The following is a 72,089-nucleotide window of genomic DNA, read 5'->3' as shown; positions in this document are numbered from 1 at the left end:
TTTTGTACGCACTGTTCCCAGAATATCGCTTTCTAAAGCAAAGTGGTTGTCAAAGATTTCTTCAAAAAACATATACATAATAAAATACCGACGTTTTTGTATGGTCCTCGTGTCTTCTAAAATTCCTATCTCCACCCCTTTACCTCGCGAATTTTGTCGAGGAATTTGAAGATTAACATATATAAAAAGATAATCATATCTGTTGTGTTGTATGGTTGTGAAACATGGTCGCTTACTCTGAGGGAAGAACGTAGACTGAAAGTATATTTGAGAAGAAGATTCTGAAACGAATATTCAGATCCAAGAGGAACGGGAATGTGGAATGGCGGGAAGTTCATAACGAGGAACTGCATAATATGTACCGTTTACCAGACATTGTTAGTGTCATCAAGTCTAGGAGGTTCAGGTGGGCAGGTCATGTAGCCAGAACGATTTCAAAGTTTTAGCTGGAAGTCCAATCGGAAAACGATCATTAGGAAGAGCTAGTCGCAGATGGGAGGACAATATTAAGATGGATCTCGCAGAAATAGAAATAGAAAATAGAAACTGGATCCAGGTGGCTAAGGACAGAAGTCAATGGAGAGCTTTTGTGAACGCAGCATCCAAGCTGGTTCCATAGGCCATAGAGTTGGTTAGTTTATCCTTCTACCTACAAACACACAGACCTAATTTATCCTACCTGGAAAGTGTGCAAATTTCACTTTACATAACGCTGTATTCATATTTCAGACGGACAAGCTCAAAGTGCAATTATTTTCATTCGCATTTTGCTTCCATTTTTGCAATTCGCAAATCGAAAGCAGTGGAGAATCGTCTTGAATTGGCAAATGTGTGGTCAGCTCATCGCAAGTTTCATTGTCGGTATTGTCTCACAGACAGACACTAAATTACTGTTCGTTTTTTCTTCTATCTTGTATGTTTACATAATAGATGTCTATACTTTTTCATTAATAAAAAAATAATAAAGCAGTAATACATTATGCTAACGAGTAGGCCTTAGAATATAAAAGATATAATTCGTAATACTTCCCTTCTAACGTACTTCCCCTGTAAGGGAGAAAACAAACATAAAACAGCGAACAAATATCATGCAGAGAAGTTGATGTTCAGCACATAATGATAATGTGATTAAAAGTACATCACAATTGGAGAAAACCTTTCATTAAAAAGACAAGGCTGCTGCGAATAGCAAATGAAAAAGGATCTTCCTCCATCACAGCTGTCGATGCCACAGCGGCGCGGCGCACGTGAGAAATTCTAAGACCATGACATCTAATCCACGTGCTTCTGTTCTTCCAAGAGCAGTGACCTACGCACTCGTTCGTCCTCTCTCTCTCTCTCTCTCTCGCTTTCTTCACAGCAGAAGAGGAAGAAGTTACTTAATACCAAAGGAAAAAAAAAAAAAAAGAATATTTGTCCTTCTGTCTTTCTTAATAGTAAGGATTTATTCTAATCGAAGTGTTTGTGACACTACACATTGTGCTGTTAAAAATATTCCAATAGTTTTGGTTCAACTATTCGAATTTATGTTATTCGAAGAGTGACAAAATAGAACAACGTTACATGTTTCCTTGTGAACTATTGCACTCTACAGCACAAAATCACAGATACAACGCAAAACCCTTGAAATGTTACTATGGAGAAGAATTGAGAAAATTAACTGGATCGACCGAAATATTACGTAGAAATGAAGTGCTGAGAATAATAGGGGAGAAAAGAAAAAGCGAGCGAGCGAGTGTTGGCTAGTAGTTAGCATTCTTCCTTCCCACTCAGACGGGTCAGGGTTCGAACCAAGTTGCAGCCCATCGTGACTGAACTTTTCCCCCTCAGTTCCACCAAGCGAATTACAGGGTGGTACTTTGAAGTATAGACCTGTCAGACTTCCATCCTTTTTATAAACCGTTCATATTTCCAGTATAAAATTGGCCTAGCAAGCTGTATTGAGGAGTTCGTTAAATAAATAAGAGAAACAATATGGGTTAATTAAAAAGAAGATAAATTGACTGGGAGAACTATTGTATGTATATATTTATATTATTTGCTTAGCAACAGCTGAACCCTAATTGGCTTAACGCGTGGGTGTGACGAGGATGTGAGCTTTATTTCGCATTTTTGCCACGATTCAAGACATTTTGGCAGCGCTATAGTTCTTCTCCCCAAGGCTTCAGCTCGCTGTACGCTATAGATTAAAATCACGGTTTAGAAGTTCTTATTGTTTACGATTATCTTTTTAGTTTACTTAACTCATTTGTAATTACACCAAATTCTCAAAGTTAAATATACCGGTAGTTATGGTTTGTTAATGGTAGTATGTTTCATATGGGTTGGCGGTAAATCTTGTTAAATATTGCACTGTTCTTAATGTAAACGGTAACAACTGTCTTTAGTTTATATACTTTGCTCATGTTGTTTAGTAATAAATTATATTGTGCTTGACATGGAATAAATATTTGTGGATTATACCTAAAATTGGTCGTCCGTTTTCAGAAGAATTTCGAAAGTTTACCGGGAAGAAATCGATAATTTGCACATTTGTGTTCTTGATAATATGTAAGAAGAGCGGAAGTTATGTTTATTATTTTAAATAAGCACTTGTAAACATTTAACTATTTTGTAAGCGCAAGGAACTACTTGGTGGGGGCCGCGGTGGCTCAGTGGTAGTTCATCTCTGGTGCATGGGGTCCCTGGTTCGATTCCAGCTCGCGCCAATTGAACTTTGTGGTAGACAAACACCGTGTGTGTGGGTTTTCTTGGGGGTTCTCTCGTTTCCTCGCACTTTCTTCATTCCACCATTTCATTCATTTCTCATTATCATCATTTTCTTTAGCATAAGCGTGGTACTTTAAACTCAAAGATTTCATTTCATTTGTTCACCTACTTGGTGCTAGGTTATCACTTGGTTGGATTGTGGGAAAGTAACGAGTATTTGTATTCTAAACATGGTTGCAAGTGTACAAAAGAGTGGCGGTTAGTATCAGGAAAGTTACGACCTGTGCTTTTCGCGTGAATAGTCGTTTTCGCGTATGTTCACCATCGCTAACACGCCTGCTCCCTACGGACGCACCCTCACTCTCCCGTGCTGGCCCACCAGCTTCGCTTTGATCTGACTCGATTAGATAACATTCATGCTTTTACTGACCGCCTCGCACAGGTTGGTTTGTGTTTTTTTAACAAGTATTTCTGGTGATCCCCTTGATTTTCAACTATGCTATTAAACACAACTTCCGCTCTCCTTACAAATTATTAAGTACATAAACAAGCAGGTGATTATTGTTTTTAATTTTGTAACTTTTATTACGCTTTTGGTCGAAAACCATAATCACTGTCCATTTCCAAATAAAGGCAGATAGCGGAACAGTGACTGTTAACTAGGCTTGCCAACCATACGATAATTTTAGCCTTAATGTTATATAGCCTACTATAATGCCCTTGCGATAAGAGGTGAATTTAATATACGGTAATTATAAAACGCACAATTTTTCGCAGTTTTTGAATGTGCAAATAAATTGAAGGGTAAGGGGAAAAAACAAGGAATGTCACAAAACTGCATTTTCGAGATAACGGCGTTTTAATATTGAAAACCGCATACAAAGAATAGGATTATGAAATCTTTTGCCACTTTTTACATGAACATTTCTACATCTACGCATGCATGGCATAGATAGTCAAATAGTGCCAAGAGTCACCAACAGATAGGACAAAGGACTCGAAAAAGCACATACATGGACATTCCTTGTTTTTTCCCCGTACCCTTCAATTGTAGATGTGTATTAAATAATTATAAAACACATGCACTGAGGTATTTAATAGTCATTCCCGCTAAAATAAATCAATAACGATTTGAGAATTGGCAAATGATATCCCTGCACCCACTCTTTAAATTAAATTACGTTTCGATTATCGGTTATATATATATATTGGCAGTGGCGTATTTACGATTTTGTTTCGGGAGGGGCTTTGCCTGGAAATGTGAAAATTCTGCAAGATATTTCATTTACTTTACTATACTAAGGAAGATTTCGGGGGGGGCTTAAGCCCGGAAGCCACCCCCCTAAATATGCCACTGTATATTGGTATATCCGATAATATTAAAGACGAACATTAATAATTTTCGGACTTCGAGGTTGGCAACTCTGTTGTTAACTTTGGGGATGAGCGTTACTCACAGACTGAGTAATGTTGAGTTAGACATCTTTTATAAAAGTTTCTGTAAGATAACAAACTTTCGCTACTGATTACAAACATTAACAGGAATAGTTTGAAAACTAGAAATAACTTCAATGATGTCGGGTGTATTCACCAAACATTACATAACTGAAGTCTTTTTTTATCTTCAACGTACTGCCGGATACCCCCTCCCCAAAAAAGGCTACCTTTTTATGTGCCTATAAAATATTGTAATATTTTGTTCTCATTTGATGTAAAGCTCCATATTTTAAACCTAAATTAATCATCCAGGACACTATTCATCCCTTTCAAATGACTTCTGAACACGCTAGTGTTTTTAGCCTTCCTGACATGTGTGCTTTATGTGCATGTTGATCCGCGTTCGATTCCCGGTGACAGAGCTAGATTAAGTCAAGATTTGTGAGTACCAGGTAGTTCAGTGAGTTGTGAGTCAACAGAAGTAACCCTCTGCGACCAGCCACCCACCGTGACCCATTTTGGCCCACCACGACCCACTGACCCACTGTGCTCAGTGCATTGTAGACAGCATCTTCTTAACACAGGTGAATTTGTCTACGTTTTACTTTCAAGGCCACCATTTTTCTTCCTTTTACATTTGTTTCTATTTACTTACCAGAGACGAGTGTATCTAACATAAGTGAAAGAGGAACTTCAGGCACTTTTGGATATTGATATTTTTAATTGTAATAATAGCAATAGGACTTACTACTTGGATTTCGAGACACAGTCGAATTTTACACTGTTTTAGTTTTTTTTTTCTTTACGTTAGCCCACTTTACCTTGATTTGAGATTTTCAAATGCCATCCTATTTTCTACTGATTCTAATTCAACAAAGAAATAATTATATAATTACATTAATCGTAATTTGTTGAATGACAAATACTTCACTATTTTATATCGTAAAGGTCAGATCCACCGCTAGTGTAGCAGGGCTTTGCTTGAGCGAGTAACGGTAGAAATTCAAACGTGCTGCCAAAATGTCTTGAGCCGTGGCAAAAATGCGAACTAAAGCTCACACTCCGACACACCTACGCGCTGAGCCAATAAGGGTTCAGCAGCTGCTAAGCGAGAGAGCCTTAGCGAAAGAGAGTGGAATTCCTTCAGCCGATAGCAGCGCCTGAAACTGAAGACTAGGTGTCAAGTCAATGTGGTATATTTGTAGTAATAATTTTACAGCTTTGTTTTATTACTGGTGTAAACTCTTTAGTCAATGGGTGATATCAATAAAACGGAGAAGTTACTCATTACGCCCAATTTTGAAGTAGTTACTCGCATTGGTATCAATAAAAAGAGAACTGAGCACTAGTCGTCTCGGCTGACCTCGGAGAAGCCCCGCCCTTTTGAAGTAACCACACCTCTATTCTCGAGCCGAATAACTACTCCGCGTTTGATATCAATAAAAATCAAGACTCTTCTGTGATGCTAGTAACTTCTCCAAATTTGTGGAGCAAGCTAAATAGGTGACTCCGTGCAAAATATGGCAGAGTATATGATTGTTTTGCTATGTAGTAAAACTTATAAATTGCATAGAAATGTTGCAAATGGAGATTACAAAAAACATAGGTTCATGAAAGAAAATGTAAAGTAGTTAGCACAACATTTTTTAGGAGAATCAACGGAAATTTGGGGTGGTGCACTACGTAATGACGAAAAGATGCGGGTTTTCTTGCTTTACGTGAGTGATCCGGGATTCCAGGTCTGGATTGAATGTCAGGGGATTCTTTTGTGGCTCAAAGTACTGTGTCTATGACTACTACAAGTGTAATGGATGCGATTATTGCGAAATCTGAAAATTGATTGTTTCCGGAGGTGTGTGTAATATTCAAACAGCAAAGGCAGAGTGGCAAGAACAATATACATTTCCGGGTGCTATCGGAGCACTTGACTAGAAACACGTGGCAATAAAGAAACCTAGTATTTTGGAGACGAATACGCTAATAGGAAGAGCTCCTTCGTGGCTAAGCGGATAGCGTACATGCCTTTGGTATGAGAGACCCGCGTTCGATTCCCGGCTGGAGTTCATATGGTTCGGATTCCAAGTTACTCAGTGGGTCTCGTCTTATATAGCCTCGCTACTGAAAAGGACATTAAACTCAAAATCAACTCAACTCAACGCTGATAGGAAGGGTGCATACATGAGAATATATATTTTTTTTTATGCCAAGGTGAAAGGGGACATGTATGGTGTGGAAAACGCAATCAGATGGATGTGCTTTATGACGTGACTGGCTGGACTATTTAAAAAAGGAAACAAAAGGACCAAGTGTCTGATTTCGTTCTTAAAGCCAAACAATCTACAAAGACCTTGGACAACACGTGATATGCACTTGTCGAGCTAATCTTGATATTGCTGGATTCCAATCAACATCCATCAGTTCCAAGAAGTTCATTCCCGTGGTTTCAGTATTACTTTCTTATTTCCCGTTTTCTTTTTCAAATTAGTTTTTTTTCTTAATGCTCGCTTGGATATTAAAGATTCTCTTTTGGATTTGTGTCTCATTTGTAGATGTATTTGATATTTCGTTGCATTTTACTGTAATTGCCTTCAAAGCTTCGGCTTTCTTTCGTTTACTTTCTGGTAACTGTGACTTTGAAAGTACCACTGGAACTTTTATAATATCCACAAATGCATTTTAATTGAAACTGTCGTTGCTACTTGTCCCTCCCATGGCGTTTAGGATATTACGCCATAAGTTAAAAACAACGAAATGACCACGCGACGGAAGGGAGAAATGAATAATTACTTCTTTTATTGATACGACTCAGTGCTACGTGCAGAGGAAGCGCGAGAAAACGTTCATAAATCTGGAGCAGACTAGACCTGAGTAGTGGCTTGTTTTATTGATACAAAATTGAGGGAGGAGATTACTCCAGGTGTAGTTACTCCGATTCTCGAGCAGGACTTCTCAGGAGTAGTTACTTATTTTTATTGATATCACCCAATGGAGAGAAGGGCGTGGATCATGGGTCAGAGTTGATGACGATGGGTTTTGGTGGTTGGAGTCAAGGGCGCCCATCAAGGGGAGCAAGGCGGGGCGCTTGCCCCTAGAAGAAATTGTACTTCAGAATATCGAAAACCCAATAGAATTTTTACATTAGTTACAGCAAAATTTAAAACGTCGCTTATACTTGCCTCCCCTTGGAAACTACAACATGGGCGCCCTTGGTTGGAGTGGGTCGCAGTAGATCAGTGGTTCATGGTGAGCGGTGGGTCGGAGTGGTTCTAGGTCGGTATTGGGTCATGGGTCAATTTTCATTAACCCACGCCATCTCTGCCCAGTAAGACAGCACCAAACGATATACTTTCATTAATCATCCATCCTTTTCAGAATAAAGGAAATAAACGTAAGACGTTAACCTTCTTTGTTTTAAACTTTTCGTACCGTACCTTCCTGAAAAAATCTTACTGTTTTAATTTGGAACAGTTTAGATTGTATCACTGAAAACGTAGAATGCTAATTAAACAAGCATATTGCGTAATGGCATTGCATGATTTACTGCTCCATATTTTAGCCTCCTTTTCCTCTTTAAAAAATTAAAAAAAAAGGAAAGGAAAGGAAAGGAAAAAGAAAAACGGAAGGAAACTCAAAAATAGACAGATGTTCGACGGAATTCATTGTAACAGGTTTCAAAAGTTAAGTGAACCTTCCGACAATGCTCTCCATTGTTACTATTTTCCCAAATAAATTATACTGCACACACACAAACGTATATAAATACACTTACATAGCTATAACCTTATAGACGTAGGAATTCTTAGGTACATACACAATCATAAACGTTAGCTCCACGTGTGAGCAAGGCACCAGAAAGAAAGAAAGAAAGAAAAAATGTCGTTATGACCTTGACAGAAACGCATAATACTTATTATGATCGTACGTACACGTGGTTTAGTTTTTTTTTTTCTGAATTTTTTCGTAAAGGTTTGTAGAATCATTAAATATTACTATGACTCACAACACAACGCTCAGTACGTTCAACTCCAACGAGAATTTTAAAACAATTTAATATTAGTGGAAGACAAATGTTTTCGCTTCGTAATTGTGAGGCCATGGTTTTATCACAAATCTGCAATCTAACTACCTGATTACTTTTCCCCCCCTGCTAGATTTGTTCTCAGTCTCACCGAGCAAATGTCGGGATAATACTCTTGAATATTCTTACCTTTGAGTTTTGAATACTCTTTCTTCCTTCCATTATTCGCTTTTTACTTTTATTCTTGATTGTGTTGTCCTTTCGATCAATTATATTAAAATTAGAATAATATTTGAATAAAATGATTATCCAGGCTTTTACTTTTTCAATATTTGAACAAATTTATTTGAATAACTATTCAAATAATTTACTGGGAAAAACTATTTTTTTTTAAATATAAATTAACTGGAAATATACGAGGCGCACCCAGAAAGTAAGTTTCCCACGCGTCCCATAGATAGGAAGCGACTGCATGCACGTAAGAGAATAAGGTAATAGCATGGCGCGTGTGCCAACGGAACATCCTTAGTACTTTTAGTACCGTTGTGGCTGGGGTTGAAGATGAGCATTTCTATTCCACCTCCCGCCACAGGTGAAGTGAGAGCGGTGATAAAGTTTTTGAATGCGCAGGGCATAGCGCCGATTGAAATCCATCGTCAACTGTGCTAGGTCTATGGGCCTAACGTTATGAGCAAGTAGATGATGCGTTGCTGGTGTAGACAATTTGCAGCAGGACGCTAAAATGTGCATGATGAGTTGATCACTTACCAGAAGAGAATAACAGAGATTGAAACTTTTAACAATCAAAATTTCAAGAAAAATATTTAGTGGGAAAAGGTGCTCAACTACATGTACTGCAGGTCACCTAATATCATAAGGATAATATAAAATCAAGGTGTCTGAAATAGGTGGAACACATCACACACATGGAAGAAACGCGTTTGATGTGTATAGTCATATTCAAGAAGTCCAAGGGAAAAAAGAACTTTCGGTAGACCAAAAAGATGGGAGGATAATACGAAGCTGGATTGTAGACAGGTGGGGAATATCAAATCCAAGATGAATTGGATCAGCACAGAGTATGATCCAATGAGGACGTTCTGTTTCTGAGGCGATGAACTATCAAGTTCCATCTTTTAACTAGCAAGCACTAAGAAATTCCAGTAAAAAAGTTTTGGTGTGTTTTTATGGTTGAAACAAATCGTAATTTTAAACGCATTTTTGCATTTTGGATACAAAATACAGGGTGTTTATTTCGAAGCTACAGTACCCTAAAATAGCTAATCATGTGTTGCTAGTGAATAACACTGCACTAATATTGTCTATAATTGAAAACATTTCTCAGGAGGAGTAATTAGCACCAATTTCGTTTGAAATATTTTCATACGAAGACCAAGAAACGATAAATAAGACAAATGTTCAAGGAACTCGGAAAATAAAGCTTCTACAGAACTGAATTTGATTGTCTTCTGTCAATTATCTAAACAAGTGATCCGCAAATCACGTATTTAAATATTGTGTGAAACCAATAATGCCAATTAAACGATCACTGAACTTATCGTTCGTACGTATACAGTTATAGAAGGAGATGTTGGTTATAAGCAACAGTGGCAAATAAAGGGTTAAGACAGAATTAATTATGTGTTTATCCGTTACCTAGTATGCTTTTCTGAAAATTGCCTTTTTCCGGTAAGTGTACACCAGAGTATTTTGTCATACAGTATATTAGCAATTTTGTTTTATGTGTAATACCTAAAACATGTAACTTAAAGTCATTAAAATTTATGTTATTTCTAGGTTAAGCCATAGAAATTTATAAATTGTCAGTGGTGTCCACCAGTTAACCTACCAAAGGTGCATTTCAACAATGGTAACACTGTAACTCAAGACTATTTCTATATGATTTAATAACATAAAATTTCGAAGTGCTGATATTCAAGCTATGACAATAGAGATGTTTTTCCGTGCAATGTCTTTTCTTTTTTTTACTCTAGTAGCTAAATTTGAGTTTTTAAATACATATTCTATAATATTCTGTTTGTATTTTGATTGAATAATAGAAAGTATAAAAGCTTTGACTTTGCAATTTGAAACAAGTGAATGCAGTGTCCTTGTACACAGAAAAATGTGTGAAAAATATCACTTGACACTTTTAAGTGCTTTCAATCTTTGTTTGACACATTTTTTTTATTAATTTGCTTTTTACCGATTTCCTGATATTTCGACGTCTATGTTGCTCCTTTTTTTCTTTCTTTTTCGTTCAATGACTAGAATGACCATATCTACTCATTAACTATAAGATGAAACACAAACAAATATCGTTTCACAATGTGAAACTAAAAATTCCAAACCATGCGAATTCAATACAGAATCTTGAAGTATTGGTTGTAATAAAATAACGAGATCAAAGCGGACGTTGAATCCATATCAAAAAGTCATTGGACTTCCTCGTTATCCTTTCATTGTTTTTGTTCTATGGTGATTAAGGTTGAAACCAAATAATTTATTTCAACCAATTCCAGTTTGAATACAAGCCTAACAGAGCAAATGGAACCTATTCTTGGGACGCTAAATCAATTGCAAACAAATAAATAAATAAATAAATAAAATAAATAAATAAAAATAAAAAAATAAAAATAAATAAATAAATTTAAAAATCTTGTTATCTTTTATGGGGGCGCGGCGGTTCAGTGGTAGAGCGTTCATCTCCGGTGCTTGGGGTCCCTGATTCGATCTCAGCTCGCGCCGTCTGTATTTTGTGGTGGACAAACACCATGCTAATGGGTTTTCTCGGGGCTCTCCCGTTTCCTCCCACTTTCTTCATTCCATCATTTCACTCATCTCTCATTATCACTGTCTCCTTTAAAGAAATGGAATGAAATCTTTAAGTTTTACGTCCCACGAGTATGCCGGTTAGGCTAAAGGAGACGGTGATGATGAGAGATGAATGAAAGGGTGGAATGAAGAAAGTGGGAGGAAACTGGAGAACCCCGAGAAAACCCACGAGCACGGTGTTTGTCCACCACAAAGTCCACACGGCGCGAGCTGGGATCGAAGCAGGGACCCCAAGCTCCAGAGGTGAACGCTCTACCACTGAGCCACAGCGCCCCCATACCGTCTCCTTTAGCCTAACCGGCATAACTGTGGGACGTAAAACTTATAAAGATTTCATTTTTTCCGATATCTTTTACCGTTTTTGCTCTTATATGTGTCGACGAACGGACGGACAGAGCCGTTCTATAACACTTCCGACACTTATGCATACCATAGTTTGAAAGTTCAACAAGGATATTATATTCGTTTCTGTGTAGAATTAGTTGAGCTCAATAGCGTACCTAAGAGGGGTTCGATATCTAAATCTTCCTTGAGCAAGGTATTATGGAAAAATAAGCATTTACTATATTAAAATACATATACAAAAATGACGCTTGTCCTGAAAGCTGAACGCTTGAAACTCTTCCTTTGATTAAATTCTAGAAGAAACATCACTGGTTGAGTGAATATTTCTTTACTATTTACACACACCAGTGTTCCTCAGAATTTTTATCAGGTGTGAGTTACTTTTACGTGTATTAAATCAGAATATTCTACGGGTTCCTTTAAAAGCGATTATTTTAAGTATATTTAAATTTCTGAAATAGATATAGTACTAACTAAAGTTCTCTTATATTGGTATTCAGGGAAGAAAGAATATATTAGTTTAAAACAAATAATTTAAGGCGATCAAATATATTAGAATTTGCACGAGATATTGAATTATTTAACTAATACCTGATTGAAATTCTCAACTGCGTGTAATATAGGATACGGAATTCACTTAAATTTTATGTTTTCTTTTTTGAATTAACTGTTCAATCTAAAAGATTTACAATGATAGATCTCTAGGTTCGCGGATCGCAGTTTAAGAAACGCCGATGGAGAAAATTTATAAGATATGGGTTTGGAGGTAATTATTTTGAGTGTCAGACAGTGAAAGTTGTTCTCTTTGTGAATGAAATTTTTCGATATATTGTATACAAAGCAGTGACGTAGAATGGTGTCCCAAATAGATCCCATCCAGGTAGAGGAATAAATTATAATTGAGCCCCAGAGAAACGTCGGGAGGACACGGAATGCCAATACTCTACTACCTGAGGTTTCTTCTCAAGGACCTCTCTTTGCCCAGAGCAGTTGAACGCTGTGAACTCTTTCTTTCAGCCTAATAATAATAATAATACTAAAACAGGTAGATTAATTATGCTGTTCCATCTATCCTTGACCCAAATAGGTTATTGTGTTCCTAGTGAGGGAAATTTAACACGGATACACTCCTCTTACTGTTTTTCGTCATTTTACCAGTCAAATATGCCAGCAACAGAGATTTTGTGTTGTATATGCATTTTGTACTAACTTATATTCCATTATTATTATTATTATTATTATTATTATTATTATTATTATTATTATTATTATTATTATTATTATTATTACACCTTACATACTTCTAGGGGTGCATTCTGCTACACTTGAAATCACTAATGGTGTTCAAATCATTAACACCATCTTCATGTTTTGGTCTCTCTCTCTCTCTCTCTCTCTCTCTCTCTCTATATATATATATATATATATATATATATATATATAAAGTATTCTGCTTTCGGCAGATCCAGGGACTAATGAGTTTTTTTCTTCTTCTTCATTTTCAGTTTGGATCTGGAAATGTTTCTTCCATGTTTCTCTATCTTCAGCTTCCTCTTTTAACTCCCAATATTTTCTTCTATTTTTCAAATCATCGATCAGTTGTATTCTTCTTCTTCCTATTCCAAGCTTACCTTCCTTCTTTCTTTCTACGACGGTATGAAGAAGACAATTTCTTTGTAAGATGTATGTAATCCAATTGAACTTTCTACCAAGGATGATCGCTAGAAGCGTCCTCATCTCTCCTATCCGTTTTAAAATCATCTTCGTTTGTTGCTCTCTCTGTCCATTTTGTCTTCTCTCTCTTGTTCCAACACCACACTTCGAAGCTCTGTAAATATTTCTTCTCTAACTTCCGTAATGTCCAAGTCTCTGAACCATACAGTCCAATGCTCCATATGTAGCACTTGACCAACTTCTTAAGGGGACAGACTACAAAATATTTTTGAATAAGCTAACAAATGTTCTTTTGCCCGTTTTTCGTAAGTGAAAAGAGATAATGAAGTGTAACTTACCACAATAATAGATAATGTTATTCTACATCCGAAAATACGAATCGGAAAAATTATCAGTGTTGCCATCCATAGAAATTACAACATGTCCAAAATTTGAATTACCCACAAATTTATATTAAAGAAGCGACTAGAAAAATGAACTCAACGGTAGTTGATTACTTATCATGTTGTCTTGGTTCCTTGTTAACTAGTTTTTAAATCATGTTTGTATTCATTTTGTAATAACTTATTTATTTTGTAATAACTTCTGTAAGTCCAATATTGAGCCTGCTGGTTAAGAGTGAACTTTTCTTGTTGAATGCTTCTTTAGCTATTGCAGTTGTTGACCCTGATCTCTTTGGCGCAATAAGCGTCTTTCGTCAAAATACTTCCCAGATATTTGAAATGATCGACCTCTTCAAGTTCTCTTTGATCTACTCTGACCGCTAAGGGTGCATCATATCTGGGAAAACTAGCGAACTGTAATTTTAGTGATTTTGTCTTCAAATGTAATTAAGTATCCCTTAGTTCATTTAATTAGATTTAACGTAAATCCACAGCTGAACGTGGGATCTGAATTACATACATGAGCTTGCACTGGGAGTTGAAGCCAATTCTCCTGCGCCGAAAGTGCGTGTGTTAATCAAAGAGTCATGAAAAAGTTCTCCCTTTCTTCACGAAAATTAAATGTGTTTAGTATATATATACTTTTAATATTTAATAATCATATTTCATTTTTAAGTAATAGTAAATTTACGTATAATGGAAATTTACTTTGAAAAGATTTAAATAAACCTGAGAAAGAAATCACTAATAATTAAACTTACGCATAGACCTTTTTTAAAAAAAACTGTACTTTATTTCATTTTTATTTTACATATAACTTGGAGAGGAAAGGTCTGCATACAATAATACGAGAGTAAGTCATTAAGTAAATGCAATATTTTCTATTTCTTTTCAGGTTGGCTCTACGGCATTATATGCTCACCAGATGCTAGATGTCACAGTTCGCTTCGCCTGTTATTACATCAGTCCACTCTGCGCTGTTGCGAATTAAAGATGGCCGCGACACTCTTTGTATGCGACAAAGAAAAACAGCGTTCTGTCATCAATAAATAATGAGAAATTGATTGCAGATACTTATTCATTTACCCTCGTAGTTCACAAGCGTGTACGACGATGCCAAGATTGATCCAGATGGGATGAGTTCGGTTGAATTTACACCAGGCCCGTAGCCAGCCCCAAAATTTAGGAGGGGCCCGGTAGAAGTTAGGGGGGCCCGACCCAATCATATTATACTTCATCACCACATTATAGTTCATTTGCAAGCCTACCGTGAAATTTTATGGAGGCCAGCCAAAATTTAGGGGGGCGGCCCCCTCTTGCCCCCCCCCGTGGATACGGGCCTGATTTATACCATGTATGGATCTGTCTTTGTTGTTGATTTTGCACTAAAGAATCAAATGAAAGGCCGAAATCACATAATGAAAAAAACTAGTCCATTTCAAAGGAAACAGCAAAATAATTCTCTTTATACTAAATGATTTATATGGAGAATTATAATAAATTAATGGATTTTAAACAAAGATGGCGCGGGAATGGAAAACCTTTAATAATGAATAATAATATTGGTTTGTTCTTCCTCACCCTTTGGTCCAATATGACCCTCGTCCAGTGGCGGATCTAGAAGGTAAAATCTGGGGAGGCAGCCAGAACCCACATTATGATAGGTATACCATGTGTTTACAATAAACTTTTAAAGATATATAAATACTAATTTAAATTGTTTTTGCCACTCAAAAAAACTGAAAAGGGCTTAGGCCCCCCGACCCTCGTCCTCCTTTCCTTTCCCTCCAGTTCTCACTGACCCTTGGCTCATCATTATACTCTACCACCGTTGACCTGCACTCCATCTCAATAGTACCTTTCGTCCTCAGGAATGACCGCAAATGAGGACGACAAGTAACCTTCAGAGATTAAAAGAATCAGTGCTCATCTGTACAGTTCCTTCCCCCGCAGGATATTATGCACCACTTTTTAAGTTAGCTGTACAATATTTTTTTGTTCTTTTTAGATAACACATACCCCTTTTTATAGGCAAAGTTTACCTGGAGAATAGTTTGTACTCTGTGAACTTCAAGAGAACAAACGAAAATTCGTCCAACCTGAAGGTGAAAAAGCTCACAAAAAACTAAGTTCAACAGCAAAAGAAGGGCGGAAGTTCGATAAAAGAGATAAAAGTCAGTCCACGTGGAGCGTTAAGTGATGCCTCCTTCCAAGGGCAGGGCAGGGGGCGGGGAGGCAAGCTGCAAACACACATGGATTCCTCAAACATAAGAAATTCACTTTTTTTCTTTCTTCATTCTTTCTCGAAGCTTCCTTCCAAATTACTGTGTCAATGTGCCTTTACTCCATACTAGTTTAAAATATTCACCCCATTCTTTCAATAAAAGTTTATTTTTTAAAAAAAAAAATTAATATTAAACATTCAAATTAACATTGTTAATATGAAATACAAAAAAAGTAAATTACTTCGGTAGCCATTTTGTTTTGTGAAAATTAAACACGTATATTTATAGAGCTTTTCCTATCAGATTTTTAAAGAGCTTATACAATCTTACTACTGTTAAGGATTTGGCCTTTTCAGATAATAACTTTTCTATAAGAGATAACTTATTAATTAAGGTATAAAACTAAATATATATGAAATGACTAATGAAGTGAAAAATTACTCAATTCTTATAAACTTAGTCTCCATCTTAATTCTCAATCTATTTTTCCATTCCACACACTTAGTTTCTAGTTTCTTATACATATATATTTAGACAGAAGTGGAAAGAAATTGACCTCTTCATTAGCTTAGTTAAAGTAAAATGCTCCAGAACTGCATTTCACCGCTATTAGACAACTCGCAATATACAATATCTACATATTATTGCTTCAATATGTGGTTTCACTATACTGATAACAAACTGCAAGCGTTTCAATCTGTCTCGTAAATACTAATAATAAACAGTCGCAAATATGAGCGTAACCAAGAAAGGTCTGTCGCTTTTTCACTCACGATCTTCGAACATCGATATGTCACCTAAGACGTATCTGGAAGATCAAAAATAGTCCCCATCAGCATCGACGACCTTCTGTCAACGTTCTGGAAGACCATGCATTCCATGGTAGAAGTTGGTGGGCTGTGAAGCGAAGAAGGTATCAAGTGCATTTTGTACTTCTACTAGGGATTTAAACTGACGACCTTTAAGGTGATTGTCCAACGAATGGAACAGGTGATAATCGGACAGTGCAATGTCCGGGGAGTATGACGGATGCAACAGTGTTTTCCATCCAAGGCGTGCCCCGGGTCATCCTAGCCTACAGGACAACGCGTGCCGGGGCTTAGCGTTGTCCTGTAACACGAGGACTCCTTTGCGATTCAGAAGTGCTGGCTCCAGAGTTTTGAGTTTTTCTTGAGCACGGCTCAACTCCTGACAGTACACAGTTTCATTGATGCTCTGACCAGCTGGTAGCAGTTCCCGATGCACGATGCAACGATCAGTTCACCAAACACACAGGAGGACCTTCTGGTGCAGTTCTGGTTTCGGCTGTTTAGGAACCGGTTCATGGGATGCTAACCAATGATGACGGTGCTGTGGAGATATCGTACAGGACCCACTTCTCATCACATGTCAACACCCCATCCAGAAATGGCTCCTTCCTCAGAAGAGGCAGCAAAGAAACAAAGGTGTTTGCTCGCGTTGTCTTCTGGCCCGGAGTCAAATCATGTGGGACTCATCGATCCAACTTGTAGTGCTTCTCAAGTTATGGAAATGCTGCCGAATGGTTTCTTTACTCACACTGGATTGTAGTCCCAGTTCCTCATACGTCTGGCCACTGTTCGCCTCAAATTGCTGCCTGAAGATCTTCATTATGCACATGGCGCGTCTTCGAGTGTTTCATTACTGATCCTAAACTTGTTAAACCACCGCTACACTGTCCGCGTAGTCACGACACCTTCACCAAAGGCCGGGCATATCTTTCGCCCCGCTGCAGCGGCGTTTGATCCCAGTTTGAACTCGTACAGCATACACGCCCTTATGACGCATGACGCTCAGTGGAGGTCCCATGTTCACTCTGTCCTTACGCAAGTTCATGGTGTAACTGAACTGCCACAACCAGGTAGCATATTGGATATACACCCACACCAACAACCGACCTTCGCATTATCTTCATTCGCATTCAACTCAGGGTGTGGAGGCCAATAAAAGACAGACCTCCACAAAAAGCGACAGAACTATCTTGCTTAACTTTATAGATATTGCTACTTACCTGATGCTAATTGATATAATAGATACCAGCGTTATCATGCGTCTGTATAGCGAGGTCTATGAAATATTTCATGAATATGATGTGAAGTTTGGGGTACTTGTCGGCTTGCCTAAATTTTTCGCAATTTTTTAACCAAGGAGCAAGATACCTAAATTTACAGAAAAATGAAATGTTTCAGTTTATCATCCCACGATTATGCGTAACCAAATTTACAGAACTATATACAAGAGCTCTACAGAACATTTATCATTTTTTTGACAATTCTCAAATTTAAGGGATTGTCGCGCCCACGAATGGTCCCAAGGGGAAATAGATCTTCGTGGCCGACTGGTAGGATTTTCAGTGTTTTTAAGTGGAGAGAACTCTGCTTCTATCACTTGCATTCAAAGAATAATGAATAGTTTGTTCACTCTCCCAAGTAGGCTTTGGTAGTATCCACAAATATAGATTTAAACATACACGAGCGCTTAACTAATATATGGGCGTACTAACAGGGCGTTAAGACACCGACAGAGAACGATAGCCAACAACAACAAATTATTATATACCGCCAGATTATCAATATCACATAATAAGAACAATTCGTAAGAATCTACCACATTGGAGAGTCATAAATCATATCAGGACCCATCGGGTGCAATAGCATGAGAATAAGCAGTCTCAGGGAGACTGTCAGCCACCAGGACTTGTGATAAGTCCGCACACAACAAAATAACAATATTAAAGAATAAGGGGTAGCCTTGAAAAAGGCTGTTTATATAGGGACTTCTAATTAGTCCGTATCTAAGACGAGCTATGCAGCTCGGGTGGTAGATGATTTACTAGCACACAATTACAATAGCAAGTCCAGCAGTGGCGGCTAATGTTAGTGTTGCAGCGTTGCGCAACGACCAAAGTATTTCAAGAAAAAAAATATTATTATCAATAGTAGTAAAGAACAGAAAAAAATACTTTTTAATACTCGCATATATACAATTTAAATAACATATTTTTTACTTCTGTAACTGTCCGTTCCGTTAATCCGTTTTAAAAAGCGAAAAATAATCCGTCACAGAGTCTCTAATTTATATTGTGTTGCAGCGAGCATACAACGACCAGATTTCTTCAGCGCGGCAATTGGAGCGAATGTTAAGTCTCCTTTCCCCTATCTCAGAAGTTAAAGGGACTGGTCGTTGCAGTGCTTCTGCAACACAGCACGGTTTCCAGCGAACGAGGTTTTTCGCGCTAAATAAGATTTCTGAATTTTCTTTCACTAGCAATTAACAAATGGAATTTGTTTTTATGCATTCATATTTTTAAATTACGGGACCATACTGAAGCAAATCAATATAATGACAATTAAAAAAAGTGTTTGCAGAATTACAAAATAAGAAAGAAAATATCTAGTAGAGGAGAAAACAAATGAAAGTAGACCCCCATTTACAAGTTAATTCTTAGCTTATATTAATAATGAGGGCTTCTACTACAGTGATTTGTGAATCAAATATTAATAAGTCAGTACCGGTATGTAGAATCACCGCCCCCTGTGGATAGTATTTTAGTATAAACATATTTCTTTTTATAAAATAAGTATATTTTATACTCTTGATAATTTCCACATAAAACTGTATGATGGGGAACGCCACATTGAATTTGGGACTAGTTAGGAATGATCAGGGGCGTAGCCACGAGGGGGATCCACCGGGTCCGGACCTCCCAAAAATTTCGACACTTGACTAACATTTGTAGACTTTCTTAACGAACTATACTTGTTTAACAGAGAAACGATTGATGTAGGCTAAATATTTTATTTTACGCCTCATCATGTACTCTTCTTTTCTTATAAAAATAACTGTTCTATCATTTTTCTAAAAATATAGGTGACAGTAAGTAAGAATTACTTATCATCTTTTCGGGTGCAGTATAAGACAGGTTCCATATTATGTAGACGTATTGGAACTCCCTCAAATACTTTGGACTCCCCCAGTTAACATTTCTGGGTGTAGAACTGGCAGTGCTGTTTGTTTTTATGATCTTTGATTTTTGGCTTCTGTTGCATGCGGATCCTTCATCTGGCGGGTTTCGAGGTTTCCTTTCCAGAACATATCACATTGGTAAGCGTTGCTTCGCCTCATGTGGAAGTATATTGTGTTCATCATGCATTGTGTAACAACCAAGACGGATGATTTGAAATGTATTTTTTTTCGCATATATGTGTGTATGAATATGTGACATTCAGAATTCATATACCAGTACCTCTTTTGTATCAGCTGGTTTGGTTTTTAATTATTAGGTTTAATTTTATTGTGTGTGCTTTAATTCTGTAAATAACCTACAAATTCTGAATGAATTGTATATCATGACTTCTGTAAATAACTTACAAAAAACTGACCAGCTTTCCACTGAGGAAAATTTGCAATTAAGGCTTAGACAAGACAAGCAAAGGGCAATTCAGGAGAGTGTTTAAAAAAATCCAGTTTAAATTTACAGGATATCTTATGGCAGTAGTGTTGTTTGCACCAGATACATTTTCTCAATGTATTTTAAATTTTCCTGAATAAACTGTAAATAAAGTGTGTTCAATGGACAATTTTTTATAACATTAATCTCTGCTACGAACTCTCTTCAGTGAACGCTGAAGAGGAATTCGGATCACTGTCAGGGACTGAGTTTGCTAGAATGAATCGTTCGCAATAATCTAGAAAAAATATTTAGTGAACCTACAAAGCTTCTGAAATTAATATTAACTGTACCTATAGCGTCAGCAAAAGACGAAAAGTTTTTTTTTTCCCACATGAGAAAGAATTGACACTTTCAAGGAATTGAATGTCCAAAGAAAGGTTATCACCATTGGTTATGCTTTCCATCGAAAAAGACCTGACAATAAGAATACTAGAGTTCAACCAGCATGTATTAGACAGATTTGCTCCAATCAAAGAGAGAAGAATGAACTTACTAATTAATTAAGGTGATTAATCGGATTAAATGTTCTGCATTTTTAATTTTTTAAAAACAGAATTTTATTTAATTTAACATGTCACATTTGCATCTAAAGTTATGCTGATCAGTCAATGAGTCAACTTTATATATTCTGTCTCTTATCGTTCGTACTGCAACACCCGAAACCCCAATCCACCGGCCGCCACTGAAGTCCAGGCGCAAAGGCGCAGATGTCCATCTCAAGCAATAGGGCTATCGGATGACCACTCGTCAAAGGGGACAGAGTTCGGGTCCCAAAGCAATACAAATAACTAGAATGCGGCGGTCTTGTTAGAACAGACGAGTGGAGTTAGTACGCAAAAGAATGAGTGATTAATACTAATATAAATTAACGTCTAAAGAATATGTCAAAATAGATCTCACAGCACATTTAATATTCGTGTGTAGGCTTCAGCGAGTTGGAATACCACTGTTATCAGCCAGTTTAGATTACTTAACAATGATCATATCAAATACGTCATATCGCTACCATTAAACAAGAATATTGCCGCTCGGATTAAAAAGAGATCTTCGAAATCAAATCTAAATAACAACTGACCAAACGAGAGGAGCACTTAGGATTCGCTCTATCAACATTCACATAAGTTATATCAAAACAATAAGAGGTTTCAAAGTAATTTTGAAACTACTTGGGAGGTGATCCAATTTACAGTTAAGCGACTCGATGGAAAAAGGAAATGCAAGCGATAGGTATATGAAAATATTAAAGAAACTGCTCTAACCCACCTGAGATCCATGGTCCTACCTCCAGGCACTCTGAAGTCGAGATGGGAAGACTCCTGGGTTATCTCGGTGTGGCTATAGACATTTCGTACACATCAGGTAGCACATTTCACTTAACACACTAAATCACACTGATGTTATAATTACTCACTTGTATTTCGAGCGGCTAAAATATAAGAGCGGGATAGACGGACGATTACCAGGACTTCGTACAGGATGATGTCTCTGGGCTTCGTACCGGATTAGAGATCTTAGTATTGGGACTTCGCTGGTCTTCCCCTGGATCGAATATATTGGAATATAGGTGAGACGAATGGTAGAACACAGCACCAAAACAGAATGGCATCCAACGGGACTTCACTCCACAGGTTGACTGATTCACCAATAGACTATAGCACTCACACGCCTATGAATGAGGCGTTAATAGATGTCTCAAGAAAACGATGAGAGATTCGGATGAGGGAGTATTGAGAGTTTGAAATGACGTAAGCAACACAAGTTGTTCGGGGTAGGAAGAGTTTTATTATTTGGCTCGATAAGTCCGTGGACTTGATACAACAAGTGACTTCCTACATGAGGACTCGAGAACTATGTAAATCAGTATTAGCACAAGCAAACTATAATTGCGAACGAGGAAGCTCTTAGGAGCCAGAGCAGTCAGAGTTAATGATAGATCGTTAAGGGATCCGTGAATGGTCAGTTCTCAGAGATTGATAGAGTTTTGTTAACAGCAAATAAGTTCAAGATGGACTGTATACTCACAATTAGACAAATAGTATTGTCCAGGTGAAGTTGACACTGCTGAATGAATTGACGATAACACACTCACTGTTCGTATTACAGTTAAGAGATGGAAATTCTTAACTTAGCGACCGTGGTGTTAGAGTATTCGCTTTTTACGCCGTATGATGCTAATCCAAAGTTAGTACCGACACGACAAAGTGGCACTAGTCGGTCATGGACGTGACGGGAGGTGAATTGTGTCTTTCGGAGAGGGAGTTCGAAGTACCTTCCGATAGCAGTTCGATGCTGCGACGGACAGTAATTCTTCGAGAGCAACTTACTAATTTTCTCCCGGACAGCAACAGACGTAAAGTCTGCGTGTTAGCGTCCCGGCGTAAATTTCCCCCTTGGACAACGGACAGCATGTCCACGTCGTGAAGTTCAAAGTTCCCCCGAACGAACAACAGACGTGAAGTCTACGTCGCGTGGTTCACTTGGTATTTCCCCACAAGAGAGAGGGTGCACTAGGTTTTTGTTTAACCGTTATCAATTGCACTCGACACTACGGAAGTGTCGAGTGCATACGGGGGTAAGCTTGAGTCTTACCGAATTGGAGTTTAATTACTTGTAAAACGAATTTGAGCCTCTGAGTTTTCCTAAAAGCTTCCTTTACATGAGATAATTTTTATACAGAATCCTGATAACTTTAAGAGGTTAGATATTTGACCTCATGTGTACAAGGAGTCACATCTGGTTACAGAAAGCGGAAATTTAATATGACAATTTTAATTACTCCACTGCTATCCAGACACATTATGATCCAAATACAATTTGGAGAGTTTAAAAGTTCAAACTTCATACATGCACTGTGAAAATAGTAACTTAGGATCTATGACAATTTGTATTACGAAACTGTCAAAAACAGACTGACTAATAAAATTCATAATCGAACACTTGTGGTTCTGTTGCAAGGAAATTAGACTTTGTGTTAGTCATACAAAATATATCACTGGCAAGTAAAAATAACCTTTTCCCTCTGAACAAAAATAAAATTTAATTTGGAGTATCCCTGTCTCTTCTATTTATTTAAAGCTGTGATAACCAAGTGAGGATTTGTTACTTTTCTTGTAAAAAGAAAAATGTTATCTTTCCCATACGAAAGGGATTATAGGTTAACTACTCTCAAAGCAGACGAAGTCAACTTTCTGAGGGAGGATGGAATAAACGCAATATGACAAATCTGTGAACTGAGAGAGGAAAATATAAGGAAGCTGGATGAGCGCGAAGATGATATCGGATTTCTATATGTTATTTCTCTTTCCCTGTTTTAGAATTTTAAGCAAATAATATTCTATAACGAAATTAGCAAAACTAATTGTCTTTAATTGATTAATTTGTTTATGGAGTGAGGCAAAAATTTGCGAAATTTTGGCACTGGGTACGGGCCGACACTACAGGATGTACTCCACCCGAAATATAAGAGGAGTGCTCCAAGGAACCCATGCCCTGTGAAGGAGAATGGATGTATGAACTTATTCATAGGACCACATAACATAATAAAGCCTTTTCAAAGAGTTTAGGACAAAAACACTTGAATTTTAGTATTGGATTATATTTTATCCATGCAAGGGAACAAGATAGACCTAAACTTTCAGACATACATACGATGGTCCTACTCTAGCATTTTTTTTTTAATTTTGTCGATTTCCAAAATTTAAGAAAAGGTTCTACACACACCCCTCCTCGAAATTGATGAATGGACCAACGTACCGATCTCAACGTTTAGAGAAAATGGTACTACATTATGTATTCCTAGACCTTCTCCCCTGAGCCAGGGATGTCAAAAAGTTCAGTGATTCGGTTGTATCAACGTCTCCAAGTACCACTTTTCAGATCACAAATTTGATCCACTAGGTAGAGTCATGTCCAAAATGATTGTCGCATATCAATAGCTCTCTTGTCATGGGAATATAATTTGATAATGATTTTGCAAGGCACTTCTAATACTGTTACTATGTATATAATTGGGAAATGTATATTTGTGGTAAATTTCATAGGAAAAGAAAAATACGAAAGTTAGAATGAGTAAAACAAAATGTTGCTAAATGAACAAGAAAGGTTTCTTTTCGTTTTATTGTTCTTGTTTACTGCTCTTTTGACCTAAAATTTACCGTCTTTACCGACTATACACATACTAACATTCTAAGAAATACCGGGCGAAATCGCTATCAAATTGTATTCCTACAACAACATATTTATAGACATGCGACAATCATTTTGGACATGACTGTACATGTTTAGTTTTAAGGACCGCAATATAATTACATCATAAATAAAGAAATAAAATGTGTTTGTCTAATACTAATTGTATTATGGTTCCTTTATATTCGTCTTCGAATGTCAGATTCTGTTACTGTAACAAATATTGTAGTATTGCCAGCGTTTTGGTTCAGTTGTTGCTGATTGGCTGACAGATGTCATGTGACATGATCACATGGTATAATGTTATAGGGTCAATGTCTTCTTAATTTTGCAGGGGCTCATTCCCTAAATTTGGGGAGTGTTGCATAGGACTATCCACTTTGTATATATGGAAAATTCCCAAATTTAAAAATTTGGTACAGCAGTATGGGACCGGGGTACGCACTTCTGTAATTTGGTTCTTTCTCCTCTTTCATGGGATTAGTGTAGAGATTCATTCTTTTTATTAGTAGGAGGATATTAGTATATTGACGCTCTCTTCTCAAAAATTGCGAGAGAAACATAGAACAACCTCTAAAATTTGGAAAGTGTCAAAAACAATATTTGGTTATGTTCTCTAGGACTCGAATATATAACTCTGTAAATTTGGGTAGTCCACTACCCTACTCTACTTTACTAACGCATGGTGGCTCAGTAGTAGAGTGCTCAACTCTGGTGTGTGAGGTCCCTGGTTCCATCCCAGCTCGCGCTAAGTGGTCTTTGTGGCGGACAAAACCGTGTGCGTGGGTTTTCTCAGGGTTCTCCCGTTTCCTCCCACTTTCTTCATTTCACCATTTCATTCATTTCTCATCATCAACATCTCCTTTAGCCTAGCCGGCATAAGCGTGAGAAGTAAAACTGAGAGACTTCATTTTCATTTCATTTCTACTTTACTAACCTAATCTACTTACTCTATTAATCTAACATAATCAAGTAACCTAACTTAACTTACTCTACTAACCTAACCCAACCTAACATATTCTACTACCCAATACCAACCTAAATTTACTAACCTAATCTCGCTACTCTACTCTATACTTTCCTCTATTATTCTCTACCTTTGCAGACAGTCTACCCCAGTATAATCTACTAATGTTTCCCAACCTTACTCTCCCTTATCACAAGTTGATGTGAGTTTCTTGCTTTAAAAGAAGAAGTTTCATGGCACGTTAGTTTGTACGCATATTATAATCTGTAGACAATTACTTGGTCATATGCCAATAAAGTAAGAGTACAGAACGTCTTAGAAAATCAATTGTAGCAAAGAAGTGGCAAAAAAATAATAATTTGACGAGGAGTTGTAAACCTGCGCGAAAATTCTTATTTTCAACATTTTTTCTGGTCACCTTGAATTTCACCTGTACCAAAGGGCGTATTGCTATGTCACTTATAGGAAACACTTTGCAGAAGTAGGCTATATGAAGATAATCAGTGAAATAATCATAATATTTCAATGTTACACATAGATATACAATACGAATCTTCAAACAGCGTTTCTAGTGTTCAATCTTCATCAATTAACTCAGCGGAATCAGGTGAAACCGATAACCCTGGCAATGACTTGGACACCAGCACTGGCAGGCCTGCCAGATTACATTTTTCAGCCACTCCTAGATATGCGAAGGTGTTACCTTGTCCCAGTGGTGGCGATTGGACGTTAAAAGCAGGGGCGGGGTGGGGGCAAAACATGATCTGAATATTTGTATATCAATCTTAGTTCCCCTGGTTGGTTCTAACACTTTGTTTGACGAAAGGTTGTATAACTAATAGGATACTACATTTTTCAGTTAAAATACCATATATCGTATTTCATATTTTATTACTGAACTATACATTGGTCAGCTGGAGGCTTCGCCCGCAAATCCCGCGTTTGCTCGTCCTATGGCCACGCATATCTCAGGTATCAGCCTTTGCATCAAGTGTGAATTTTGTGCATTTGCTCTTTAATTACATTTCCTGAATTTGGCACAGCTGGGACCTCCGCCTCCTGACCCTCACACCTTACTGCTTACGGCCTCACACCTCTTAAATCCACAATTCTACCAAATCTCAAATCCCCCCCTTATTTCAACTATCTAAAAGATAAGAGTTTGTATCCCAAGAAGACGCCCATTTAAATAACATGGGAATTTCTTCATTCCCCTTTTGGACCTCTTAAAAATTTAAAATATTCACTTTTGGCAATTTTCCTGTAGGTTAGTCCCGAAAGGCTACAAGCATGCCAAATTTCTTCATTCTAATCCTGCCGGAAGTGAATAAACATTTTGGAGGTGTAGAAGATGTCCCATATAATTAACATGGGAAAGATTTTTCAGTTCACCATAAAACCATTCTACAGTGGGAAATGTTTATTTTTAGTGATTTACTTAGTTTTCGGTAACGAAAATGTATAAGCAAACATAATTTCAGTTTTTATTCTAATTCCAAATACCTAAAATATTAGATTATGGGTCCCAAAAAAGGCCCATTTAAATAACATGGGGAATTTATTAATCTCCCCTTTAGACTCCTTTAAAATTAAAAATATTTAAGTGAAGTAAGATTGACAAGACCAACGCAAGTAGGTACTAGACCTTTGTACTCTCAAATAACGAAAGTATAAGAAGAGATTTGATTCTTTTCTCATGAACATCTTAAAATTATGTCTGGAAAATTGTGTAATCAGATTATTTAATAACAAATTTGCAAACCAAATAAATAGAAACGACCCGCTCGGGAGAGTAATACTCCCGGAAGTACGTTTTTTCGCGCGCTACTCTAGCCAGCTGTTTTACGCGCTATCCTAGTCAGTTGTTTTAAGTTGGTCACAAAATCTATATCATTTAGTACAAGGGGAACAAAACGAGCCTTATATGATGGAGTACAAGGGCAACAAAACGAGCCCTGCGGGGCTTCTAACCCATTCCTACTACTAATACTATCTATCTGCACAAAAGTAAGTAAATCAAATTTTTGAGTATTATTTTCGTATTATTTTAATTTAAAAAGTGTTATAAAAATGTAAAAAAAAAAAACTTTCCTCGGGTCGGGTTTGAACTCACGCCAAAAGAGATTTTTGTTACTAGCATACAGCGCTAGCGCACTCGCCCACGAGGACCAACGATGATAATCGTCTGAATTCTGCTATTTGAATGCAACGTGGCAAGACATAGATAACGCCAACCAATCAGAAATGTGTTTTTCGTTGCTACTTCCGGGAGCATTACTCTCCTGAGCTAGTCCTAAATAGAAAGGATAATATTAACCATAGCAATGAATAACGAGTCTTGTGTAGATGTTATACTGAAACAGGGGATTAATGAACAACTTAATTTTTAATTCCACACATGCTATTAAATGTATGTTACTCTTAGAAAAAGAAAGACAGTAAATACTACAAGCATATGCTACGACATTTAAAGAAATATTTGCTTTTGCAGCTTTCCAAAACATGTTCGTTGCCATTAGGTGCAGTTTTCACTTTCTTGGAACACATCAAAACACAACTATACTGAGAAATACTCCACATTCCAGTTATACAAAATGGAGTATGTTTAGTACAAGGGGTCCAGAAGACGTAGAAAACACAAAATTTACAGGAGAAATGAATGATGCTAGTACTTAGACGTAACATAACGTAACCAAATCTAACCTAACCTAACCTGAACTAACCTAAACTAACCTAATATTAGTAGAAATAAGCGAAATTCTATCATTTTTTGAAAAATTATGCTGGATCCCTACACTAATATAAACTAACCTAACCTAAACTAAACTAAACTAAACTAACCTAACCTAACCTAAAGTAACCGAATGTGAACAAAAATTACCAAAATTATAACATTTTTTAGAGAAAAGAGCTGGACCCCTTCTGCTAAACATAGGCCTACAAAATAATCCTAAAACCTAGAATTATGGTTGAATTCACTGGACGGTATTCAGAGAGGATTCGTTAATCGAGGACTAGTTAGTAAGAATACTAACTCTTTACTAAAGAAGGTGAACTTTTTGGTATTCAGAGCCAACTTTGAGTACAACTAAAATGATGAATTGTGTATGATTAACTTATATAATCATAATGCATCGGGTGAAAAAAATAAATATGCCAACTACGGAAAAGTAGATGAGCGCATACGTAGTCTATAAAATGAAAATACATGAAATACGAAATGTTGTGTCGCACGCTAAACCGTGGGTAAAAGATTAGCCTCTGCTCTAGATTAGTTAGTCACATGTGATTAACTTCGTCAAATACTACATCCTAATCAGAGACCCTAAATACAATTTTGATAACCATCCGTTAGTCAACCCCGTAGTATGGCGTTAATCAGACTTCAAAACGACTCTGCATAAGGCCCACTAAATTTAATTGTATATACACTTACACCCCTAAACACACACACCACTTCACTCGTATATTACATTACAAAACAATGGAAAAGGTAGAAGTTGTTTCTTATTACGCTCTTTTTAATCAATATTCCTTACTTTAGAAAGAAGAGAAGACATTTTAGGAGTAGTCAATTTTTGTGCAATTAAAAAAAAAAAAAAAAAAACTTGTGGAATACTTTTTTTGCGAAATGTCTCTCAATTAGTTTCAAAACGGCTGACTAACGTATCGCACTCTTGTAAGAAGGGGATATAGAAGCAAAACCTGCTAAATCTATTTTTGAATTTTGTCTGGGATTGAAGAAAACGTGAGACGTTCTAATGCTTTCAGAATTGTTGAACAACCTTTTTTTTTTTGTGCTTGATTTTACTCATTTATATTAAGTAGGGACCACTAAACAAGAAATTGTTCAACAATTCTGAAACATAAGGGCATCACTTCTTCGTTTCCTGACAAAACTGAAAATGAATTTAACAGGTTTGGCTTCTATACGCCTACCTCTGGATTGAAAGTATTTGGATTGTTGTACGCAATTCCTGTAGCTTTCTTAACTTCACGGAAAGACAACCAATACGTACTCACGCAATGGCAAATATTAATACAAAAACTTTATATTTCCAAATGAAACTACGGTATATACATTAATGGGATGCTTCAGAAAAGTGGGGGCAACTGCCCCCCTTTGTCCCCCTAATCGCCGCTCATGCCTTGTCCCCACTGTGGAAAGTTTTATGTGAATGCAAGAAGATTAGCCATTCATATAGGTAAAAAGCATCCGATTATAAATGCAGAGGAGGATTGTCTTCATTTCAATAATAATAGTTTTCCTGATTGTAAAGCCACAAATGTTAGCATCACTAACTGCAATGGTAGCACACAGGATTTAACGTTATCTAACTTGGGTAAACTGTTGACGTCATTAAGACCTTCTACACACATCCTAAGACGTGTCCCTCGTGGTGCTCGAACTGAGGATGCTGATGAACTTTCCAAGTTGTTACAGAAAGAAGTTGTTTCAAATGGAGAAAAAGAATGGATCAACATGTTTATATTTCCATTTGTAGCACTAACTGCTCCCAAACAATCCGGAAATATAAAGAATCTTACCTCATAGGTAAAACAAAGAGTTGGTGTTTGGGATAATATCGGTATTGACGCATCAGCCTTACACTCGCCAAAGATCAAGAAATTTATACCTAAACAGAATGTGTCAAATCTGAAGATTATTGAAAACAAACTAGCTGATGGTGATATCCGAGGAGCAGCCCGTTTATTAATGTCAGAAGATACAGTAGCAGCCCTTGACACTTCAGCCGACCCTGGTACAATTTACTTTACCTAATCTTCCAGAAGACCAAAATAGGGTTCAAAGAGTTTCAGTAAACGAAGTTAAAAATGTTATAGACTCTTTCCGATCTGGCAGATCGGGAGGTCTAGATGATCGATTCTCAAAGATCTTTTATCTTGCCAAATATTTGAATCAAAGGAAAAACTATTAAAATCACTTTGCGATCTGATCAATCTTTTTATTTCGGGAAAAGCTCCTTTGGAAGTTCGCCCGTTGTTTTTCGGAGTCAAACTTATCGCTCTTAAAAAGAAATGTGGTGGAATCAGACCTATAGGGGATATTTGGCGCAGAATATTAGCCAAAATTATATGCTTCAGAATACGAGAACTGTTAAGAACTTTTTGTCTCCCCATCAACTTGGAGTTTGTATTTCCAATGGAGTCGAAGCGGCTGTTCATGCAACCAGGGTATATTTTTCCTCCACACATAACGCTCCAAAGGCTATCGTAAAGCTGGATTTTCGCAACACTTTTAATGAACCTCGCCGGACACCATGCTTACTGCAGTGTTGAACTATTTTCCCGCAATATACCCATATGTTCACCAGTGTTACGCTCAACCCAGTAATCTATTCTTAGGCCAATACACTATTTCATCCCAGAGAGGAGTGCAACAAGGTGATCCCCTGGGCCCAGCACTTTTTGCCATAACTATACATTCTTTAGTACATTCAATTAAATTTAATACTGAACTAAACATCTGGTATTTGGATGATGGGACCATTGCTGACAAACCTGAGGCAGTCCTTTCAACGTTAACACATATAAATGGGAAGGTATCAGGTCTTGCTTACATTTGAATTTCTCAAAATGAGAAGTTGGTTTCCTTGGATTAGACGAAGTCATATCCGACCAATTATTCAGAAAATTTGAAGAAGTTGCTCCAGGAATACGTCTCCTAACTAAACATGATGCTTGTCTTCTAGACGCTGCTCTCACGAAGGAAACATTTACAAACGTGATATTGAACAAAATATCTAAATTAGAATAATTTCTGTCTCGTCTTGACTCGATTTCAGCACACGCAGTTTTTCTTCTACGTGATTCATTGTCAATCCCTCGCGTAAACTACTTTCTACTTGCTTTCCATCTTGGAATGAGACTCCACTGCTGAAGAAATATTATCATATCCTCAAAATGGGTCTGGAGTCAATTTTGAACTACTCCTTGAGTGACGACTCTTGGATGGAAGCATCTTTAGCTGTTGGATTAGGAGGTCTTGGTATTCGACGAACCGTTGACATGGCGATTCCTACCTTTTAGCGTCGTACCATAGATCTCTTCGTTTAATCGAGGCTCTCATTCCACAAGGTTACCACCTGGAACCAGATGGGATAGTTCAAGAAGGCTCTGGCCAATGGATAAATATAACAGACATGGACCTTCCAGAAATCCAAAAGAGATTCTCAAGCATCTTGGTACACAGCAATAGCAGCATATTTCCATGAACTTCTTTTACACTCAGTTGTTGTTCCAGAGGATAAAGCCAGGCTTCTTGCTACGTCATCCCCGCATGCTGGGACATGGTTAAATGCGTTACCTTCTCCCCGAATTAGGTCTTCACATGTCTAATGAAACCTTTCGAATTGCAGCAGTCTTAAGACTAGATTCAGCTGTTTCTGAGCCACATCGCTGTCCAGTTACCCAACGCGGCCTGCATGGCCTCTCATGCATGAAGAGAATTGGCAGAAACACCAGACATTCATCTGTTAATAACATCATTTTACGAGCCCTCACAACGGCAGGAATTCCTTCTATTCGTGAACTGTCAGGCTGTTTTCGTTCCGATGGTAAACGACCTGACGGCATGGTATTAGTACCTTGGATGAGAGGCAAATCACTAGTATGTGACTTTACGTGTTTGGACATATTTGCCAATTCAAGCCTCTCATTGACTGTTATGAATGCTGGAGAAGTTGCTAGACGTAGAGTGGCAGAAAAGGAAAGGAAATAAAATAATCTTCTCGGGGCATAGGGTCCTAGAAGCCTTGATTTTATCAGACAGGTAGGCAGACGCATATCTATCGTTCCTGGAGATGTTCGTTCAGCATCCTTCCTAATCCAACCATCCATTGCGGTCCAACGTGGTAACTTTTCGTCAGCTCTTGGTACGTTCCCGCCTGGAAGGGAACTAGAGAAGGTGTTTCTTCTCCAGTACAACAGAAATAAGCAAACAATATCATGACTATAAGTGGTAAGTACATTTTTAATGAAAAAGTGATTTCAGAAAATTCTTGTAACATAATCCAAAACAAATATGCTCAATTTTATTTATATTTCTAGATTTCATTGCGTTATTTCTATTTCTATAGTCTATTTATTGTGCCACTAAGATCTACTACTACTAGAAAGAAGAAATTGAATGTTATTATATGTTTCTGTTAAATTAGCATGACTATAGCTGTTTCTCAAAATTATAATTTAATGTAATATTTCAACTGTTATTTTTGGTAGTGATCTTGAAACCTCACTACCAAAGTTGCACTGCTTTGACTTAGTTTCCAGAGACCAAGATGGCAGAATGTGCACCTCTAAGTATAATATTGTAACGTGTTACTTACCTATGAGAGAACAGAGGAGATAAGGAAGAGATATTCGATTTTTTTGTCAGCTATGAAGCCACTGAGATCAATCTGGAATGGAAATTGCGAGTGTCTGTGGGAGTTCCGTGGAGCATGTGATAGTGTTAACATCTCTTAAGTGAGGTGCAGAAGAGGAAGTGGATGAATTGGACATTTTTCATCGTACATTTTTATACACTTTTACAAATACTCATGATGAAAACATCCACATTCATCTACAACTAATTTACACGTCCTCATTTAACTTATTTTTCACTTTTTCCAACTTTTACACCCTGTCTATCTAGGTAACTGGCCCCCTTCTTACCGTTGGAACTCCTTCACGATTTTGACAAACACTAGGCCTATTTTGACTATTATTACATCCTATTGTGACTATACATTTCTTCAACTGACCTTATGAAACTGCTCTTCCTGATCTTGAATTTGCACAATTACATTTTTTTTTACAATTCTACATTTTCCTTACTATATATGACAGGCAATTCGACTTGAAAGTCGGACAACAAATGCAAATGGCGGCATCGGCCGTTTGTAAACTTCTTTACAATTTTCAATCACCCTTTATTTCCATCTATTTTTACATTAAACAAAACAATTATTAATGATATTACTTAGTGATATAAGTTACTGGGACCTAGACTGTACCGGAAAATAATTATATTAGACCTCATTCCTAATGGGTTAGCGTCAAAGCCTCAACAAAAAAAAATGCATTTTAGATTACGATATTTGACATCACTTATAGATTTTGCGATATGCTGTCAATGACTACAATTTTGCGTTATGGATTGAGTTGAGTTGATTTTAGTTTAGCGTCCCTTTCAGCAGCGAGGCTATATGAGACGTGGACCTACTGATTAACGTGGAATCCGAACCACATGAGCTCCCGCCGGAAATCGAACCCGGGTCCCCCACGCCAAAAGAGCGTACGCTAACCGCTTAGCCACGAGGGAGCTCTGCGTTATGGATTGAACTAAATTCTATATCTTTCTTCTCAAGAATCACCACCAAAAACTATTAACATATATTTTATATTGCAATGTGGTAGGGAAATTTTCTATAATTGTTACGGAATGATGCTCATAAACCCTCGATTGAAGTAATGAAAGAAAAATGCAGTAATTAATATATAAATACGCACGACTAGGGACATTTCGTTTTGCTACCAAGCCTAAAATATCCGTTAAACAATCAAAATATTTCAATGAGAATTTATTACAAATTGTTCGTATTTGTTGAAAACTATTTAGTTAAATAGTATATTTGGACTAAATAGTCTATTTAAGTAATTACGTTAGAACTGAATGAGGAAGACTATTGTTAAAATCAATAGAGAAGAAAACATTTACATATTAAATTAATGAAGTAATATTTATTATCAACAGAAAATCACATTCTTTTTTCTTTAAAGTTTGTCCGTAATGGTATTCAGACCAGACCAGAACAGAAGAGACATTCTGTATCAGTCTTCGCTAATTCTTCGTCCGAGGATGCAACGCAATATCAAAATGCAAGTCATTATAGGCCTAGGTGCTGTCGATTATCCCAAACTTTGTGTTCATTGCGTTGCGATCACCCCAAATTATGTTAAAATTAGAATAATCTTAACATAATAATTTTTAAACAATTGTTTGAGCCATTTATTCAAATAACTCATATAGCTAGCGAATTGTCGAAAAATATCAGAATTACGAACACTAGAATACGGTGAATTATGTGGACATTGAATGTAAAATTAGAGAATAAAAGAAAGAAAAAAACAGAAACAGACAATTAGGCTATATAACCGAAAAACAATTAAGAAATAATTTGTATTGATGTAATATCTGAGACAATAGATCTGTAAAATTGACAGATTAAATATATATTCTCATTTTAAAATAGCCAATATGTAAGTAACCAAAATATTTGGGGATTTCATCTGTCATACGTGTGAGAAGGTGGAAAGACGTATGCGAAATGTATGCTTCATAACCATTTAATTCTTCATAAGAATCCATGAACTGTAGTGATATGTAAATGCAATGTGCTAACTGAATGATGCGTAAGCATACAAGCCTGCCAAAGCTCTTCCATAGGTAAGACATTTCAAAGTCAAAACAATCGAATGTGTTAAGTTAGTGAGTGGCAGCGATGTGATAGTGTTTCAAAACTGTCTTACACGATCACATAAGCGTTGTTTTTCTTATATGCTATCATAGATTTTCAAAATTTGCAGAATAAATGTTCAATGTTATGTTTTCCATTATTCTTGTTTACGCACGTTCCCACCGTTGCTTACAAGCCTGATCTTTGCGAATGCACCCTGTCATTATTCAACATTGCTAAGAACTGATATCTATGTAAGTTACGTTCATTATGTAAGATTCTGGGTTAACGTCCATTCAAGACATTGAATGGTCTTCTATCAAGTTTACTATTTTAAGATGACTTACTTAAGCGTCCTCTTCTACCTTCCGGTGTAGAGGGATCTCCAGAGAGCTTTCCAATCATTTCTATTTCGTGCTGTTGTCTGCACTGTCTTCCATGGAAACTTCTTGTTCTTTGTGATTTTTGAATACCTTCCAGCCATGCTTTTCTCGGTCTTCCTTTTGGTTTCTTTCCTATAACTTTCGCCTCGTATACTTGTTTTACTATTCTCTTTTCATCTATTCTTGTTAAACAGCCGAACCATCTCAACTTTATCTTCTGTATTTCATCTTCCAATGGAGCTACTTTTAGCATTTCTCTTATTTTTACATTCCTTACCTTGTCTCTTCTGGTTTTACCTTCTATTTTTCGCAGAAACCTCATTTCCATTGCTCGTAGTTTCTTACGTTGGTTTGAACTCAAGGTCCAAGACTCACAAGAATATATTAATATTGGCTGATACATCCTTTTGAATACAGTTGTTTTTGTTCTTTTTGTTACTTCTTTTCTGTTCACGAGCTGCCTTTAACCCATTAAAACATCTCCCTGCAGCTGCTACTCTGTTAGAAATTTCTGTCTATTTTTCCTTCTTTATTTATCCGAGTCCTAGATATTTGAAGTTATCCACTTGCTCTATTGTTTCATTTCTGATTTTGATGTGGTGCTTTTTGTCTTCTTTAGAAATTATCATCGATTTTATTTTGCCTATCTTTATTTTTAGTTTTCTATTTTTCAACTGCTCTTCCCAAAGCTTTAAGTTATAATTCAAATTTTCTTCTAATTTGGCCATTAGAACTACATCGTCTGCAAACAAGGGCGCCGGTCCTGGGGGCCCGGGCCTCCCCAAAGCTCATGTGAGCCCCTATTGTATTTATAAGTATACAATATTTGGCATAATTTGAATGCAATTTGTCTTAAAAAAAACTCATATATATACCTTCTGCATCTGAGTGCCCCCCCCCCCCCCCAATTTACAGAGAAATCAGCGCTCTTGTTTTCAAATGCTAATTCTGCGATTTTTATTGGTTTTATTTTCTAAAAGCCTACTTCATACCATTTGTTCTTCTTGTGGCATTTTTTCCTAACGTCACCTAGTACCAGGTTTAACAAAATAGGGCTGAGTATACAGCCCTGTCTTACTCCTGATGTAATGCAAAACTCTTTAGATGTTTCATTACAAGTCCTCACGTAGTACCTTGTTTCTCTATAATAACTCTGAATTACATTTGCTAATTTACTATTTACTTTCCTATTTTTGACGCTTTGTCATATTTCTTCTCTTCTGACAGTATCAAATGCTTTCGTTAGATCTATGAAGGAAAGATGGATTTCTTTATTTTGATTTATTCCTTTTCAGGGACGGCACTAAGGGTGGGCGGGGGTGGGCGACCGCCCACCCGATGAATGGCCTTGCCCACCCATCCGCCCACCCCAACAGAAGAAGAATAATGAAGGTGACATCCTGTACTTCAAAAGCAATAGGTATTACTATTGATTGTAATGTAATAGGTTCTAGAACCCTGTTTAACTCTGCAATGAACAATGTCTTTTATTTAGTCTACAAACATAATTCCAGATACAGCTGAATGCCAATTTACACTGGAATAAGCAGTCTTCACCCTAAAAGTGAACATTTCCTCTCATTTGAGAAAATTGAACCACTTGCACGTCATTATGGATGTGATGTCGATAGTGTAGAGGTGGAAATGAAACTTCTCCCGAAAGTTTTGAAACGTTGTGAGGAGGAAACACAATGCAAAATTACCTCCGTTTCTCAGTTTACTGAAGTGATGGATCGTTTCAAAATTGCTTTTCATGAAATTCACAAATTAGATGTAATTGCTGTCACCATTCCTGTATCTAGTTCACCATGTGAACGTTCTTTCTCGTGTCTTAGACGGGTTAAAACATATCTAAGAAATCGAATGGTAAACTGTCGCCTAAGCGATCTTTGTTTCCTTTCAGTAGAAAGAAAACTTGTAATGAATATTGCTGTAGAGAATGTAGTAAAATTATTCGATGTTGGACATAACAATCAACGCAATGTACTCCATTAAAGTGCAGGTATAAAAGTTTATTGTAAACTTGTTCGTACCATGTGTTCAACCCTTCATACTTTAAAATACATTGTTGTTTCTGTGGATCATGATGAAGTTTTGTTAATTGCTATTTACTTCTTTATCCAATTTATAATTATTTTTTTTATTTTTTTTTCAACTTGAGTTTCAATTTCAAAGATTTCTGTGTAAGGTATGATCAAACAATTATGCTGTTGAATTTCCCTATTCTTTTAGTAACATAGATCTTTGCTGATGCATATAGAGATCACGTCAAAAAATCTAATGTGCACAAATTTAAGGATATAGCTACGAGAGAAAATATACATGATTTATATTTTTTGTCTCTTGATTTTTTGTAATAAACGCTTCAGAGATAAAAAGGTTTGGAATAACCGATTTTATTCTTGTTTTACTTTACTTACTTATTGTGTATTTTATGATATTAACGAAAGGTAGAGTATTATCTGTTAGTGTGTGTTATTTGAACCTTCTTTTATTTCTATGCATTCATGTGCATTCCTGGAGGGAGAGAAGGTAAAGCTGTCTTGAACTTCATCGACTACACAGTACACACCGTTATTATTGTTAAAAAAAAAAAAAAAAAACGTAGTGTGTCTGCTACGCGGAATTCGGTAGGTCAAGCATATAGCACGAACTCCCGCAGCCCATTCTAAGTCCTACATTTCTTCAGTCCCACCAGGCGAATGCCGGAATTGTACCTTCTATAAGGCCAAGACAGCTGTTTTCCACATCCTTGTCCCTCCCCTATTTCGGTCTGAGCCTTAGCTAACTAAAGAGTTTAAAGATTGAAACTTAATTATTGTCCAAAAAAATGTCTACATTGCCCAGTTCTTATTTTCATTGTCCGCCCACCCCATCAAACTTTTCTGGCGCCGTCTCTGTTCGTTTTCCTATGATTTGTCTCAGCGTAAATATTTGATCTTGTGTGCTTCTGTTTGGTCTAAATCCACTTTGTGAATTTTCCAATTGCTGTTCGATTTCCTTCCTTTTTTTTTTTTTAAACCAAGAATCCTTGCAGAGATTTTAGCTACAGCACTCAGGAGCGAAATCCCTCTATAGTTATTGCAGTCTTTGTTACCTTATAAATGAGTACTATCACTGCAATTTTCCAAGGGCACTTGTTCCTTCTTCCAAATCAAGTTAAATAACTTTAGCAGCATTTTTCTTCCAAACGTACCTACATTCTTTATCATTTCTGGAGCAATTTCGTCATGTCCTGATGCCCTTTCGGCTTTCATTTTCTTTATTGTCCTCTCCAATTCTTCTTGTTAGATGTTATTTTCCGTTTCTTTTGTTTTGTGTCTATTTTTCGCTTTCTCTATGTGCATATTTCCTTAACTTTTTGCCTTATGTTTTCGCCTCTTCTATTTCTCTCTTGTATTGGGTTCTCCTCCTCTTTCAGTGTTTCTTCGAAGTATTCTCCCCATCTTTTTATCATCCCCTCTTCCTGAACAAATACTTTTCCATCTTTATCATATATTCTTTTAATTATTGGTTCTTTTTGTTCTTTTCTCATAGATTTTAGTGTACCATAGAATAATTTTACATTTCCTTGATAATTCTTCTGTAGTCTTTTCTAGAAGTCTTCCCAACTTCCTTTTTACTTTTTATTACTAGAGCCTTGGCCTTCTTTCTCTGGTCTTTGTATCTTTCATAGTCGTTCACCATTTTCACTGATAGATAGTTTTTCTATCTCTTCTTCTCTTTGATTTCCTCATGGATTTCTACATTCCACCACACTGTTCTTTTAATTTGTGATCCCCCAATTTTGGATTTCCCGCGTACTCTCTCTTTCTTCTTTATGATTGTTGTTTAAACTGTTTCCAAAATTCTTCTACGCCCTCTATTTCTTCTTCTTGTAGTAAACTTTCGAACACTTCTTCTCTTTCTTGTGTGTATGCTCTTCTAGAGCCTTCTTCTGGCAATTTCCTGAAGTTTATTTTCACTGTAACTTTCCTTTTTCTAGTGGCTGATTTTCTTGTATCTTCTCTAGTAACTGTTAATGCCAGTGTTAAAAGATAATGATTTCTCCCTATTTCTGGTCCTTTCATAACATACATCCTTGATTTCTTTCCAGTTTTCTCTAGGCACTAATATGTAATCTATTGTAGACTCCACTTTCTTTGATGGTTTTTCTCTTGTATACAGATGGACATTCATGTGTTTAAATTTTGTATTTGTTATTACTAGGTTGTTTTCGACGCAAAACGTTAGGATTCTTGTTCCGTTGTCGTTTAATAATGTTTCACCATGTTGCACTAGTACCCATTATAGTTCTTATAGTTTCTCCCAACTCTTCATTTAAATCTCCAATTACTATTGTTGATATGTAGCTGCTATCTATTGTTTGTTGTAATGTGTCCCAAAATTCTTCTTTCTGTTCTACAGGAGCATCTTCACTTGGTCCGTACTCTATAACTATTTTTTGTCGTATATCTACTTCCTAATCTAATATGATTGTAAGTGCCATTATATTTTCGTTCACAAACTCCCAATCTTATATTCTGATTATAATGTTCTGTTCCACTATACAACCTACTCCTGTCCTTGCCCTTTCGAATTTTGATACTCCTGAGTAAAATAAAACGTACCCATTCTTTATGTTTTCTATACCTTGTCCTTTCTTTTTTGTTTCGGTTATTCCTATAATTTTCATTTTTAGCTCCTTTGCTTCTGCTGTTAGTTCTTGTTCTTTTCCTGTTAATCCTCGAACATTCCAGGTTCCAATTCTCATATACCCTAATCCTCGCTTTGTTGTTATCAGAACATTCACAGAGGCTCTCTGTTTCCCTGTTCGTTTGATGGTTAACGATTTCGGACATACGAGTTATCAGCCCGTAGTATCCTATCGTCATGAAGGGGTTGCCTTCTTTAGGTGCTCACGCTCACCTTTGTCTGGCTGTTGGTCTGTAGACTTCTTGTTTTACAGGGAATTAATAACTAACCTTCCTCCTTTCTCATTCGGGCTTGGGACCGGCAATGGCGGAGTAATATTATATTAAGATGACATAAAACATATTTGTTGTCCTTCCTCGTTTTTTATTTAACATATGTATGTTTTGGTTCTTACTTTTATTCAAAAACAATTTCTTGTTAATTCTACGAATTCTAGTACTGCGAATGAAATTCTACGTATATACTTATCAAGACAATTGTAATAATGTGTGTCGCAGCAAATATCCATGTTCTATTTGGTGCAGGGTAGGGAAAGGATGAAATTGTTGAATTGTAAAAGTGCTAGCTCAAGATTCAAGATTCCCTCCTCTAGAAAATTCGTAAATATAGCACTATGTATAGTTATGACCTAGCTAAGCTGACTCACTTCTCCTTATTACTTTACTGCTCAAAAGAACATTAATATCAGAATTATTATATATAATACAACAGCTGGAAGCGTATTCATTGTAGTTGTTGTCCTATGTAACAATATATTCCAAGATTTCTAGTTGCAATAATCGAAAAGACGAAAAATAATAAATTCCTATAGTTGTAGGAGTTTATTATTATTACTAAATTTCAATATTTCTAATGAAATATTTTACCTACATGCTAAAATCTATATCATTGAACATAAAAATTCATGTATTGTATGTTTGTTCGAGTGTAACTCTGGAACGTCTGGAGCAATTTTAACTAAACTTGGAAAACACTTTACGTACAATTGCTTTAAAATAAACTGTGGGTGTAAGATCCCTTAGCACAGCTAGGAGGGGAGTGGGAGGAGGAGACATAAAGTAATTGAAAACTACAAATATTAGTGTTGAATCCATAGTTCCCGGGGTCGTTGAAATGAATAGTGATATTTCCGATGTCGTTTGGATTCGACTCCCATTAGCATCCCTGGAAACTGAAATGGTGCCAAGTAATACATACATACATACATACATACATACATACATACATACATATATATATATATATATATATATATATATATATATATATATATATATATATATATATATATATATATGTGTGTGTGTGTGTGTGTGTGTGTGTGTGTATGTATAAACACGATATTAGAGGAGAATTCATAGTTTAGCTCAAGCTAAGCTTCCAGTGGCGGTGTAGAAGGGGTAACTTATGAAAAGATCGAAAATTACCGATCTTAATGTCCAGTTCATAATTTTTGAGATCACTACGGTGAATCGTAACACTCCAGATACTATTTAAGTCCAAGATCAGCCCCATCAGCACCCTTGGGGGAAGAATGACGTGTAAAATAATGGAAAACGGCCGATATTAATGTCGAATTAACCATTTTGGAGGGTCACTAAGTTAATTTCCATTCAACCTAAGCTCAGCCTCTAGTAGAGGTAAGATCCCCTAGCACTCCGAGCGGTGGGTGGGAAGGAGGAACATAAAAAAGAATAATAACCAGTTGAGAATGTTTCAAGAGCATTGTCAGAACGAACTTAAAAAGAATGGAGAGATGAAGCTGGAAGGATAACTGTCATTGTTCCTAGATGTAGAAGTATTTTTTTTTTTATCCGTACCTTCTCTTTCTCGCAAAAACTAACAAAATATCATCTCTCTATGACTTACAGTTCTCGAGATATTGTTGTTTAAATATCTAGAAATTCGAAAAGTTTGGCCAATATCTGGGGAATGGTGACCAGTTGGCCAATAGACAGTTAATCAGTGGCCACCGGTTACTATTTGGTACCAAAATGTTCACCATTTTCTTAGATATTGATCAACTCCAATATGATCTCTGTGTGATACGGTTCCCAAAGATTTGGCTCCTTAAATCTCCTAAAATCGGAACTATTTTTTGACTAATCATAGAGACAAATGGCCAGTTAGACAATGGCCACCAGTTAATATTTGGTACCAAAATATTTACCATCCTCTTAGGTATTGATCAACATCAATATCATCTCTCAACAACTTATGGTTTCCGAGCTATGGCTTCTTAAATATCTAGAAATTGGCCATTTTTTGACCAATATCACGGAAACAGTAAGTCATAGAGAAATGATATTGGTGTTAATCAATAGCTGAGAGGGTGGTAAACATTTTGGTACCGATATTAATTGGTGGCTGTTGGCCAACTGGCCATTGGCCTAACCAGTGGCCAGTTGAACAATGGCCTCCAATTACTATTTGGTACCAAACTATTTACCATCCTTTCAGATATTGATCAACACCAATATAATTTCTCTATGACTTACTGTTCCCGAGATATGGCCCCTTAAATCTCTGGAAATCGGCCTTTTTTTTTTTTTGGCCAATATCTCGGGAACGGTAAGAGTGACGCGAAAAATTTAATCACTTTCTCTGATAGTTTTTGATGCTCTATCGATTGCAGGGTTCAAAATTGAAAAAAAAATCGCAGACGGACAGACAGACAGACACACAGACATAGAGAATTCAGTAACGAACTTTTTAAGTTCGTTGAAAATATAATCAATATTGGTGTTTAGTGCATAATTTTCGGGGTCGCTGAGGTGAATAATGACGCTTCCGAATACATATAGTCCATGTTTAACTTCCATTAGCACCTGTACTTGGATCTGAAGGCGTGATATGTAAAAGTAATATAAAATGACTGATACTAGTGTCAAATACCTACATATAGCTTTGCAGGTCGCTGAGATGAATAGTCACACTTCCCATACGGTTGAAGTCCGAATTCAGTCCCCTTCGATATGAGGGTTGAGAGAGTGAAAATAAGATGTATAAGATGACCAAGATTACTGTCGAATTCATCGGGGTTCATCGTTAAGCAGTGTTTTCGGGGTCGCTTAGATGTTGAAAAGCCCATGTTCATCAATCATTAGCAATTCTGGGGAGAGGGGAATGGTGACATGTAAAAATAATCGAAAAGGATCGATATTAGTGTGGAATCCATAGCTTTATGTGTTCCTAAAGTTAGTTGGCGACACTTCCGACGCACTTTAAACCAAAGTGCAGTCCCCTGGTAAGGCTAAGACCGCCATAGCATACCTAGAAGGAACGGTAGGTGGCAACTTATGAAAAGGATCGAAAACAACCGATCCGTAAATATCAAATCCGTAGTTTTCTGTATTCCTAAGTTAATTGGTAACAGTTCGGATGCCCTTTAAGTCCAAATTCATCCCCGGTGGGGGTAAGGCTCCCTAGGAACCGAGAGAAGTAGAGATTGGGTAAAATTAATTAAAAATTAACTATATTACTGTTGAATCCATAGTTTTCGGGGTCGCTAAGATGTGGAGTGTCAAACTCGATGACATGCAAGTTCAAGTTAGGTAAGTACGGGCACGAAAAGTATAGAGCAACAAGGGTGTAGAAATGCTTCCTTTCGGATTTATAGGCTGCCGAAAACATGGAAAAATGAAATTTAAAGGCCCATAGCTCCAAAACTATGGGATTTACCGTAGTCGGGTCAAGACTTCACTTAGGAACTAATATTTGCGCTGTCCAAAAATACGTGTGTCAGAATGCTAAGGTACTTCTGCAACAATTTTTATAGATGCAGTTTGGCTATGGGCATGTAATTTAAAGTACTTACCAATTACCTCTATAAAAATTGTTGCGGAAGTAGCACATAGAAAGGGCACATAGTAGTTCCTAAATAAAATCTTGACCCGACTACAGTAGGTCTAACAGTATTGGAGCTACGGACCTTTAAAATTCATTTTTTCAGGTTTTCGGCAGCCTATAACTCCGAAAGGAAGCTTTTGTGCACCCAGGTTGGTCTATAGTTTTCGTCTTATCTTAGTGAGTAGTAGTCCCCGACGTATATGCAACTGAGTCAGCAAAAATTTTTGTGACGTCATAGGTCAAAGGTCAATGACCTTGGCCCGGGGTCAATGACCTAGGGGTACTTAGGACCACCCCCTCTAAATTTTGGCAGGGGTACCATGGCCCACCCCCTAAATTTTGGCAGGGGTACATAGGACCACCACCCCTTAAATTTTGGAAATTGCAAAATCTAAAAATTTGGTATGGTAGCCTAGGACCATAGTATGTACCTCTATCAGTATTGGGTGTCTATGTCGTTCCCTTTCATGGGTAAAAAATTGCCAAAAAGTCAAATTTCGGGGGTTTTTGACCTAATTTATCTTCTTGGATGAGGTATTATTACCCTATATAGTTATATGGGCGTATACAGGGGTCCATTAGCTTTCATAAGACATGGGTACATTAATGCACCCCTTGAAAAATTTGGGAGGGGTACCTTGGCCCACCCCTTAAATTTTGGAAATTGCCCAATTTAAACATTTGGTATTATAGTATAGGACCCTAATATGTATCACGATAAATTTGGGTGGTCCACCTCGTCCCCTTTTAGGGGTACAAAATTGCCAAACATATAAACGTAAGCAATACGTTATACCACGTGTTTGGTTTTCGGCCTAATTTATCTCCTTGGATGAGGTCCTATTACCTTATATAGTTATATGGGCGTATACAGGAGTCCATTCCCTTTTATAAGACATAGGTATATTAATGCACCCCTTGAAAAATTTGGGAGGGGTACCTTGGCCCACCCCTTAAATTTTGGAAATTGCCAAATCTAAAAATTTGGTGTGGTAGCCTAGGACCATAGTATGTATCTCTATCCGTATTGGGTGTCTATGTTGTTCCCTTTCATGGGTAAAAAATTGCCAAAAATTCAAATTTCGGGGGTTTTTGACCTAATTTATCCCCTTTGATGAGGTATTATTACCCTATATGGTTATATGGACGTATACAGGGGTCCATTACCTATCATAAGACATGGGTATATTAATGCACCCCTTGAAAAATTTGGGAGGGGTACCTTGGCCCACCCCTTAAATTTTGGAAATTGACCAATTTAAACATTGGGTATTATAGTACAGGACCCTAATATGTATCATGATAAATTTGGGCGGTCCACCTCGTTTCCTTCCAGGGGCACAAAATTGCCAAAATATAAACGTAAGCAATACGTTATACCACGTGTTTGGTTTTTGGTCGATTTTATCCCCTTTGATGAGGTGTTATTATTCTATATAGTTATATGGTCATGTATAGGGGTCTATTACCTTTCATAAGATATGGGTATATTTGTGCACTCCTTTAAAAATTTGGGAGGGGTACCTTGGCCCACCCCTTAAATTTTGGAAATTGCCCAGACATAGGTACATTTGTGCACCCCGGGAGGGGTACTTTGGCCCACCCCTTAAATTTTAGAAATTGCTCATTTTATATATTTGGTATTATAGTACTGGACCCTAACATGTATTATGATAAATTTGGGTGGTCCACCTCGTTCCCTTTTAGGGGTACAAAATTGCCAAAAATATAAATGTAAGCAATACGTTATACCACGTGTTTGGTTTTTGGTCGATTTTATTCCATTTGATGAGGTGTTATTACCTTAAATGTTTACATGAGCGTATACAGGAGTCTATTACCTTTCATAAGACATGGGTATATTGATGCACCCCAGGAGGGGTACCTTGGCCCAACCCTTTAATTTTGGAAATTGCTTAATTTCAACATGTGGTGTCATAGTACTGGATCCTAATATGTATCATGATAAATTTGGGTGGTCCACCTCGTTCCCTTTTAGGGGTACAAAATTGCCAAAATATAAACGTAAGCAATACGTTATACCACGTGTTTGATTTTGACCTAATTTATCTCCTTGATCAGGTCCTATTACATCATATAGTTATATGGTCACGTATGGGGATTCATTTCCTATCATAAGACATAGGTACATTTGTGCACCCCTTTAATTTTGGAAATTGTCCCTTTTATATGTTTGGTATTATAGTATAGGACCCTAATATAAATTACTATAAATTTTGGTGGTTCACCTCGTTTCCTTTCATGGGTACGAAATTGGCAAATTTTAGTACAACCACGTGTTTGGTTTTGGCTCAATTTATCCCTTGGATGAGGTCCTATTACCTTATATGGTTATATGGTCATGTATATATATATTGGTCCATTTCCTATTATAAGACATGGGTACATTGATGCACCCTTTAAATTTTTGGAAGGGGTACCATGGCCAACCCCTTAAATTTTGGAAATTTTCCAATTTGAGCATTTGGTATCATAGTACATGCCTCAACATGTATCATGATAAATTTGGGTGGTCCATCTTGTTCCCTTTCATGGGTAAAAATTGTCAAAATATAAACATAAGCAATATGTTGTACCATGTGTTTGGTTTTTGGCCCAATTTCTTCCCTTTGATGAGGTTCTATTACCTTATATGGTCATGTATATGGGTTCATTTCCTATCATAAGACATGGGTACATTGACGCACCCTTTAAAAATTTGGGAGGGGTATCTTGGCTCATCCACTCGGTTTTAGAAATTGTTTAATATAAGCATTTGGTATCATAGTACAGGACTTCAATATGTACCACTATAAATTTGGATGGTCCACATCGTTCCCTTTTCATACGTAAAGAACTACCAAAAAATTCAAATTTCGGAGGTTATTGACCCCTATTTAGCACGTTATATGGTTTATTACCTTTATATGTTTATGTTCCCTTTTAAATTTGGGAATTATCAAATAACAAAATTCGGTAAACGTTTTCTAGGACCCATTGGTGTTCCTCTTATGGCCAAATATTCAAAATTTAAATGTTATTGACCGGCTTTATTATTGAATAAGTACAGGATTTATTACTTTTTCATAAGACACAGGTGTATTTGTGTACCAATCTTAAATTTTGGGAGGGGGTACATTTCTTATTGTCATATCAATAATTGGTAATTGGATAGTATCTCATTCATTGAGTAAATCATTGTCAAATATGAGTATGATCACGTGATCAGTTATTAACCTATGATGGGATTAGGAGTCCAGAACATTGGTACATTGAAACTTTGTAGGATAATTTGAGAATGCGTCATTGGTTTTGATTATTCCCGCCAAATATAAACGTAAGCAAGACGTTGTACCACGTGATTGTCCTTGATGAGGTAGTGTACAGGGATTCATTTCCTTTGCTGTGGTACTTCTTAAGTTTGAGTACACACACTTTTAGAAAACAGTTGGTTCTACTCAGGTAAACAATTGACGGACATTATTGACCTTATTGAACATATAATGATATGATTAATTCTAAGACTCAGGTATATCAAGAGAAGTATTCTTTAAATTTGGGAATGGTGATAAACAGAATTTTAACATAAGGCGCGAAATTTGAAACAATACATTGAACTTTAGTCACAGCTCATAGTCTAAGATCATTGGTGGTGATTGATTTGAAATCTGATAGCTAACCTTATTGAATCTTATGACTCATAGACGAAAGGCAATACATACTACAACAGTTTAAAATTTAATCATAAGGTGATGTAATCTGACACTAGCAAAGTTATTGTTAATGCAATTTGGTTGGATGATCACTATCTTTCCTGCAATCTGATTGGTTGATCACTATCTTTCGTGCAATCTGATTGGTTGATGATTTTCAAATCTTTGCTGTATTCAGTTTTAAGTTTTGTTTAACATTTAAAAATCTTGGTTTCGTTCAACATTTTGCACTCACTGATAAATATGATCAAAACCGTTTATTTGTTAATCGAATAGTTAAAAACCGGATAAAGTTTGACGGTTAACCGTGAAACGTAAAATTTTTTTGAAACTTTTTGTTTGAAAATTCTTGCTTTCAAATTTTTGTTTGAATTTTTTGTTTCAAAATTTTGTTTAAAATTTTTGTTTCAAAAATTTTTGTTTAAAAATTTTTCGTTTGAATTTTTAAAAATTTTTTCGTTTCAAAATTTTGTTTAAAATTTTTTGTTTGAAATTTTTCGTTTCCAAATTTTTTGTTTGAAATTTTTTGTTTCAAAATTTTGTTTAAAATTTTTTTCGCTTCAAAATTTTGTTTGAATTTTTTTCGTTTGAAATTTTTTGTTTGAATTTTTTCGTTTCAAAATTTTGTTTCAAAGATTTTTTGTTCTAAATTTTTGTTTCAAAGTTTGGTTTGACATTTTTAAAAGTTTGTGCACTCATTAGTAAAGAACTGGAACTGTTTAGAGCAAAAACCTCTGGCAACATTGTGGTGCACGTCAGAACATGATAATGCAACGTCATCAGTTTTTCATCATATATAAGTATCGTTCGAGTTAGTATTCATGATAACATCATCATGGCTACTTGTCTGCAGTTTCTAAACACGCGTGATGTGATGAAATCATTTACCAAGATTACTGATTTACAACAGAATGTACCTTATAGAATCTTAGCTAGCCAAATGATCCCTACAAAGTTTGGATTAAGAATCGTAGTGAAGCTTGAAAATGATAAGAATATAATTTTACCAGCAAGATATTTACCCATGGAAGCATCAAAACAAGAAGAACTGCTGCGTTTCTTAAATACTGGATCTGTATCTTTATGTTACAAAGGATTCTTGGGTCGAAGTCATCAACTTGAATTTAGTACACAGCCAGATTCGTCAGCCATTGTGATGAAATCATGAATCAGCACATTAGACATAGTTGTATGAATTTGGTTGGTCGGCATGACGTCAGCAACTGTGATGAAATCATGAATTCAAACGTCAGCACATTCCTTACCAATGACGTCAGCAATAACTATAAACCAGCAAATACAGTGTCATCCCACGAAATCATTTGAGCAAGTGCTTTTCAGGAGGAAAGATGTGTACTTCTAACGATAAAGAGTTCATCTTCGCAAGCTATTATCCAATAAATATATTTCAAACAAAACATGTGATGATTGGTATCAGTGCTAGAACATTTGAACCTGTGATTCGATTGGGCAAAGCAGAACAATTTGGTGTACAACTGAGCTGTGAAGAATGGCACGAATCGACCAAATGAACGATTATTTTCATGATGAGCTAAATGTGACCATAGTCAAATCATTATGCTCAAATCATGAAGTGGTGCTGCGTACAGTCCTCGAAGAGAAGATGGTGCTGTTACGTAAAAAGAGTACATTCCATGTCCCTCGCAACATGGTGTATCTAACGCAAACGGAATGGAACAAATTTATAAACGTATTTCAGTGTGCGAAACATGCAGTGGAAGTGTGCAACAAAACAAGTATATTCCTGAAAAAGTACTATTTTGAAAAATGTGTTATGCATATTGTACAACATGTATCTAGATATTGTGATGGCTGTCAACATCGTTCGTGGGTGCATACCTGTATTGATAAACAGTTTATTTGTGATCAAATGGACATTGAGTTTCCACCAATTGATATTGCATTAGACCTTAAAAGACTTCAATTGGAATTAAAATTATATGCTAAAGACAAACTAGTGCAAGAAGTTCAAAATACATTGTATCGACAATATCCAGAACCACTATCTGGTATGGATGTATGTGGAGTGTAATAAAATGATCCATTTCAATGAATTGTGTTTTTTCATTTCAAGTACAACCCCAGGTTCTGACGTGTACTATTGCACCACAATGTTGGCAAAGGTTTTTGTTCTAAACAGTTCCAGTTCTTTACTAATAAGTGCACAAACTTTTAAAAATGTCAACTCAAACTTTGAAACAAAAATTTCAAACAAAAATCTTTGAAACAAATTTTGAAACGAAAAAAAAATTCAAACAAAAAATTTCAAACCAAAAAAAAATTCAAACAAAATTTTGAAGCGAAAAAAATTTCAAACAAAATTTTGAAACAAAAAATTTCAAACAAAAAAATTTGGAAACGAAAAATTTTAAACAAAATTTTAAACAAAATTTTCGAACAAAAATTTGCAAACAAAAAATTTCAAACGAAAAAAATTTCAAACAAAAATTTCAAACGAAAAAATCTCAAACAAAATTTTGAAACGAAAAAAATTTCAAACAAAAAAATTTTAAACAAAAAATTTTGAAACAAAAATTTCAAACAAAATTCTCAAACAAAAAATTCAAACAAAAAATTTGAAAGCAAGAATTTTCAAACAAAATGTTTCAAGCAAAAAAAATTTCAAACTAAAAAAGTTTTACGTTTCACGGTTAACCGTCAAACTTTATCCGGTTTTTAACTATTCGATTAACAAATAAACGGTTTTGATCATATTTATCATTGAGTGCAAAATGTTGAACGAAAACAAGATTTTTAAATGTAAAACAAAACTTAAAAACTGAATACAGCAAAGATTTAAAACTCATCAACCAATCAGATTGCACGAAAGATAGTGATCAACCAATCAGATTGCAGGAAAGATAGTGATCATCCAATCAAATTGCATCAACAATAACTTTGCCAGTGTTGTAGCATGTATTCCCTTAAGACTATGAGTCATAAGATTCCATAAGGTTAGCTATCAGATTTCAAATCAATCACCACCAATGATCTTAGACTATGAGCTGTGACTAAAGTTCAATGTATTGTTTCAAATTTCGCACCTTATGTTAAAATTCTGTTTATCACCATTCCCAAATTTAAAGAATACTTCTCTTGATATACCTAAGTCTTAGAGTTAATCATATCATTATATGTTCAATAAGGTCAATAATGTCCGTCAATTGTTTACCTGAGTAGAACCAACTGTTTTCTAGAAGTGTGTGTGTACTCAAACTTAAGAAGTACCACAACAAAGGAAATGAATCCCTGTACACTACCTCATCAAGGTCAATCACGTGGTACAACGTCTTGCTTACGTTTATATTTGGCGGGAATAATCAAAACCAATGACACAATTCTCAAATTATCCTACAAAGTTTCAATGTACCAATGTCCTGGACTCCTAATCCCATCATAGGTTAATAACCGATCACGTGATCATAATGATTTACTCAATGAATGAGATACTATCCAATTACCAATTATTGATATGACAATAAGAAATGTACCCCCTCCCAAAATTTAAGATTGGTACACAAATACACCTGTGTCTTATGAAAAAGTAATAAATCCTGTACTTATTCTATAATAAAGCCGGTCAATAACATTTAAATTTTGAATATTTGGCCATAAGAGGAACACCAATGGGTCCTAGAAAACGTTTACCGAATTTTGTTATTTGATAATTCCCAAATTTAAAAGGGAACATAAACATATAAAGGTAATAAACCATATAACATGCTAAATAGGGGTCAATAACCTCCGAAATTTGAATTTTTTGGTAGTTCTTTACGTATGAAAAGGGAACGATGTGGACCATCCAAATTTATAGTGGTACACAGGGGTGCCCATCCCCCCCAAAGCTGATGGCGCACTCCCCCCCAAAACTAATAATCTCTTCCTTCCTCAAAACTCAAGTCCTCTAAAAACAATTGCCCAGTGTAGCAGTAGTTTTTATAGTACTAGTAATTGTTATTTTTGTTGTTGTTTTTATTTCCTGTAGTAGTATTATAGAATGCTTGTAGTAGTAGTAGGGGCAGTAGTAATTGTAAAAATGGCATTTTTTATTAGTAGTCTTGGTAGTGTACAATACTAAATATGTTCTATAAGGATATTGAAGGATATAAAAACTTCTACACACTGTGTATGGCACAGGTATTCTTTTTTTTACAATTAGTAGTATTATTTTTTCTTTACAAAATATTGATATAATTCCCTTGTACATGAAAAGTAAGACGCAAGTTACAAGTTATTGAGTTTGATGCCAAAAGAAAATGTTATTCTCGAAATTAGCCTACAAAAAGAAGTAATATCCAACAAAAAACATTCCTGTAATAGAGCCAAGTACGAGTGACCTTAAAAGGAATTGAAATCACAAAAATAGGCGCCAAGTTCTGCTGCACAACAGTAACAAACACTCAAGGAATCACTTTCAAGTGTAGATTTGAAACTTAGGTATTGTCTGTATGGTTACCACTAGCTCACAATTATGTCAAACTAGTATATAATTTTCAACAGACAACATAGGCAAGTTTCAAATCTAAATTTGAAAGTGATTCCTTGAGTGTTTGTAACTGTTGTTCACCAGAACTTAGCGCCATCCTTTCATATAACAACTTGCGCGGTACTTCATTCATAGAGTTTCTAAGCAGAAGGTAGGGGGATTCATTCTCGAGATTTTTAAAAAAAACCCATCGTGTTCCAATGTTATTCTGACGACAGCAAAATTACTTATTCGACATTAGAGTAAAATTCTTCCCCAATTTTTTTATTCCCCCCAATTTTTTTCTCGATGGCACAACTTGCGCCATTCATCCCTCCTGTGGGCGGCCCTTCTCTCTTAAAACGAACCAACCTTTCCTTTCATACGGCTACTTGTGCGGTACTTCATTCATCGAGTATCGAAGCAGGGGGTACGGGGGTTCACCCCGGAAAATTTTTGAAAATTAGCTTCTCAAAATCGTATTTTAATGCTATTCCGACAGTAAAATTGCTAGTTCGAAAGTAGAGTAAAATCCCCCCCAAAATTTTCCTCAATGGCGCAGCTTGCGCCATACATCCCCCCTGTGGGCGGCCCTGGTGGTACATATTGAAGTCCTGTACTATGATACCAAATGCTTATATTAAACAATTTCTAAAACCGAGTGGATGAGCCAAGATACCCCTCCCAAATTTTTAAAGGGTGCGTCAATGTACCCATGTCTTATGATAGGAAATGAACCCATATACATGACCATATAAGGTAATAGAACCTCATCAAAGGGAAGAAATTGGGCCAAAAACCAAACACATGGTACAACATATTGCTTATGTTTATATTTTGACAATTTTTACCCATGAAAGGGAACAAGATGGACCACCCAAATTTATCATGATACATGTTGAGGCATGTACTATGATACCAAATGCTCAAATTGGAAAATTTCCAAAATTTAAGGGGTTGGCCATGGTACCCCTTCCAAAAATTTAAAGGGTGCATCAATGTACCCATGTCTTATAATAGGAAATGGACCAATATATATATACATGACCATATAACCATATAAGGTAATAGGACCTCATCCAAGGGATAAATTGAGCCAAAACCAAACACGTGGTTGTACTAAAATTTGCCAATTTCGTACCCATGAAAGGAAACGAGGTGAACCACCAAAATTTATAGTAATTTATATTGGGGTCCTATACTATAATACCAAACATATAAAAGGGACAATTTCCAAAATTAAAGGGGTGCACAAATGTACCTATGTCTTATGATAGGAAATGAATCCCCATACGTGACCATATAACTATATGATGTAATAGGACCTGATCAAGGAGATAAATTAGGTCAAAATCAAACACGTGGTATAACGTATTGCTTACGTTTATATTTTGGCAATTTTGTACCCCTAAAAGGGAACGAGGTGGACCACCCAAATTTATCATGATACATATTAGGATCCAGTACTATGACACCACATGTTGAAATTAAGCAATTTCCAAAATTAAAGGGTTGGGCCAAGGTACCCCTCCTGGGGTGCATCAATATACCCATGTCTTATGAAAGGTAATAGACTCCTGTATACGCTCATGTAAACATTTAAGGTAATAACACCTCATCAAATGGAATAAAATCGACCAAAAACCAAACACGTGGTATAACGTATTGCTTACATTTATATTTTTGGCAATTTTGTACCCCTAAAAGGGAACGAGGTGGACCACCCAAATTTATCATAATACATGTTAGGGTCCAGTACTATAATACCAAATATATAAAATGAGCAATTTCTAAAATTTAAGGGGTGGGCCAAAGTACCCCTCCCGGGGTGCACAAATGTACCTATGTCTGGGCAATTTCCAAAATTTAAGGGGTGGGCCAAGGTACCCCTCCCAAATTTTTAAAGGAGTGCACAAATATACCCATATCTTATGAAAGGTAATGGACCCCTATACATGACCATATAACTATATAGAATAATAACACCTCATCAAAGGGGATAAAATCGACCAAAAACCAAACACGTGGTATAACGTATTGCTTACGTTTATATTTTGGCAATTTTGTGCCCCTGAAAGGAAACGAGGTGGACCGCCCAAATTTATCATGATACATATTAGGGTCCTGTACTATAATACCCAATGTTTAAATTGGCCAATTTCCAAAATTTAAGGGGTGGGCCAAGGTACCCCTCCCAAATTTTTCAAGGGGTGCATTAATATACCCATGTCTTATGATAGGTAATGGACCCCTGTATACGTCCATATAACCATATAGGGTAATAATACCTCATCAAAGGGGATAAATTAGGTCAAAAACCCCCGAAATTTGAATTTTTGGCAATTTTTTACCCATGAAAGGGAACAACATAGACACCCAATACGGATAGAGATACATACTATGGTCCTAGGCTACCACACCAAATTTTTAGATTTGGCAATTTCCAAAATTTAAGGGGTGGGCCAAGGTACCCCTCCCAAATTTTTCAAGGGGTGCATTAATATACCCATATGTTATGAAAGCTAATGGACCCCTGTATACGTCCATATAACCATATAGGGTAATAACACTTCATCAAAGATGATAAATTAGGTCAAAAACCCCCGAAATTTGAATTTTTGGCAATTTTTTTACACATGAAAGGGAACGACATAGACCCCCAATACTGATAGATGTACATACTATGGTCCTAGGCTACCACACCCAAGTTTTAGATTTGGCAATTTCCAAAATTTAAGGGGTGGGCCAAGGTACCCCTCCCAAATTTTTCAAGGGGTGCATTAATATACCTATGTCTTATAAAAGGGAATGGACCCCTGTATACGCCCATATAACTATATAAGGTAATAGGACCTCATCCAAGGAGATAAATTAGGCCGAAAACCAAACACGTGGTATAACGTATGCTTACGTTTATATGTTTGGCAATTTTGTACCCCTAAAAGGGGACGAGGTGGACCACCCAAATTTATCGTGATACATATTAGGGTCCTATACTATAATACCAAATGTTTAAATTGGGCAATTTTCAAAATTTAAGGGGTGGGCCAAGGTACCCCTCCCAAATTTTTCAAGGGGTGCATTAATGTACCCATGTCTTATGAAAGCTAATGGACCCCTGTATACGCCCATATAACTATATAGGGTAATAATACCTCATCCAAGAAGATAAATTAGGTCAAAAACCCCCGAAATTTGACTTTTTGGCAATTTTTTACCCATGAAAGGGAACGACATAGACACCCAATACTGATAGAGGTACATACTATGGTCCTAGGCTACCATACCAAATTTTTAGATTTTGCAATTTCCAAAATTTAAGGGGTGGTGGTCCTATGTACCCCTGCCAAAATTTAGGGGGTGGGCCATGGTACCCCTGCCAAAATTTAGAGGGGGTGGTCCTAAGTACCCCTAGGTCATTGACCCCGGGCCAAGGTCATTGACCTTTGACCTATGACGTCACAAAAATTTTTGCTGACTCAGTTGCATATACGTCGGGGACTACTACTTAGTGTCAGCACAGCAGCACAGTACAGTGTCAGCACAGTACAGCAATTTTCACCTCTGCATCCGAAGAAACTTGCTGATCCCTAAAAACTTTTTTTTCTTCAGGTTTCTAAACAAGAGAAAGTCCGAGGGGCCAGATCAGGTGACTAGGGAGGGTATTGCAACAGTTCGAATCCATAGGAATGAATTTCTGTCACGGATGCTAGGGATGTGCGAACGCGTGCATTGTTCTGGTTATTTTCTACATGTCACAAATTTTACGTCACTTCCGTCAATTTAGCGCATTATAAACTCCTCACCTGAAACAACAAACAAATGCAATTCTACACAGTGACTAGCAATGGATATAGCTACGCAGCTTTGGTATACAAACATAAAATAATTACTGTCTTCCTAGTCAAGCGACGAACTTCCCAATCAACCCTCGTAGTAAGAGATAAACTCTGGAGGATATGCAGTAGAGTCCAAAATGTTCGATGTTGGCCACATCGTTATTCTGTAGGTAGCTATATAGTAGTTACAATAAGTGAGCTAAAAGTAGAGAAGTCCAGTCTAGGAAGGGATAAATAACGACATTGAAGACGATATGCTATTTGATCCTTTGTGATTTGTAATAGAAAAGTTTTTTTTTGTATGTTAATAATATTTTAGGTTATTCAGTAAAAAAATAATATGAGAATAGTTCAATAAAATAAACTGGTGTGGTAACGTCAACGAATAGTCAAGTCAAAACTAGTCAGATGATACCTATAGAACTGTATATGCCGGACAAAGTCGAATCTAGCCGAAGAAACTCGAAGTTGTATTTTCTACTTGAAAGTTTTTCTGCCTTTCGTTCCGGATATAATACAAAAGAAGAGGCTTGACAATTTCTCCCCTTTTTTTTTTCCCTGCCTAAAATAAGTTACAGGGTTGTTAAGCTTTGTTTTTCACATTTATTTCTTTATTCTCCTTTTCGCCAATATTTAGAAGCGAATTTGAACAAAATTGAAGCCGGAAAGTATTTTGTGACTTTTTTCAACTGTCGCTGTCACAGTGTCTATCCATTTTCTTTTTCTTCTTTTACAGAAAAAGAAACGTGTAGTGAATCTGGTAATATGCAATTTTCATAACAATCAAAACTATTTCAATTTTTGATATGTTATTTTTCATCATTACGGTAACACGTAGGTTATGAAAGGCACGATCCGAACTACCGCTTTAGATTCTATCCTTTTTTTTTTTTTTTTTTTTTTTACTCCGAGAAGGATATACTCGCATAGCCGGTGTTCGAAGTGGAAAAAAAAGGCGGTATGTTTTATTTCTTACCGACTCGACATACCGGCTATCTATAAAAAAATGTTAAAATACAGTGAGGGTATGGTGCCTAAAAGATAGCATTTCTATTTACATAATGACTAAAAACCATTGGAGAGTTTCCCTGTCGTTACGAGAGGAAGGGGCAAGGACAGACTTTGATCCCCGCCAACAGCTCTCTGAAAAAATAAATAAATAAATAAATAAAATGTCCCGTCATGTTGCGTTATAGAGAATTATTCACGAAAATGCTCAAAACCGAGTTTTTATATTAACAATTTTCTGTGGGAAAACTGCCGGACCCTTTACCCAAGTGAGGTATATTACAAACCCTTGGAAGATCCGCAAATGCTCAAAATACATTTATATGCATTAAGGCAAAAAGAGAAACACACACATAAGAAAGCAACAATTCAAAAAGCACATCAAATTATAAACCAGATGAACTTCTTTGAAGACATCTCATTTTAAAAACAAAAGATAGGAAAAAGATAACAAAAATGTCGGTGTTGTCAACTTAGAAATTATTTCTACATAAGAAATAAAATCTTTTTACGTGCAAAATTATTGTGTATGAAAATGGATTTATTAAAGGTATTTAGCATCTACTCTCAGGTGACGGCATATTTATGTTTTGATCACTGAAAAACCAGAGGCGGTGGTGGTATGCCTTCATACACGAAAAGACCAGAGGAGGTATGGCGTACCACTGCATACAGCCTTACTTCGACCACTGCGCATAGCAAAAGAAAACGTTTTATCCATGAGCAAAGAAATAGCCAAAAAAAAAAAAAAAAAAAGTTAGCATAAACGAAAATATTATACAAACTCTCCATGGAGCAAGATATAATATTTATAAATTACTGGAGCCGTTAGCAGCAGATGCGAGCGAAGCATAAATTCTAAGTTGGGAGAATGTATTTGCTCGTTCATTCTTGGTCAATTTCAAGTTCAGCCAACATAGATAGTTCTGCTGAAATGAAGCAGACATCTTTAATAATACAGTAATAATAATAATAATAATAATAATAATAATAATAATAATAATAATAATAATAATAATATAATGTGTCCATCTATCTGTGTACAGAGTTTCGCATAGAAAGAAAGACTCCTAGAGCGACCGCATTTTGGCCAGGTAGATCTTCACCAGATCCAATTCTGTACAAAGCCCTTTTTTCGTTTTTCGACTTCAGGAGAGGGGCGTACCTACAGGGGAGGGTCAACTGGGTGCGGATCCCCCACTAAAATTCCTAACGCAACATACATTTGTAAACTTTGTCAACAAAACTATATTTGTTTAACAAGGAAATGTTTGATGTAGCATGAAAATTTGATCTTACACTTTATCTGTATTCTTGGCCTTATAAAATAAATTTAGTTTGATTTTTCTGAAAATACAGGGTGTTTCAAAACAACACCGACAATGTTTGGGGGTGATTCCTGACACCAAGATAAGATGAAAAGTATAGACTAACCTGTGTGCACAAATGCTTTCTTTCGGAGTTACAGGCTGCCGAAAACATGAAAAAAATGAACTTTAAACGTCCATAGCTCCAAAACTATGGGATCTACCGTAGACGGGTCTACCGTAGAAACTAGTATGTGCCATATCCAAATACTTAAGTTTCAGAATCCTATGTACTTCTGCAACAATTTTTAAATAGGTTGTTGGTAAGTACTTCAAATGATATGCCCTTAGCTAAACTCCCTTTATAAAAATTGTCGCGTGAGTATCTTAGGATTCTGAAACATAGAATAGGGCACATATTAGTTCCTAAGTGAAGTCTCGACCCGATTACAGTAGGTCCCATTGTGTTGGAGTTATGGACCTTTATAGTTCATTTTTTCATATTTACGGGATCCTATAACTCCGAAAGGAAGCATTTGTTCACCTAGGTTGGTCTATACTTTCTGTCTTGTCTTTGTATTACCTCCAAAACGTTGTCGGCGTTGTTTTGAAACACTCTGTATAAGTGGAAGATTTTTACAATTACTTGTCGTATTTTCGGTTACAGAATAATACCCGTTCAACACTACATGGATATGGTGACATTTAGCTTGTCCCAAAAGCTTGTACCCCTTCCAACAAAAATTTCTGGATGCACGACTGCTTCGGAGTCGGATTTGGAGGGTTGAAAATTTATACGAAAGTGCGTCTCGTGCTTTCTAAGAAAACTTTGCCTTATATGCTATCGACGTTACGTATGGTTATGCGGTCTTACATAACAGGAGAGGATAAGTAGCGAGGAATGGAATAAGGACATTTTCCCTTTCTTTTAATTGAGGTTCTCAGGCAGACGCCGTATCGGCTACACTTTCTAGAGATGCATCTTTGGCAGATGAAATGACAACTTTGAGTTCTGACTGAATTAGGATAAAATTAAAAAAAAAAAATCTGCGGTGATGCACTTTCAAGTTTTACGAGCTCTGGAGTTAATGGAGCCCAGGGGCGTATGCAAGGGGTAGGTCCTGGGGGTCCGGACCCCCCACGAAACTCTTTCTCCTAGAGGCTTCTTTCTCCATTCCTATCCTTGCTTTTATTTTACGTTCACAATTCATATTACCACTAATAATACTATCCAGGTATCGAAAACTAGTTACCTATTCTATTTTCATTCCTCCTATTTCTATATTTGATATCGACCGCTTCGTTCCAATCACCATGGCTTTTGTCTTTTTTCTAGTACATATTTTCATCCCATATTCTTAATTGATTATAAAGAAAAAAACTTTATGTCCCAGGTATATGCCCTGTAGGTTATAGATGAATCATTAAAGAAAGAGAATGATTTTGACAAAATTGGTGAAATGAGAATGTAGGAGAGAACCAAAGAAAACAGTGAAACAGTACTGTCCACCACAAACATACAGCCTGGGATCGAACCAGAAATCCTTAGCACCAGAACTAAAACCAGGAATCCAGAAATGAGAGGAATTCTTGATTGAGTTTGTAATGTCGAGCAAGAGTAAGGTTAGTGCTGCCTACGAGACGAGACGAGACAGAATTTTCTTGATAAGAAACGAGACGAGACAAAGTTCTTTCAATACACACATATTATATACTTTTTGAGACGAAAAAAACTTTGATAAAATCTTTCCGAGACGAGGCAGCTGCAACTTCAGAATCCTTGGCAACACTAGACCTAAGTTAGGAGAAGAAAATGTTCAACTGCTACTATTATTATCACTACAGCTATTATTATTATTATTATTATTATTATTATTATTATTATTATTATTATTATTATTATTATTATTATTATTATTATTATTATTATTACTGCAACTACTATTACCAGTGTGTGGGTTCCTGGTTCGATCCCAGATCGCGCCAAGTGGGCTTTCAAGACCTGCACGGGCCGAATTTTTCGGCCCGAGCCCAATCCAGCCCGAACGTACCTAGACCCGGCCCAGCCCGGGCCCGAAAAGTTTTGAAGATTTTCGGCCCGAGCCCGGCCCGGCCCGATAAGTTTTTCAAAATTCTTGGCCCAAGCCCGGCCCGGGCCCGATAAATTTAAAAATTTTTGGCCCGACCCCGGCCCGATATTTTTTTAAAAAATTAGCTCGAGCCCGAATCTATCTCAAAATTTAGTACTAAATTTGACCTAACCCTCAGAAACTTTCTAAACTCTGGTTCACAACCTGACGCTTGCCTCCCGAATGGCACCATTGCCTCCTAGAACTTTGCCTGTCATCGAGAGAACAAAAACTCCATTCCCTGTAACAAAAATCTAACTTAATTGATTTTTAGCATAAAGTGAAGATGGCAATATTGTTTAGCGACAGGCAAAACATTCCCACCACTTATTTTTATATTTTGAGTTCAGTGAAGGTCAAGGTCAGAGCTCAATTTACCGCATAACGCCTGCAATCCTCTATAGTGAAAGTGGAGCCGCTAAGCAACACAAACTGTAAATAGCTATTGTATTCTTTGTAACATTTTTCACGGACACACTTCTTCAACGTTTGGCTTTATTCCAATTATCGTTTAACAAAAGTCAATAATTATTAAAGAATTGCAATTGATCGGCCCCAACCCGGCCCAACCTGAAGAGAAATCAGTGTCGGCCAGCCCAAGCCCGGCCCGGCCCAAAGAAATAACAGTGTCGGCCCGCCCAAGCCCGGCCCGGCCCTAAGAAATAACAGAGTCGGCCCGCCCAAGCCCGGCCCGCGGGCCGGGCCGGGCTTCGCGCCTCGGGCCAGGCCCGGCCCGTGCAGGTCTCTAGGGCTTTGTAGTGGTCAGAGCGTTTTGTCGGGATTTTCTCGTTTCCTCCCACTTTCTTCATTCCAGTATTTCACTCATTTCTGATCATTACCGCCTGCCTATTTTAACTCACACGGCATAATCGTCGGACGTAAAACTCAAAGATATCGTTTCATTTTTACTACTACTACTATTACCATTACTACTACTACTACTACTACTACTACTACTACTACTACTACTACTACTACTAATAATAATAATAATAATAATAATAATAATAATAATAATAATAATAGGTTCTACAGTACATGACAACATCTTTATTCGCTAGTAGTTGCTTACTAGAAATAAAAGTCATACGTCTTCTTTAACCTAAGAGGCATAATTGCGGTACATTAAACTAAAAAATAAAATTTCATTTCAGAGAAATAATTTTGTTATTTAATGAAATTTTGCGTTCCTTTTCAATAAAGAAGTTATATTAGGCGTTTAAAGTGGAACCCAAACTACCGTAGTACCTTCAATTCTCTTCGACCGGAAATCGAACCCGGTACACGTAGACATACTTGCTAGTCGTCTAGTGGCTACTGTGTATTTGTTGTACGGGGTCCCGGGTTTATTCCCGGTGGGAGAATCTTGGAAATTAAAGTACATTCCTGTGATTGACATTCCACCTTAAGAGCCTGACTTACTAGAAATAATACAAAATTGAGCATTTTTCTTTTGCTTGTTTATTCATAAGTGAAAGGAGATAATCAAATGTAACTTACCACAATCGTAGATCATGTTATTCTACAACAGAAAATATGAATCTGAAGAATTTGCAGTGTTGCCATCCATAGAAATTACAGTGTTGTCAGAATAAAATTTCTTCCAAAATCTAAGTTAAAGCCGCGACTAGAGGAATGTACCCAACTGCATTTGATTACATATCATGTTGTCTTGAAATCCTGTGAACTACTTTTTAAATAACATTATTATTTAATTTTAATAACTGTATGTTAAGCCTATTTTGTTTAGTAAATACAACTATTATTTAAAAAAAATAGTTCATAGGATACCAAAACAACATGATACGTCATCAAATGCAGTTGAGTTCGATCTTGTAGTAGCTCTAGATTTTTCGGGAACTGTTATTCTGGCAACACTGTAATTTCTATGGATGTCAACACTGAAAATTCTTCAGGTTCATATTTTCTGTTGTAGAACAATATTATCTATGATTGTGGTAAGTTCATTACATTATCTCTTTTCACTTATGAAAAACAAGCAAAAAAAAAAAAAAAAGGTAAATTTTGTATTATTTTTAGTATGTCAGGCCCTTAAGCTATAGGTCCACTTTTCCTATATATTCTCAGTGCTGAGAACAGAGGCTAAATTCTAATTAACTGGGACCACGTGCAAATGCGCCAAAGACGCACACAGTAATCACTAGATTAATGGTGAGGAATTAAGAATAATCTCATTTCGTTATATTTACTTACGAAGTCTTAAAAAAGAAAAAAAAAGAGGAAAAGAACATGAAACTAAAGAAAGATCTTCGCAGAGTGAAGGAACTTCAGTTAGTAAGAAGTGGTTTAAGGTATGTGATGGGTGATATTCATGGCATACTTACCTGCTGTGTGACCCATTTAGAGGGCTCTATTCAGTTTAAAAGGTTTTATAATGGTTATACTCCTTCAGGAGCTCACGCACGGGGATATACTGGGTCAGGAACCCGTCCAAAACTTCGTAACTCAACACACATTTGTACAATTTCTGAATACAACTATATTTGTTTAACAGAGAAATGATTGATGTAGCATGAAAATTTGATCTTACGCTTTATTTGTACTCCTCCTCTTATAAAAAAAATCTACGGTAGTTCTATATATTTTTTTTCCTGAAAATATAAGTGGAACTATTTTATAATTATATATCGTCTTTTCGGATACAGAAAAATACCCGTTCGATACTACATACATGTAGTGGGTGTAGTATTGGACCTCCCTCCCCCCAAAACCTTGGACATCTTCCAACAACAAATTCTGGGTGCGCGAATTTTACCTCCTTCTAATCCAGCCATGTGCAACATTCAGCCCCTGGTTCGGCTCCGGCCCGCGTGACCCTGTATTTATAATGTACATTCATGTCCAAAATGATTGTCGCATATCTATAATTGCTTTCTTGTAAGAATATAATTTGATAATAATTTTGCAGAGTACTTTTAATACTGATACTATGTGTGTAATCGGGAAATGTATATTTGTTGTAAATTTCATAGCAAAAGAATTATAAATACGAAAATTAGAATGATTCAAACAAAATATTGCTAAATGGACAAAAAAAGTTTTATTTTCGTTTTAATGTTCTTATTTACTGTTCTTTTGACATGAAATTTGCCATATACATGTCTTTGCCGATTATACACATACTAACATTGCAAAAAATACCGGGCGCATTCGTTATCAAATTATATTCCTACAACTACATATTTATAGACATGCGACAATAATTTTGGACATGAGTGTATTTCTTAGGTAATCTCATAAAATAAAACGAAAATTTTACCAACTGTCGACCGCATAGTATGAGACTTATCTCTCGCGACCTGGCAACGATGAGAAAACAAGACAGAAACCAACGTTTCTCTACACCCCGAACCTTTCCTCTGATCTTCATGCTTCGAATCTCTTCAAAAGTAAAAAAGTGAGTAGGGACTAGATTTTTTCTTTTCTAATAAAATATTTTTGTTACTGTTTTTGTATTCCTGTGATGTAAGTATACGATGAATGAGTTTCCCCATTAAATATGGCTATACAATTCTTATGATAAGCTTTGTGTTGGACAATCATCGTGTGCGTGGGTTTTCTCGGAGTTCTCCCGTTTCCTTCCACTTTCTTCATTCCACCATTTCATTCCTTTCTCATAATCACTGTCTCATTTAGCCTAGCCGGCATAAATATGGGATGTAAAACTTAAAGATTTCATTTCATTTCATTTTCAATTCTTGTGAAAATGTTATCAATTGTCCCATACGGCCCTCGACGCCAGTAAGTTCTCTGTAGCTGACCCACATCATGTTCCAACTTGCACAGGTCTGTTCTAATTAGTCCCTGAGCAATATTATTAAATACAAGAGTTGCATTTAGAACTCAAAATAGAATTAAATTTCATCAAATCTTGCAAAACATCATAAAGAACTCTCAAAAAAACAAAATAATGGGTAGATATCTTTTTTTAAAAAAATAGTAGTTTATAAAAAAATGAACAAGTACTTTAGAGCCCTCTCCATTGATCTAATGGCTAGAGCGCGCGCCTTAGGTACACAAGGTCCCGGGTTCGATTCGAAGAGGGAGAGCCTTGAAATTGGAATGCAATATTGTGGTTCGGATCCCAAATTAAATTGTAGGTCTACATCTCGTATAGCCTCGTTGCTGAAAGGGATGCCTAATTTCCAAATCCAACTAAAGTCTGTTCCAGGCAACCTGGTAGGAAACTCTCCTACCTCCCACCACTTGCCATTGCAGAAGGGGAAAGCTAGTCGTTGACCTTCACAGGGAGGGAAGCTTTTCTAATAAACAGAATCGTGTAAACTCTAATTCGTACGTCAATTCGGTAGCACCTAATGTTGAGAAAGCACTGCTGTTCCTTGTAGCCATCAACCCCGAGTAACAAACAATTATTGTTTTTAATTTTTGTTTGCATATTTTGCATATTATTTACGTACTGTTTATCCTACTGTAAAACATTTTATTGTCTTAACAAATATCGAAAACATTAAAATTAATAACACTCAATCTGCCCAATTTTGTATGAATGTGGAAGTTGATCCCTAACACGAATACAAGAACTGGAACTGAGGGGTTTCGAAAATAAAATATTGATAAAAATATTTGTAGCAAAAGAGGCATACATTCAGGTAAATTAAAACGCTATACAAGCTTTTATTTCACAACAAGTACATGTCACCGTGTATTAAAGAGACATTAAAGTTAATATGTATAAGATCAGCATGACACGTTGCTTGTATGGAAAATACGCACCAAGTCACCAAGTCCTATTCAAAAAGCTGAGGCGAAGGAAACTATTAGCTGGGAGAAAGAGAAGGCTTGCGGACAATGTAAAGCAGGATCTTTGAAGGATGGTTAATGACAAAGATGGTACATTGACATTTTGGAGGTTAAAATCTAATGGAAAAATTTGTTTCTGCTACGATGAGCCTTTGAGATCTTTAAGCCAAAGCGTTCGTTATTTTTGTATAATCGAACGAACTCGTATTTATCGTTACTCTTTCTTCCTTACACAATAATCAACTCTTGTCACAACATTACACTATCCTGCACGTCTGGGGTCGCGGTGACTCAGTGGTAGAGCTTTCACCTATGGTGCATGGGGTCCCTGGTTCGATCCTAGCTCGCGCCAAGTAAATTTTGTGGTTGACAAACACCGTGTGCGTGGGTTTCCTCGGGGATCCCCTGTTCCCTCCCACTTTCTTCATTCCACCATTTCATTCATTTTCATAATCACTATTTCCTTTAGCCTAGTCGGCATATATTCATCTATATTGGAGCGTGGTGAGGGGAAAAACTTCTTTTTCCTATCAGGTTGCGTGGAACAGATTATAGTGTTGCCAACAAGACAATTTTGATATTTTCTCGTCTTGTAAAAAAATAGTCTCGTCTCGAAAATTATATCTTTTTATGTTGGAAGAAGTCTGTATCCGCTCGTCTCTATAGATCTACACGAAAATTCAATCTTGTCTCGTCTCATGGATGACGCTAAATCCAACCAAACCACGTGCTCTAGAGCGGCGTTTCTCAAATTGAGGGTCGGGACCACTACAGGTGTTGCGATAGGAATACATGGAGGTAGCAAAGGGAGGTAGAAAGGGTAAATGTAATTAAAAGCTAGTTGTGGAAAAGCGATAGTTTTTTAAAGGATAGTTTGATTTTTAAAATTGTATAGACATATTTTTATTTACATACTTGTCAAATACAGTAAAGACTACTAAAGAAAATTAAATAAAAATTTGTTAAAAAAAATTGGAATAAAAGAGAAAGGAAACTGATGAAAAACTGCATAATGGAATAAAAAGCAATTGTAAACAATGGGCAATAACAACCAAAAACTTATTACAAACGGGAATTATTTATGGGATTCGAGGGTGTGATGAAAGTGGGTCATTTTGTGAATTCGGTTAAGAAAGTTTACTCCAGAATAATGTTTTCTTCTTTTTTTCTTCTTCTTTTTATTTCTTTGGGGCTGCGGTGGCTAAGTGTAGAGCGGTCACGGTTTATGGGGTCCTTGGTTAGATCCCAGCTCGCGCCAAGTGAGTTTTGTGGTGGACAAACACCGTATGCGTGAGTTTCCTCGGGGTTGTCCCGTTTCCTCCCACTTCATTCCACCATTTCTCATCATCACTGTCTCCTTTACCCTAGCCGACATAAACGTTGGACGTAAAACTCAAAGATTTGATTTGATTTCATTTCACTTCTTTATTTCTTACCTTTTTTTTATGGTCTATGGACGAGCACAACTAGAACAATTATTTTACCATTTTGGTTCCTATAACAATGACAAAATCTGCGAATTAGAAATAATACATTTTCCCGATTTTTAAGTTTTTGTTTTTCGGTTTTTGAAGAAGATAAATTTAAAGCCATTGCTTTGGAAGAATTCGTTAATCGCAGCCATGAAAGTTAATGATTAAACACCAATCAGTCTTCTATTTATAGTTGGCATTCGGAAAGGCTGATCTGGCATAGATGTGCATTTCTTTTGTTTAATCTCCAATGGAGGCACATGTAGATTTCGTAAGTAACTAATCTTAGTGTTAAAGTAATAAACACAAAACAAATAAAAATACAGTATACTTAAGATAGGTCGTAATTAGAAATAAGCTAGCTGTGCATGTTTAGTTACTGGTAAGATTCTGAAATCTAAATCCGTGAAAAACTTCTTTCAAATTTCCTCCGTTTTAAAAATGTCAAGAACACAACACGCAAATAAAACTTATAAAATACACAATTTCATTAAGAAACACAAGGTTCCAAATTTCAGGAAAAGACAAGAAAGGAATGAGAAGAAAGCCTTTTTGGCCAAGAAAAGTATATCGCAGTATCAATAAAAAAAAAAATCAATTCTTTTAGAACTTAGTATGTTCTTGATTAAAAAAAAAAAAAAAAAAAGACTAATGAACATTTATGCACATAAAGAATTCGAAATAAAATACTTTTCCACTTGGAAATTATTACATTTGAAAATCTTTACCTGTTTGAAGCGAAGGCGGTAACCAGGAAAAATCAAAAACAAAAAAAACAAAAAAACAAAAAAAAAAAAAACAACAACAACTTGGAAGAAGGTATTTTTCCCACTCCAAAGAAGATAAACATTCATAGTGAAATTCATTTGACATTGCCTTATTTATATAACTTTAGCCAATCGAATCTTGAGAATTTCATGGTTGGGGTTCTAACTCCAAATGTCTCCTCTCCATCTTACTAAATCAGATATTAAACTTTAAACTTCGTTTACACATTGCCATTTTAAATGAACTCGAAAAACAGAGCCATAAATAAGGGTCTACTATAAATTCTCCTACAGCCATCTGATTATTTTTGATATTGACCAGCTGGTATTGTTCCATTTCTATTGATATTGAGGTGAGTTTGTTAGTGTCATCCCATTGATATCTAATCTCTGTTATAAAGAATAAAAATGTCCTTTTAAACTATTTCTGTAAATACATCAATAAGAATCTGATTGTTATTTGTTTAGAATGTAACGTTCCTTTTGAGATTGAGGCTATGTAAAATGTGAAAAGGACTGCGGTGGCTCAGTGGTAGAGCGTTCACCTCTGCTGCTTGGGGTTCCGGGTTCGATACCAGCCCCTGTCAAGTGATCTTCGTGGTGGCCAAACAACGTGTGCGTGGGTTTCATCGGGGTTCGCCCGTTTCCTCCCCCTTTCTTCATTCCACCGTTTCATTCATTACTCATCATCAATGTCTCCTTTAGCCTAACCGGTATAACCATGGGACGTAAAACTCAAAGATTTCATTTCATATTTTTTAAATGCGGAATTCATTTTTTTCATAGAAAATAAATCCCAAGATGTGCATTTAATGAATACAAGTACCCGAGTTGCAGTATTTTTCTTCTTTCGCAAAATTTTCGCGAAACAAAAAGAAATAATTCGAAACTATGTGGCGCTATAGGCAACAGAAGGCTTTGAAAAGTTTATTGAGTTATATGTGGTCAGCGCATCGGATTTGCCGTCTCTACTTGTTCTGAGTAGCTGCACCTGCCTCACGCTACTGGGCCAATATCAAACATTGTTTGTTCTTATCGAGATAATTATACATCTTTTAAAATTTAATGAACATGGGGGGGGGGGGTTAAAGATTTAGATAATTTCCTTTTACAATCTGAAATATCTCGTTTAGAACATTTTTAGCTACTACAAAATTGTTTTCAAATTAACAGGAAACAGACTTTAATTCTCTTTCTAAGAGGTCCCTATTCGAACCTTTGTATCAGAGATGAAACAAGCTTTTCTCGCCAGTTCATCCTCTCCTGGTATAGGGATTTGTATAATAGTGTGAATTTAGTTCTGTGTCACGTCTTTCAGGATGTCAAACATTTAATCTATTTCTAGGTCTTTGTAGCTATAAGTATCCTTTGGGTTTTACGTCCCACGTTTATGCGGGTTAGGTTAAAGGAGGCTATAAGAGTCCTGTTACAATGCCCTTCATAGGAGAATATTAAGCAGAACCAAAAGAAAGAACAGTGAAAAGAATGGATAACACCTCTATTTAAGGTAAAATTTTGACATTCGAATCTGAGAAGAAGGAAAGAAAAAATAAAGAAAATGGCTGGAAGTGACTGCCATGTTTAAGAATCGAACCCATAGACTCCTATCTCAAGGTGACAGGTAATACAATTCAGGAATACGCAGTGCTTAAATTATCAATTGAATATACTAACAATTCTACACACAAAAATTTCCAAAAAATGTAATAAATATTAATGATATTTGTACATGATCTACTTCAATAAGCATAAAAATAAAATAAATAATAAAACTTTATTCACACCACTTTTCAACAGCAACTCACGTATTATCTGTACGATTCCCGGCACATCCTCATGGAAACAATTTTATAGACAAAAATCGTACTGTTTCTTATCTCTTTAAATTATTATTAATTGTGTCAATGAAAAACAAATGTTAGAAAACCATGATAAACTGGATGTCATTCATTTTTTATTTCGAATTAAAGGACCTTATTCTTTGAAATATAAATTCCATTGAGCAAACATAAGTGCTAATTTTTATTTTTACATTATTTACAAATTAGTTCCATGGTAATAGTACATTAACGAGATCGTAATGTAACATTGCTGTCTGTATGTAGAGAATAATAATTACACTGTCCAATCAAATGAAGAGGCGGGAATGACTAAGTACACGTGCTTTCGCCGGCAACCAATAGCATTACACGAGAGCTTTTTCAAGCTTCCCGGCTACAGCAAGAGTGACGAGCGGTAGCGTGCGAGAACTAACGGGCTTGGTTACTATCCGTGTTTCTGCTGTTTTTATCTTTTGCAGTTCTCTTTGGACTATCTGTTTATTCCCCCCCAAAAGGTGTTCATATTTTGTTTCTTCATAGTATAGTGCTTGAATTTGTGAACTTTAAAGAACAAATAATGAGTAAGTTATACGTAGGTAATTTACCAGCAGACGTAAACGAAGGCACGTTAAGGCAACTTTTCCAAGACAACAGCTTAACCTGTACCACGATCCTCGTAAAACGTGGTGGATATGCCTTCGTTGATTGCCCGGATCAATCAGCAGCAGACAGAGCCATTGACAAACTAAATGGTAAGTATATTAGTAATACTCAGAATACAATATGCTATTATCAGTACGTATCAACAAGGATTTACCTTTATTTTTGTCATGTCAAATAGTTTCTGAGCGTGTGCATTACCCTACCTTCACAATCCAATATGGCTGCCTGTCCCTGACTTGAAGGTCACGAATATTGCAGTGAAATAATTCGTAGTAAACATTGTCATGATCTGTATGTTGCATCATGATGCATATATATAAAGAACATTTTAATTTCCGGTACAGCATGTCTTGTGGCATTATATATATTATTGTTAAATATCAGTGCACAAAAATGTGCATACAATTATTTATAACCGGCTCGTAGATGGAGACAAATGCCGGCTCATAATGCCGGTTATGTTAATATTCGTGTTAATGAGTATATTTCGGTAATTGATTGCTATGTGCATTATAATTTGCACCTTGTTGATTAAAGAGCACGCAGAATTACGTTCCATTCATTGGAAATTGTGTTAAGAAATGTAGACGTGTGTGTGTATGCATGCCAGCCCTATTACGGTCATGCTTTGGGTAATATGGGCGTCGACCAAGACCGGTTGGCAGTGTGTATTTCATTAATACTTCAGTTTGAAATTGTCTCTGCGTTTTATATTTTATTTCTCGAACGTTGTCAATTATGTTGTGTCTTCCATAATTTATTTTTGTTCAATATGTGTTACTTAAAAGATAGGTGTAATTGGATGTTTATATACTTAGTGCACGGATTGTAATTATGTGTACATCTAATTAGTCGAAAATTATTAATTATGGAATGAGGAATAATACAGTGTAGTGACCTAGTTTACAATCACTTCTGACAAATAGGAATTTCTGTTCTGAAAGTATGTTTACATCAGTAGGCCTTCCCTCTGAAATTGCGTGCATTAAAATCAGTACTACTTTACGTAATTAATGATGACCGTAATTGAATAGAATCATGCTCCTAATGTGTGACTTTTCGTGGCTGGTGATATTGGAGTTAACAGCAATATTGATGGAACCAAAATTCATTGAGAGGTTTTGACCTTGCACTTACGTAGAAGTCAAGTCCCAAATGTTGCCAATCAGTCTGTGACGTTTATAACTGTGTAAAAATCAGGGCTAGAAACAGGATATATAAGGCTGAAATTTGGTGAGTGCGCATGCGCAAGTTCCTAGTCATTTTCGTAAAGTGTGTGGGTGGTGATATGCTCATTTACATGCTTTCGTAGGTTGGATTACATTTGCTAGATTCTCTATAATTCGCAGGTGTAGATGTTTTGGCTTTGTACACACGAATATTCAGTATGGGGATATGGCTAGTTACTTCGATATTTGTTAATTAGTTAAATTATTATTGGCTATTATTCATATTAGAAATTATAGTCTGCTTGTAAAGTCAGTGAATCACTATAATAAGTTAGTTTGTGCACAATTGTTAAATGTATTTTATTAATGTGCTGTGTACGCTGTATTTTGCGTATTGTAGGCCTGTTTTCTTGCATTCATTTTCTTTAGTGTTCTTGCCTTCTAAGTTTCTGTAGATTCGGCTTTATTCATTGTCTTCGAACCAAATAATCCACTTTCCATTTATACTCACTCTTTCTTTCTTTCTTTTCTTTTTTTTTTTCACTTAAATTATGGTGGTGCATGGAGTTAAGTGCAAGGATGCTATTTGCTCCGCTTCATAGTGAAGCTTTTCGGTATATTTGTTCTGCAGGTACGGAAACGGGATCCCCCCCTTTTTTTTGGGGGGGGGGGCATGTGTCGTGTTTTATTACTTTGTCTCGAACGTTGGGATTGCTTTCTTGAAAGTGGTCCATTCTCCATTACTACACGATTAGGCTGCCTGTCATGTAAAGAAATCGTTCTGATTTTTAATAGGGCCTAATTGGGTAGCCTACGTATTGTTATTCTGTTCCTTGTACTGATATTTGTTTTTGGTTATAGTTCCTAGCACTTGAACTGCAGTTCTGTGGGTAGTGCTTCCTTAATTTCCAGTGCCACTACATACAATAATAGATTCTTTTCTAGTATTTCGTTCCTTGTTATTTTTCATATAATAATTGGTTAATGTTCTTTAAGTACTATTTTTTTCTTTCTTTCAATTTTGGTCATTTTTATCTGCTTTTGGTTAAAGCGTGTTTTACAGGTGGAAATGAATGTGTTTGGGTGTTTTGTAAAGATTGAGTTTATGGATTACCTGTTCAGCTTCATGGTCTATGCAGTTGTTATTAGTTTTGAATATTGGATATGGGTTATGCTTAGCAGAAGGGGTCCAGAAATACGTAAAAAATACAAAATTTATAGGAGAAATGGGTGATGCAAGTACTTACACCTAATATAACGTAACCAAAGCTAACCTAATATTAGAAGAAATAAGCGA

General features: G+C 36.3%; 2 protein-coding genes across 4 annotated transcripts in view; one reads left to right on the top strand and one right to left on the bottom strand.

The window, feature by feature from the left end:
• Positions 1–35,043: 35,043 nt before the first annotated feature.
• LOC145667965 (uncharacterized) lies at positions 35,044–35,496 on the bottom strand. Its single transcript, XM_081735390.1, has one exon. The coding sequence runs from the start codon at positions 35,494–35,496 to the stop codon at positions 35,044–35,046; it is 453 nt and encodes a 150-aa protein (XP_081591516.1).
• A 33,855-nt stretch (positions 35,497–69,351) lies between these two features.
• Positions 69,352–72,089, top strand: part of Imp (IGF-II mRNA-binding protein) — a 327,619-nt gene continuing 324,881 nt past the window's right edge. For 2 of the 3 annotated variants that reach the window (XM_081737327.1, XM_081737324.1), the window contains exon 1: positions 69,352–69,712. In XM_081737327.1, the coding sequence (XP_081593453.1) occupies positions 69,538–69,712 (175 nt within the window). In that variant the 5' untranslated portion in view covers positions 69,352–69,537. The remainder of the gene's footprint in view (positions 69,713–72,089) is intronic. The other variant, XM_081737325.1, reaches the window with a different exon arrangement.

The sequence above is a fragment of the Thermobia domestica genome, chromosome 13 (genome assembly GCF_964235325.1).
Source record: "Thermobia domestica chromosome 13, izTheDome1.hap1.1, whole genome shotgun sequence".
NCBI lineage: Eukaryota > Metazoa > Arthropoda > Insecta > Zygentoma > Lepismatidae > Thermobia > Thermobia domestica.
The sequence above is the reverse complement of the archived record's forward strand: the minus strand, read 5'-3'. Positions and strand labels throughout refer to the sequence as shown.

Bases quoted from the DNA above. Each gene is read 5' to 3' on its own strand.
- LOC145667965 (XM_081735390.1), bottom strand. From the start codon at position 35,496: ATGTATCAGCCAATATTAATATATTCTTGTGAGTCTTGGACCTTGAGT.